This window comes from Rhododendron vialii, chromosome 11a, assembly GCF_030253575.1.
Source record: "Rhododendron vialii isolate Sample 1 chromosome 11a, ASM3025357v1".
Lineage (NCBI taxonomy): Eukaryota > Viridiplantae > Streptophyta > Magnoliopsida > Ericales > Ericaceae > Rhododendron > Rhododendron vialii.
Window position 1 is genome coordinate 4,454,786 of NC_080567.1, and position 71,702 is coordinate 4,526,487.

A 71,702-nucleotide genomic window follows, 5' to 3' on the forward strand; every position below is an offset into this window, starting at 1 on the left:
AAGTTATCGCCAAAAATGGTTCACAAAACCATCACAGTCTAAAAGAGATTGTTACCTTCTATTAGAAGAAGGGGTTTAGGACTTGAAGTATTTACTTTTGGCCTTCCAGAGGAAGAGCCAAAAGAATTAGACTGGCGTACTCCCATCATATCATTCCTAAAGAGGCCTCATTCCAGAGCCTCTAGGAAGGTGAGAAGAAGAGCCATAAACTATGTCCTCATAGGAGATGAACTACACAAGAAAAGCCCTGAAGATTGACTTACTTTTAAGGTGTTTAGGGCACCCTGAGACCATGAAGGTCATGAGTGAGGTCCATGAAGGAGCCTGTGGAGCTCATCAATCAGGGATAAAGATGAGATGGCTAATCAAAAGGTATAGATACTGTTGGCCAACTATCTTAGATGATTGTAGTCATTTTCCCAAAGGATGTCAGCCCTATCAAGCCCATGGCCCAATTCAACTTCCTGCAGCTAATTATCATGCTATGGTCAAACCTTGGCCATTTAGAGGGTGGGCCCTTAACATAATTGGAAAGATTTATCCTCCTTCTTCTGGAAATCATAATTACATCTCGGTAGCCATGGATTACTTTACTAAGTGGGCAGAAGCGGTGCCATTAAAGTCTGTTAATCAACAAGAAGTAATAAAAGTGATCAAAGAAAGAATCATCCATAGGTTTGGACTTCCTAAACACTTGGTGTTAAATAGAGGTACGGTATTCATGGGAGAACAGGTGGTTAATTTTGTTGCAAAGCAAAATATCATAGTTTCTAATTCCACTCCTTATTATACCCAAGGTAATGGCCAGACCGAATCCACTAATAGGACTTTGGTCAATATTATTGATAAAATGGTAGAACATAATCCAAAGGCCTGGCACGAGTTGCTTTCTGAGTTCTTATGGGCCTACAGAACCTCAAAGAAGGAAGCTACAAATATAACTCCCTATATGTTGGTATATAGACATGATCCAATCCTACCAATAGAGGTAGCAGTGAAGTCAGCAAGGATAGCATATCAACATGGCCTCATTCCTGCAGATTATACTCAAGCCATGTTGATAGAACTTGAGGACTTGGAGGAAGTTAGGCTCATAGTCCTTGATCACATGTTGGTTCAGAAAAGAAGAGTTGCTAGAGCTTATGATAGGCATGTAAGAAAGAAAAGCTTCTCTAAAGGTGATTTGGTTTGGAAAGCTATCTTTACTCTAGGAGAAGAATTCGAGATATGGCAAATGGTCTCCAACTTGGGAAGGGCCTTACCAAATTTCTCAAGTCTTTAGAGGTAATGTTTATCTTCTAATGGATCCCAATGGTGGATTATTTAAGCACTTAACGAATAAGAAGTACCTAAAACGTCATTATCCTATAATGTGGGAAATGAGAGATTTTGGGGAAAATCTACCAAGTAAGCCATAGAAGATAATACCAAAAGAGGCCTTATCTGAGGCCACAAGTACCTATCATGCATCAAAACATCCCTAAAGGCCTCAAGTTTAGGCCACAAAACATTATCTAGACCAAATCGTTGCCTTAGGCCAATTAAAGAAAAGTTTTAGGCTAGGCAAGAAGAAAAATTAAAGTTATTGCACACCCAAGTGCAAGAGAAAAAGTTGGTTTTGAGATTCTCCCAAGAGGTCAAGTTGGCAAGCTAGGCGTCAAGGGTTTTTTTCTTCCCATGCAGAGTTGGAAGCTCTTCAATCAAGAGGTTTAACTTCATCTGTTGGCTCTTAGAAACAGATTTCAGCTCTTCATGTTTCTTTGTCAAAGATTTAGCCTCTTCTTTGAGATCAACCGAACGACCTTCAGCTTTTGCCAATTTCATCTTAAGATCTTGAATTTCGTTGGAAACAGCAATTGTGTTCTCTTCATTAGACTTCATAGCTTCCTTCAACTGATTCCACTCATAACTGAACTTGGTGAGCTCTGCATCAACCGTGTGTAGCTCTGCCATCCTTATTCACCTTGGTGAGCTCATGGGTTGAGGAGTCATAGGACTTGACCATGCTAGGAAAATCTTTATGTAAGTACTGGAGGGCAACATCATCTGTTCTTAAGGCCTGAGGCTTCACCAACACATCCATGGCCTTCCTATGGTCTGAGAGTCTGGCAGGATGAATAGCCACTTTGAAGTCTTGAAGAAGAGCTGCCTTGAGTGTTGTTTTTACCTCAGCAATCTCATCGGGCCTGAACTGAGATTGGGAAGAGGAGCCTAGTCCACTTCCTGAGGCACCAGAAGTGGCTGCTTTTATCAGATCATGAACACACTTGAACAGGAGTCCGAGTCCAAGTCCGAGTCCTTTTCATCTGGTACGTCAACAAATTCAACCTCACCAAGTTGAATAACAGTAGGGGTGAGCTTGGTAGTATGAGACATAGCCTTATCTAGAGTTCTAGAAGAGGCTTCATGTTTAGGCTTATACAGTCCTTTGGATTCTTCAACAAAATCATCAACTTCCTGAGGATTGAATAAAAACAAGATAAGTGATGATCAAAAGGCAGAAATGCAAAAGGAACCAAGCTAAAAGCCATTCTTACAATAGGATTGTGCTCTGCGGCAGAAGGGGTGCCTTCAAAGTCAACTGGTGTAGGAGTTTTCTCCCTTCTTCCCTTCTTGGCAGAAGTAGAGTCAGCTTGCCCTTCCATTGCTTTGGAGGTCACCTGAAAGAAGAAAAATTAGTAAAGCACACAACTAGAGATGGGGCAAAACCAAGAAGAGTGCTAACCTTCTTCGAAGGATTAGATTCTGGAGAACTGGTTTTAGCACTGCTCCTTGTCCTACTAGCTATGGTTGTAGTAGGGGCTTGTAGAGAAATTTGAGGCATGAAACTGAAGCCAAGGAAAATAAGAGAGGGCCAAAGGGTTATACCATTGGCATTTGTCACTACAACAAATAGAGGTTTTCATAGCATAATTTAATAGCGTTTTTTATAAATGCTGTTGTAGAGGGACAATAATAGCGTTCTTGCTCTTGAAAGACATGGAGAGAAACCGAAGTGAAACTACAGCATTTCATTAATTATATTATAGCGTTCCACCCAATTTTTTTTTATCCGCTTCCACCCAATTTATCCGACCCACTCCTCTCTCTCCATTCCTCTTCCCCACTTTGCATCTTCTCATTTCAAGATTCACTCTCTCTCTTTCTCTATCTCCGCAATGAAGTTGGAAGACCCCAGCGTAGCCGACCTTGAGGATATATATCAAGCCCCCAAAAAGATCCTCAAGGAAGTGGCCATTATCTCGTCGAAGCTCCTCCGCAACAAGATAGCGGGATTCTCGACCGACCTCATGAAGCACATCCAGAAGGGCCGCCCAATCAGAACTTCATCCTGATTTCGTTCTACGTTGCACTCAAAGGTTTGTTCCTTCTTTATTTTGCAAAAATCTGGTCCAAACAAGTCTCACACCCTGCTGTGCGGTAGGAGTAGATCTACTTTCGAAAACCCTTGTCACGAGCAGATTAGATCTCGAAAAACCTGGTAGGACTATATCTAGGGTTTAAACTATGTGACCCACTTGATTTCGTACTGAAAACAAGAAGATCAGGACGTGAATAGGCTCGAATCAAGTCCAACAGCCTTCAAATCAACTCAATAGGGACCGAGTTTCAGAAGCCAAGCTTCAAAAATAGTGAAACCCTTGATTTCGAAAATAGCTTCAAAAATAGTTTAAGGCAGGTTAGTGGGGTTCGCTTCAATTATTCTTTGTATCTCCCATTTTCTCTGTTTTACTTTTGGGGTTTGAGGGGGGCAGGTTAGGGGGGCTTTGTTTTGGTGTCTGCATCTGCATTTTAATGGTCTATAACATGTGAGTTTACATATGGGCTCACTTGATGTCAATTCTAAGTAGTTTTTTATTTTTCCCTTCTCCATATAGCTCGTCAAAACCCCTGTACCAAATATTGGGATATTCATGGGCAATTCCATGATCTTGCTGAGCTTTTTCGAATTGGAGGGAAGGTATTATTCTTGTACAAGCACTCTGTTGCCATACATGTTTCAACATAGTTACTTTTGATAATGCTTAATCTTTGAGTGGTTTAATTAAGTTTGGAAATTTTGAAAATGGCGCTAATTCCATCTCCATTGTAACTCAAGAGGATGCATGTTAGGCCCAACATTATGAGGATATGAGACAGCCGCATTCTTTGTTCTTGAGGAGAAAATTTGAGAAATGATAAAAAGTACGTGTGGCTATCTCACATCCTCATTTACTTCATTTGCTTTTGATCAAGCTTTTATGAACAAGTTTAGTATAATTGCATAAACACTTGATCAAGCTTTTTCTTTACTCTTATATAGTATGTTTTGAGTAGTAAGGGTCTTAGGTAATGCTTTCTTATTGTCCCTTCATATGGTCGTATCGTGGCTATTATTCAGTTGAAACCGTAACGATAAGTGCATGATTCTTTCTTTTCCTACATATCGTGAGGATAGCAATTGCTATAGGCTTACTGCCCGACCTGGGAAATTAATAGGCTGCATTACAGATAAGAACAAATAATGATCTCTGTGTTTCTGAGTGAGAGTTACTTAGGAAACTTTTTCAATTGAATTCGCATCCTGCTTTTAATGTGGCGTAACTGTTTTGATATTTGATCAGTTCATGTGTTCAGCTTCTAGTGGGCCTGAAAGTGCGCTATCCCCAACGAATTACTATTCTAAGAGGAAATCATGAGAGCCGGCAGGTATACTACGCTGTTGTATCTGTTTATTATGGTTTTCTTTCTTGTTTATATAACCTCGATGTTCCTATGAGTAGAATTAGTGTGAGTGAAAGGAGCTGCTGATAGCTACTATGTCTTGTATCCTTAGGAATGGCGGTGATAATTGGGGCTTTAAGTTTTGGTTTTTGATAAGTAATTGGGGCTTTATCTCATTGGCTCCTTATTTGGTGCTTTTTCTTATTGATTCATATTTCGGGCTATATAATGGATTCTCTCACTCTATAACAAATTAGTAAATTTTCTGAAGAATGACCATCTAGCGACTAACATAGTTAAAAAATTGCTTTGCATTCCCATTTTTTCTTGCCCTATAGGTTGATTATCCTACCTATTGAGCCAAAAAGGTTAAATAGATGTTAGAGAGTCTAATTCTCAGAATATAAACTTTTATCAGCCCTTCTTTTATGCCACTTTGATGTCCAGCAAATAAGAAGTTTACTAGTGAGAGGGGAAATAATCAGCTAGAATTTGTGCACTTGTAAAATCGTAACTTTGTGAACTTTAGATAAATGACACCTAGTAGGTATGCTCAATTGGGAACAAGTACCAAACTTGCCAAAGAGTGTGTTATCTAATATGCTAGTTTTACTTTTTATCAAGTTTTCAGGTAAGTTTGGCTGTATAGATAATAAGCAATAAGTGGATACCACCTTTTTAAATTTAATTTAAACTCTAATTTTTGGAAGTAAAAAGGCGGGCAAAAAAAAAAAGATTAACGCCTTTCGTTAGCTCCATCCGTTATAAATTGACGGAATCTGACGGCGGCACTACAACAAAGATTAACACCATTGTTGAACCAGAGCACTTTATACTATCATCAAAATCCAAAACCAAAATCAGTAGAGATTGTTTTTGCTCACAGTTTGTATCTCTAATAAGATCTAATGAATCCTTTACTAGAGACCCACCAATCAATAATTGCGTAAATAGAAGAAAATGGCTGTCTTTTAGTGGATATAGTCTTGTGGTCTTCCCAAATGTGACATACCTTTGTGCTCTTAATTTTAGTTGTATAATCCAAAAAAGATCGAAGCTTAGTGGGTCAATCAATTAAATGGATTTTGTTCTTGTAGAGAACTCTTTTTCCCCACCTTGCTGAATAACATTGTGACCTCTCCACCATCATGTAAGTTGCCTTTGGTGATGGACCTTAATGTTCCCTTCCTCTTTCCCACCTATGCAAGTCTAGAACAGATCAATTTGGGATATTGGGTTGTAGTGGACATGTGTTGAGAAACGAGCACTTTGAATTTAGTTGTAGGGAGGTTAGTAGCATTATTTAAGATTACATTTGTGAAATAATTTAGCGATGCAAATTGTCATTATGCAAACTTCAAATATTAGCCTATACTAGTTTGGGGTTTGGTTCAGCATCTCCATATGAAGAAAAAGTAGGGCTAACGTGTCCTACCTACTAGGTCTCTCATACCATTACTCTTTATAGGTAGGAGCCTTGTACAGAATTGCATTCTTTATTCTGACATTCATTACTGTAGATTTGCATTCTTTACGCGAAGTTTTTGTTGGCCCGGTCTAACGTTCTTCATGAAAGACTTGAAAATAGTTACAATCGCAAATGTAGTGTCAAGAACGAGGTTCATTGGAGTTTTGTGTTTGCATGGTTATGTTGAAAAATTAGATTTATGCAACTTTGTGGGTGATTGAGGTGTATAGGAAGGATAGACTTCGGGTTTTTTTTTTTTTTTTTCATTTGTTTATGTCAAGGTTGGATACTCTGACCTCAATAGACTAAGTCAAATTTATTCAACTCATATTTGTTGTTGTGGTGTGCTGATACTGCACTCCTGAATTATGAATTACATGTAGCAAGTGAATTTGCTATTGAGTGCTGGAAAATAGTATTTTTGTTAAGATAAAGAGCTGGAATATGATATTTGTTGCTTAATATACCATAGTTGCTGAACTGAAATGAGCTGACTACTAAAATTGTAAAGAGAGCTAGAACCAAAGACTTAAGTCTCGGAGTTTGACGTTAAATGCTGAAAATGGGTTAGTTTGCTTGATATTGAGATGAACTACTGAAATGCAATGTTTTAGAGCATTCAATGTTAGTTACTGGCTACATATTTGTCGAATAATACCATTATCTTAACCATTGTGGTCCATGTTGTCACTAACCAACAAAAACACCCCAAAAGGAAGATGAAATCCCAAAGCCTAACAGTGCAATTGTTTTTTTTTTTTCACTATATACTGTTTTGTTTTCATTGTTAAGATTAGTCTTCTTTGTGGGGCAGTTGGCCTTACCTCTCATCAAGTCAGTCTCTCTCGGCTGATATTAGGGACCAAGAAGATTTTTTGAGCCTCCCACTGAAATTACTCTCAGCCATTTGATGTGCAAACTGTGCTCTTTCCCTCTCTTTCCCCTCTTATGGTGCAAAGGTAGAAAAAACAACCGTTGAGTTGTGTCAGCCAAAGCCGAAAGAGTTCGAGATAGCAATGTTCAATAAGTAGAAACTAGATTAGTTTAAATCCATGTATCTGCCCACAATGGTCCCCCTGGTTGGGGTAACTCACGAATAGTCACACCTCAACCAAGAGTTGTATCCACTTCTTTCGCTGGTAGTATCCACTTCAACACTAGATTCATCAGTGAAATTGGAGATCTTTATAAACAAAATAGGAAGCAAAATTATCTTCTGCTGCATTTCTGGGATTTCCAGCGATAAGCGGCTTGCTATGAGGCAAGGATGCCGATACAAGACAGAAATACGATAGGATACAGATACTGCTATGCAAGAAAATTTTGTCTTTTGTATGTAATGAATGATATTGCTGTGCCCACTAAACTAGTGTTCACTTTGCATTTTAGTTTGAATGGAGAACAATTGAACCACTTCATATCAGGAAGAGAGCATGTTGAACCACTTCAAGAAAGGAGAGACGAGTAGTTCGGAAAATCATTAGAAGATGTAGAAACTCGATTATACTAAGGTTGCCTAAACTACACAAAGTTATCAGCAGTTGTAACTTTGTATAAGCTTAAACATATGTATTGCTACATTTGTTCCCTGCAGATAACTTGGCTGCTTACTTTTGTTTGTACACACATGTTGCTCAAAAGATTGCAAGGCCATGGCTCCTTTTTTTGTTTATGTGTTTTATGCGGACTACTTAGACTAATGTTTTGTTTGTTTGTTTTTAATTTTTTGAACATTTTAGGTTCACAATCTGGCAACAATGAAGAAACACCAGCTACACCCTTTGTTTGTCCCTCCGTAAACAATTATATATTTTAGCATTTGCAATGGAGGGATAATTTAATATTCTTGCATCTAAGTGAATCTTGCTTTTAGGTTTCTAATTGCCGGAATAGAAACTACTTGGTGAATTCTCTACACAAGGAGAAGTTACTGAAATAATGAGGAGGTATATTCTCTGAAGTTGTCGGCTACACCCTAATGTTCCTTTTCTTGTTTTCTTCTCTATTTTCACCTCTTTTTTGTTTCTTTCAATCTCTCTTCAAGTGGACTATATGATAACTGTGATTATACTTTATCACGTTCTCTGTTAAATCATATTTTCCTTTTTGTAATAGGAACCTGATTTGGGCTTTTAGCTAGATCTACATAGGAACCATGCCAAGAATTCTTAATTTGCTAATCAACTAGATTAGGGAGAAAGTAGGAAGAGCAAGCTTGTACAAAGTTGCAACTCCTCACTGTTTGACAATCATAGTCTAACAATGCCAAGTTTGTGTAATTGGTAGGAAGAGCAAGTTTCTTAATTTGCTGACAACCTCAATCCCTCCCCTGTCTCGCTCTTTGTACATATGCTTTAGATTTGTATAATTGGTGTGTGTAACCAAGTCTTAGTACTGTTCTTGATTTCTGCACTCACTTTGATGTCTTTTTGCGTATATAGATGTATAACCAAGTTCCTTCCCTCTTCCCCCCTATCCAAGTCTTGTACTGATCAATTTGGGACATTGGATCATAGAGCATGTGTTGAGAAACAGACACTTAGAATCTAGTTCTAGGGAGATTAATTAACACTCATAAAGGTATATAATTACGTACACAAGTGAAAAAATCCACTAGGCTTTGGGACACAGATAAGACTTAGGAGGGACACTTGCTATTCTATATTTTTTGCTGTTGCAATAACACCAAAAGAAATTGGTGCGAAAACTATACTAGCCATCAATCATGCGTGAGCCAATTTTCTTAGCTCACACAGCCTTAGTTGTTGCTGAAGTGTGCTGAAATTGTAAAGAGACACGGGGATAAGTAGAAGAAAAACTCTTTCTCCCATAGCGTTCAACCAAATTTTGGGCGCCAGTCTCTTTTACCTTTCTTTCCCTTGTTCTTTTAGTGTCTTTCTCTACCATATATTTTGCTGGTTCTTGCTAGTTCATTAAACACTACAACAAAATGAACAAATTATACTTTTGATAGCTTCGAGTTATGAGCGGTTTAGTGGAGATTCCTATGAATGCTCTACTATTATTATACCTAGCTACTATCCCTTTTCTTTGTTTTGTCATAAGTTCATCCACTTTCCATTTTTCTGCTAAACCTTAATTGATAAGAAAATTCCTTGATAAATTGGTAGTTCAAATGCAACTTAGAGGGTACTGGTGTAATGTGGATACATTTATGATAGTGAATGACTATATCCCAATAGGTTAATGTGAACTGCTCTCGCCCACTGTGTGTATGTCGACACTCGCACAAAACTCTAATCCATTTGGTTAATGGGGATGATTAGTGATACCGGTGTCATTTGTCTTTTGCAGGAGCACCATGCTCATTGTTTGCCACCATTGATCAATAATGTATGTGTTTGAATAGCTAAGTGGCTCGGCTGGTAGTTAAATACGTGTGGTTGAAGTTCCAGCTTTTTACATAGTTTTCTCACATGAATAGTTATGTTCCACAATTGCGCATGGATTGGTATATGTCGTTCGCCAATTTGTCATGGTATGGCTGCTTCTGAGATTGTTCTTGGTTCTTGCTGACAATTATCCATCATATTCTTCTTTTTCTAGCTGAGTTGGGAATCGGTGGGCGTAGTCTTGCTCTTATTTAGTAGTATTTATCACACTATCTACATGATGATGATGATGATGATGATATATACACTACTAATACATGCATACTATCGAAATACATGCATTCTGACTTAGCTGTTCATGTAGTCATACTGTAGTATTAATTAGCATGCATGAGCCATGCTTGACTTTGTGATACCCACCACCACCTCTTTTATTAGTCCAAGATAAGAAGCATAGATACGGATACGGGACATGGACATGATATGTACGGAGAGTATCCGAGAGTATCGATATTCGATACGGATACCGATACATGGTACGGAGGCCAAAATAGAGTATCCATGCTTTAGAGGCTGCTTGAGCATTAAATTCACTCATTCGTTATTTGTGTGTTCTACTTGTTATATATGTTCACAGTCTCATTGGTCATTTACGATGATTTTTATTATGCAATTTTTAGGATGATATGGAAAAAATTTAACATGATACACCTAGCTCACCTTGGAATAATCTAAAAGACGATGCTATTTCTAATTGAAATGTTAAGTAGAAATTGTTATGACTCAATCAAATTGAAATGTTTGCTTCTCCCATATGTAGGTTTATGGGTTGATAAAGAAGTGTTGTGACTTTTTGCTGAAGATATAGGTATGATCTTGCTAGTGTGATGGCTGTCATTATCGCTTGGTTGATTGAAGCCTTTTTGTTGATACTTATGGGATGGAGAGATTTTGGAAGGACTGTTTTGGTTGAAGCCTTTTTGTTAATATTTTGGCGTAAGGTTTGAACTCCACTTTTGGAATATATAGATGTTTTGGAAAGTCTTTTTGTTGATATTTAGTGACAAGGCTTGTACTCCACTTTTGGGATACATAGATATTTTGGAAGGCCTTTTTGTTGATATTTGGTAACAAGGCTTGTACTAGATAGAAATGTTGGAAGGACATTTAGTATATTGAATTTCTTTTGTAATGGTAATCGCTTTGATGTTTGGAGACATTTTGTTGGTTTTGTATGGAATATTTTGAAATATATTGCCAAGGATGTCATTGGAGCCGCCATCTTCTTTTTTCTAGCAGGTTGTATAAAGTTATGAAACCTGCTAGAAACCAGTTGGAATTTAAAATGCTGTAAAAAATTAACAATGGACAACGGGGCGAAAATTTATGGTGAATAATAGAAAATCTTGAATTTACAACGTTCCTTGAATGTTGTGGAAACTTTTCAATTTATAGCGTTCCTCAAATGCTGTGGGAAATTTTCAATTTATAGCGTTTTTAAATTGTTATAAAAATTTTACAATCTATAGCGTTTTAAAAATGCTATAGAAATTTTACAATCTATAGCGTTTTTAAAATGTTGTAGAAAGTCTACCATACTATAACGTTTTAAAAATGCTGTAGAAAGTCTGCCATACTATAGCGTTTTAAAAACGCTGTCTAAAGTCTACCATATTATAGTGTTTTAAAAACGCTGTCTAAGGTCCAAGACTTTTAACAACATTGGCTAATACAGCGTTCGCAAAAACGCTATCTATATCATTTAACAGCGTTTTTCAAACGCTATAAAATGTCAATTTTCTTGTAGTGTGTTTGTGTGCAATTGTCTTGATCCTTTTAGGTCTTTGAGGAGCAGTGGCCACTTTTGGAACATCTTATGGACCTGTAAAGAAGGGGAAAGAATTAGTTCAAATTATGGAAGTTTAAAAGGAAAATATGCAAGATAATAGAGGCCTCTGTGTTACCTTTTATCTTAATACTAGAGGACAGGGAAGGACTAATCTGTTGTAAGGGCACTGTGATGCTAGGTTCAGGAACAACCTTTGAAAGCCCCCCCCCCCCCACCAACTATCAAATTTTGCTCCCTTTCAACCCTTTCAACATAGGAGTGAAGGGTAAAATTCTTTCTAAGTTCAGGGAGAACATTTCTAATCCTCTCCAACTCCCTAGGTTGAATCACAAGTCTATCAGTAAAGTCTTCATTCATGGACTGATAAGGGAGTAAAGAAGTGAGCTTGCATAGACCAAACTGCTTGGCAAACTGGGCTGCATTATAATACTCTACTCCACATTTGTAGTTAGTTGGAGTAAAGGCCATCCCATGCATAAGATCCTTGAAGATCAAGAAGCTGGACCAAATATCAAAGTGGTAATCAAAGTCATCTCCCGGGTCTGCAACACCTCTCTTCAACCACGAAGGCATGGTGTCTTTTACAAAAGGTGTCCAATTCTTTCCCATTCCCACAAGATCGTGATAGAAGAACTTAAAGTACACACCAAAGGCATATCTAAGTCCATGGGTATCAACATAGTGAAGCCCATAATAGGTGTGTGTTGGATCCTTTACAATTGTTGGAGCTAATTTAGGGAAATAAGACCACAACCACAGAGTTATGATCCACAAGGGGCTAGGAGCAAAGATGAACTTGTTGCTTATTAGTTCTTTCATACGACGGTAGAGATGAGCTAGGACCAAAGGGCCTAATGCCAGTTTCTGCCATGAAGCTAGGGCATAGGCCAAGTCTATAAAGTCCTTAGTTACCCTATATGCAGACACATAAAAAATAAACTTATTTAGCTAGTAAAGTGTAGACACCCCAATTTGGCCTAACGATTATTTCAAGTCCCACCTTGGGGACCATCCCGATGATGAATGGATACAGTAATTGCTGATTGACTCCTCGTAAACCTAGGGACTTTGGTGAGTACTTTTAGCCACTTAGAGGACCCAATTCAGAGCCAAATAGCCTTTCAGACAGAAATACAGCATCCTAGGAAAATACATCTATCAGCTGCAAGATTGATCTCACGGCCTCTTCTTCATTTCTTCACCCGTGAAACATGGTGTTTGAAAATCTCCCTGAGAGATTGATTCCTCGCCCGCGAGATGTATTCCTCGGTCGCCTAATCGATTGGTCGGTCGCCAGATTGTCTTTTTCCAGAATTCTGGAATGTTCTATCAATCATTTGATCCGATGCTCAAAACCCTAGCAACCATTTTTCGATTCTTTCAGGCTACGTAAAGGGATTACCATGCAGAGTTAGAGTTGCCCTACACTTCCAATTTGAACCATGCATTGTGATTGGTTAAAGTGAGTCACCCCATGCCTATATAAAGGGGCCTTAGAGTTCCGAAACACATATCACAATTCACCCCCTCTAGCCATAATACTCTACAAAAATACTCTCTTACACCTCCTCTGTAACGCCCTGAATTTTGAGAACGTTAAATAAATATTTTTATTGAAAACCTAAATAGAGTCTGACTCGTTATTACAACATAATTCTCACAAGAGTACATTTATGCAACAAAGGGAGGGAAACTAGGGCTCCCATCTACTACTCCACCTGTTCCTCCATCCTAGCTAGCTTCTCGCCTCCGAAAGCGTCTAAAGTGTAGAGCTTACCCTGCTCATCTACAAAGTCTGACACATTATACCAGCGTCGCCCCTAGTATAATATGCCAGTGTTACAATAGTAACACCATGAACTACAAAAGCTCAGAAGAATAATCCCATACCCGCTAACCCATAATCATAAAAAACACGGCATAGAAGTAGCATATTAGCTCATGTAAATTCAGTGATTTCTAAATAGCACATGCATATTCAACAACTTCCAGATAAGTGGTTAACATTAACACACGCACATTCCCTATTCAACTAGCGTCAGTGTCTGTGTAATAAGAGTTTCCCCTATGCAACATTTTCGTAGACCGTGTCATCATTCTCACTTTTTCTTTTTCCAAATCAACATTTTCAAAATTGTTTTTATACACCCAACCTCGGTTCCGCCTTTCCGGGCTCCTGAGCATCCTCACAATGGTTCCGCCGTCCCGGGTTCCCATTGGCACACAATTTTGTGGGCTACCAGCCCGGAAAAATGGTTTTTTTCCATTTGAGAGTCGCCACCCGGGTTTTGAAAAGGATTAACCCTGAGAAACCATTTATTTGAAAAAAAAGGTGACTCTTTTGCCCTTTGAAAAGGTTTTGGTCGAAAAACAGAGAGTTTTGGGTTTGAGAGCCAGGTTACGGGGGGGGGGGGGGGGAAGGTTTTGTTTGGAAAAGCACCCCCATCGCCCGATAAAATCGATCTCTACTAATATTTGTGGGATTTTGAAAAATCATTTTATTGCTTAACTTTTATGTCACATAAATAGTTTATTACACGTAAACAAACAATTGCAGAAGATATAAACATTATTAGGCATGCTTCAATCTAATTGCAGAAAATAACAAACACTAGCATTTTGTCCCACGAGAACAGTACCATACGGTTGAGGATTGTGCCGTACGGCATTGGTCTTCGTGGTTAATTTTGTAAAAAAGACAGTAATGACGTGTAAAAAAGTTTGCATCAACAATAGGTATTTAAGAGCATGCTTCAAAATAAACAACTAAATTCATGGAGCAAATAAAGATGCTATTTCAAAAACTAACACTACTGTACGGCAGAGGGAAGTACCATACAGTATACATACTTTGTAAGCAATAGTTCCAAAACAACCTTAATTAACATCTGACAATATGAAACAAGTATGCATGTTTGTCTATCACATAAATGACTCCTACTTCAAAGAGGTGATGCACGACTGCCATGAACTCGAGAAATTATCTTGACATATACTATTATGGATAGAATATAAGGAGCATGATAATTGACATTGATTTTTTTAAATAAAACAGGACGTGAAAAAAGCTTTTGACAGGATTGTTCCCCTGAAAACACTCCACCGTGCGGTGGTCATGTGTACCACACGGGGGAGATACATGGGATATCGACTTTATTTTTCTTGTAGTGTTTGAACCATTTAGACCCAAGACGTGTATAAGGAACCAGTTCAAACCGTATGGTTCCCCTCAGGACATAAGAACAGAAAGTTATACCTTTTTGGAATGAAAAAACGCTTTCTTTGGAAAGTTGGGAATGGTATAGCGGCCCTTCTTATGGATTTAGCTGAGTGGGTGAGCTCTAGTATGATGTAGTGACGAGGTAAGAGGCTTGGCTTTCGATTTGGTTACTTTTGAAGCGGTTTTTGACTTGGTTTTGAGGTGTTTCGGTGTTTTTAAAGTGAAAAGGAGTGAAAATGGCTTGTTTTTCGAAATGGGAATAGGCAAGGGTATTTATAGAGTGAAAATGGCTTAGGAATCAAGCAAACTTGGTCTACACGCATTTTTAACCGACTTTGTGTCCACTGTACGGCAATAAACTCTACCGTACGGCACTAGGCTTCCACTGTACGGCATATCCCAACCGACTTGAGTTAAGGCGGTTAAAAACTCTACCATATGGTACAAATATATCCACCATACAGCACAGTTGACCACCGTACGACATAGTTGACCGCCATACGGTACAGTTGACTGCTCAACAGACCAAACTACACAAGGCCGCTCCGGACACTCCCGAACTCGATTTTGGGTGTTCTTCGAACCGTTGGAAAGCTCGTTAACTCTACTTTTTAACTCAAGTGGTTTGGATCAAAGAAAATTTCTACATCAAAAGATATAACGATTCTACCCTCAGGTGGTCGAAAAAGAAGTCGTTTAGGCAAAATCCTTGTATCTCCCTCATTTCAAATCGGATTAAGGCTTATTATATATCGATGAAGAGGGTTTTGAATCTACTAAAAGATGGTGGACTCCAAACATAAAAATAAGAAAGTTTTATTTATGAAAAATGGGCTGAAATCAGACCAAATCGAAGACCGTTGATACCACGACGGCCAAAACACGTACTCACTCATTTTTAAGTGTCATTTGGCACTCTCATACCTAGTTCTAAGGTGTTTCCTCACTCCTTTGAGTACAAAGAGCATTATTTGAAGCTTTTCAAGGCACATTTTCATCATTGGGAATCTTATCGGCCACTTGTCTATGGTTTTCGAAAGGTAGCACTCCAAAAGGTTTAGATCAATCCAAAGGTTTAAATCATTCTTTGTTTATCATCATTGGGGACTTAAAAGGTGTCTGGAATTTCCAAATTAGGGTGTCTACAGTTGCCCCTCTTTGACGAGACTTGATTATCACAATATGGTTCAAGTCGCGTTAAAGACATAGACCACCCAATTTGGTTGTCTAGGTACCTTTTAAGTAAAGGCATTAAAAATGCAACATATGGAAAAATGTGGTCACGCCCTTTCGAGCTGCCTACGTACCCATTTGTAGGGATAAGACCTGCGTAGTTCATGGGGGCAAATGCAATGTATGATATGCAAACATGATACGAGAAATGTAACAAATCAATCCTATTGAGGATAACAATGTAGACCTAGCAAGGCTCTCTACACTATTTGAGGGTAATTTTAAAAATGATTGAAGATTGTTGAGGATAAGAACTCAACAAGCTATTTGAAAATCGGGTATTGAGAATATGATCTCAATGAACCATTAGAAATATGGCTATCAAGGGTGAGACCTTAACAAGCCATGATAGAAGATTTTTGAGGTTAAGAACTCATCAAGCTATTGGAAAGGCAGTTATTGAGGGTATGACCTCAATAAACCATTGGAAATATGGCTGTCAAGGGTGAGACCTTAACAAGCCATGATAGAAGATTGTAGAGGATAAGGACCCAACAAGCTATTGGAAATGCGGTTATTGAGGGTACGACCTTAATGAACCATTGGAAATATAGCTGTCAAGGGTGAGACCTTCACAAGTCATGATAGAAGATTGTTGAGGATAAGAACTCAACAAGCTACTGGAAAGGCAATTATTTAGGGTACGACCTTAATCAACAATTGGAAATAAAAGATTGTTGAGGATAAGAACACAACAAGCTATTGGAAAGACGGTTATTGAGGGTACGACCTCAATAAACTATTGAAAATATGGCTGTCAAAGGTGAGACCATAACAAGCCATGATAGAAGATTGTTGAGAATACGAACTCAACAAGCTAATGGAAAGGCGGTTTTTGAGAGTACGACCTCAATAAACCATTGGAAATATGGGTGAGATCTTAACAAGCCATGATAGAAGATTGTTGAGGATAACAACTCAACAAGCTATTGGAATGGCGCTAATTGAGGGTACGACATCAATGAACCATAGGAAATATGGCTGTCAAGGGTGAGACCTTAACAAGCCATGACAGAAGATTGTTGAGGATAAGAACTGAACAAGCTATTTGAAAGGCGGTTATTGAGGGTACGACCTCAATGAACCGTTGGAAATATGGCTGTCAAGGGTGAGACCTTAACAAGCCATGATAGAAGATATTTTTAAAGAGTTGTCGAGGGCGAGGCCTCCACAAGCCTTTTGGAATATGGTTGTTGAGGATAAGATCTCAACAAGTTATTTGAAAGGCAGGTATTTAGGGTACGATCTCAATGAACCATTGGAAATATGGCTATCAAGGGTGAGACCTTAACAAGCCTTGATAGAAGATTGTTGAGGGTAAGAACCCAACAAGCTATTGGAAATGCGGTTATTGAGGGTATGACCTCAATGAACCATTGGAAATATAGCTATCAAGGGTGATACCTTAACAAGTCATGATAGAAGATTGTTGAGGATAAGAACTCAACAAGCTATTGGAAAGGCAATTATTGAGGATACGACCTCAATGAATAATGGAAAATAAAAGATTGTTGAGGATAAGAACTCAACAAGCTATTGGAAAGACGGTTATTGAGGGTACGACCTCGATAAACTATTGGAAATATGGCTGTCAAGGGTGAGACCTTAACAAGCCATGATAGAATATTGTTGAGGATAAGAACTCAACAAGCTATTAGAAAGGCAATTATTGAGGGTACGACCTCAATGAACCATTAGAAATATGACTTTCAAGGGTGAGATCTTAACAAGCCATGATAGAAGGTATTTTAAAAGAATGGCTGTCGAGGGCAAGGCCTCCACAAGCGTTTTGGAATATGGTGGTTGAGGATAAGATCTCAACAAGCCATGATGGCAAACGCTTGGAAAGATAGCAAGGCAACAAATTTTGAGATAAAAATGGTGAACCCCAGGGATTCGAGGCCATGGAAGGCCTAGTTTTAGGACACAAACGATTCCTGAAGGGCAAGAATGTAATTTGGAGACTTAGAACAAAAAGTTGGCTATTGAAATTTGAGGTTTCAATGAACTAAAAAGGGTCAGATTTGTAGATTTAGCCTAGCCTATCTACAAAGCCGAGATCATTTTAAAAACATTTGCTGTGAAATTCCTAGTGTGATGGGGTGTCTGGTCAGCTAGACCGTTGCTTGAAAAGATGTCTCTTAAGAGATTTGATTGAAAAGCCTAGGTTGACTAGATCATTATTTGAAAAGAAGTCCTTCGGGACGGTTGGTTGAAAAACTTAGGTTGGCTAGACCATTATTTGAAAAGATGTCCCTTGGGATAGTTGATTGACTTTTTTACATTATGCAAGACTCGTGTTTCGACACTTGACGACAATATGGACAACATTCCTCTTCTTTTTTTTGAAAAAATGGGCAGCACAACCGAGTGTCCCCTTTTGTTTTACTGTCTTTCTTGTTTGGCCTTCGTGAGGGTTTGGGTGGCTTTGCCTTCATTTGAGCTTAGGCTTCCATGCCCCAGTCTTGGATTTGGGCATGCATTTGCCCTAGTAGATGGCGTAGGGCTGACACACCCCAATCTTGGGTTGTTTTGCCCCTGGTGGATTGTGGATCCTCAATTTTGACTTATTTTCCGTTGCTGTTGATGGTTTTGGGAACCAATTGACTATGTATCCAAGCAACATTACTTTATGCATTGAACTTGCTTCTACGAGATGAGAATTGACATGACCAAGTGACTCGATTGACCTTTTAGGCAGATTTTGACATGACCACGAAGGATAGGAAAAGAACTTTTAATGGACTTTCGTGGTTGCTATTGATCAACCATGTTGACTCGAAGGTGGGAAGGACTGCTTATCGAATGAGTGACTTTCCTAAGAATGCCCCTGACTGGGTAGATTTGAACGACGTTCGAGGGGTGACAACTTGATTTGATGATGCTAACTCGAAGACTGTTTTAAGGGTGGCCCTGACTGGTCAGAGAGTGATCAAACCGTGTTGACCTGAATGACAAGGAAGACCATGTTGACTCAAGATTTTGAAGGAAGGCAAACATGTCATGCAATTGGCCGTTGAAACTATTATGATAAACTTAGGTATTTGATAATTTTCCCTTTAGGATTTTCAAAAATTGTTTAACTTCATCAAATGATGTTTATTTGCAAGAAAATGAACCCGTGTCTTGGATTGCCGATGAAGATTTACTGAATTTCCATTTGAAATGCCTCAGTTTGCTTTTGGATGACATCAGTGTTGGTGGATTGGTGCCAGTACTGCACAATACCTTGACTGTTGACTTTCAAGGGAGATTATACTGTTCTCTTTTGATCTTCCTCTGATCAAGTTGCATTTTTCAATCTGAAAGGACTTTATTTAGGTTATAACGGGGCCAAGCTTAGGTTTAACAAAGAAAGGATAACAGGCTCAAAAAGTTTTATTTGCTTTGGGTGATTAGGGCTAGCAGCTATCTTGAGTTTGAACAATTCTTTGAACTTTTGTGAATTGCGTCGCAGTGACAACTTTGCATTGGGGGAACTGTAGGTGGACAAATTCAAGTAGTGCTCTGAACAGCACTGGAATGCAACGGCTTCACGTGCCTCTTGACCGGAACCCTAGTTTGTCAACGAAACCCTTGTCCTGCAAAATAGACAAGGAGTGAGTGCACCTTTGCCTCTTGTGGCAAAGGCCCTCCGATGCCTTTGTTAGTATTTCGTACTAAAGAAACCCTAATTATTAGTAGGAAAGCAATTAGAAAGCAATGTATTGCGTACCTTTTACCTCTAGGTTTACCTCTTATTTATAGATTTATGGATGCTTGCTGCCCAAGTATCCATATTGCCCTAGGTTTCCTACCTCGTATAGGAAAACTAGGATCTCTTGGATTCTCGTTCCCTTATCAGTTTATTTCCTTAATCCTTGTAGGACTCTTTCCATATCAAGCCGAACATCCCATACTCGTTGGGTATCTTTCTTAGATCCTATATTCTTGGGTTCTCATCCCTTAACGGAATACCAGTGATTCTGGACCCTTCTAGAATGTTCCCTCTAATAGGACTCCTCTCTTTGTTCGGCCATCTCATGGCCGAACAGACGGACTGGACCAGTTACTTCACATGTAACTGGTCCTAGGGAAGCAATTTGGACCATTTCCTTTCTAAGGAGCTCTCCTCCTGTTCAGCTCTCTCTTGCCGAACAAGTTTCTTGAACAGTGGCATCTCATGTCATTTTCCTTGTATTTGGTCCAATAACGTCTCGTGTTATTGCACCGAGAATCGTACAACCTCTCTGGACCATTGACTTCTCATGTCACTGGTCCATAGTGCGTTGACCTTTTCTTGGACCGTGCTCGGGCTCGTTTTGAACCTATTCGGGAATACCTCCCTACAATTGCTCCCTAGCCTTACTCGTTTATATTTTACTCAGATGACGAGTAAAACTCTTTTACCGAGCAAACTCATTTTGTCCCTGCACCCTATTTCATATATTGGTGCAATGTTTCATTATTTTATCAAGGCGAAAACATCTTTTCGTTTGGCCGTCACAGGCCTTTAGCCCTAATCTTTACACGTGTCAATCATTGTATGCTCACATTAAATGCGAACAGACGTGTTTTGGGGAACGGAATACTCCAAACGGCGTCTGGGTGACGTTTCACGTACGCCACCCCACTTTTAGGGTATTTTTGGGTTTTCGTCCCATTTTCAAAACCCCAATCTCTCTCTTAGACTCCCTCTGCAGAAAAAGACAGTTCAAGCTTTTACCCGCCATTGAAGCTCTGTTCCTCATCTCAAGGCCTCCTCCTTTCTGCTCTTTAGGGATTCCATCGACTATTTTCGTAAGTCATCATTCTTCTTCTTACTGCTCCATTTCTCTGGTGGATTGTTTACAATCACTTTTTAGGGTTTCATCGTCCCCTTTTCTTTATACTTCAAAGAACCCCAAAAACCTTTCTGGTAATGGGAAGATTTCGGAGACACTGTAATACTCCTCAAACCATGGCTAGTTTCAGATCTCGATATGGGATTCCTGACAACGTAGCTACTGTTTTGGCTCCTGAGGATGCCATTCGTGAAAGTTTCGATTTCGACACCCTTCACATTCCAGTAGTAGCCGTCGTTGAAGGCGGAGTTAGGTTTCCCTTAGCCCCTCTGCTCTGCCAAGTCTTAGCATATTATAGGCTTTCCCCAATGCAGGTTTCTGCTAATTTCTTTCGAGTAGTTATGGGCATAAATGCCCTAAACCAGATGTTAGGGACTTCTCTAGGTTTATACGACATTCACCATTTATATAGTATCTCCAGAACTGGGGATATGCCCTTACATATTATTTGAAAAGTAGGGATTCTAGAAAGAAGCTAGTCCTTGAACTCCCTGACTCTGCTCGAGGGGATGACGACGACTTTTTGATCGTTTCGGGCAACTTCGAACCCAGAAATGAGGACGGCCAAGTGATTGGTTTCCATGCCCCTCACATATTCGGGAGCCCACGTTAATGCTTTCCCCTTAATTTCATATGTTTTGTCCTTTTTCATAGGAAAAGCTTTTGCGTGCTTCTAATTATTTGTGCTTTGCTATGTTTCAGCATCAAACATTAACCGAGGTTATAATATCATAACCCCTCAAATGCACGTAGCAGATATCAGACGAGCACTTGCTTTCAACGGTGAAGGGACATACCTTGCTGGCCGAGCAAGAGCGGCTTAGGTACTACTCAGCTACAAAGCATCATACGGGGGGTTTATTGATCGGCGTACCCATGCAGCTGACAACCTTGCAGTAGCTGGTCCTTCAAGCCCAGTCCCCGAACAAGAAGAGAGGCGTTCCCGGACTCCTCCAATCTCTGACGAACCAATCCCTCTTGCTGAGGAAGCTTCCAGTTCCACATCCAACTCGTCTTCCAGCGGCCATACCCTCTCACCACTAGAGATGAACCGGCCAATTGACTTAGGCAGCCTCCTCACCATTCCTGGTCGGGGTCGTGGTACTGTTCGGGGCCAAGGTGGTCAAGGTCGTGGCCGTCGTATCCAGACTCAAACTGATGCTCCTCCTGGATTTTCTCTAGAAGAAATTGAAGCCCTCCACAGAGAAAAACGTCAACGGGTGGAAGAATCCCAAGAAAGACCCCCACCATCCTCCTCATCTCCTGCTCCTGCTTGGGCTCCCTCTTTCTCTCATGGGAACCGAGCTATCACTGCTCGGGACACTGTTGAGACTGATGGGACTGCACTTGCATTATCCCAGGCCTTCTTATTACCTGGAGATATGCAGAAAGAAGTTGCAATGTCTCCAGACAATCTCCTGAGCACTTTTATGTCCCATAATGCCAAGGTAAATTATTCCTTTAAAAACCACATCGTACCATATCGTTTGGTATTTATGTTTATCACACCTGTTCTGACCATTCCAGGTGATGCAAAAGATGGTGGCCATGGCTCAAAAGCTCAGCCAGTCCGAGCCCCAACGTGCCAAACTTGTCAGTGAGAACACCAAGCTTCAACGTACCATCATCAGGCTTGAGAAAGAAAGAAACCAGGCTCTGGGGATAGCGGATGATTTAAAGGGACAACTGAAAGGGGCTGAGGACAGTCTGAATCAAACTCTGAAAGAACTTGAGGCAAGCCAAACTGAGGCCAAAGCTGCACTTGAAAAGGGATACAACAAAGGAATCAAAGTAGCTACAAACAGCTACACGAACCAGATGCCTGGGATTCAAGACCAAGTTTGGGTGGCGTCCTGGACAGCTTGCCTCGCAAAAGCTGAGATTCCTGAATCATCTCCCCTTTGGACCAACATTGAACTACCAAGTGCTGTTGCCAATTGTGAGGAAGACATTGCAGAGGAGAGAGATGAAGAGCAGGAGGTACATACGTCTGAGCAACATACGTCTGAGCAACATGTTCCTGATGTTGATCCAGGTGAAGTCATGACCAACCCTGGCCAGAAGGAAGTCAGTGGTGGTCAACTTGGAGATGAAAATACCACAGAAGACGTAATTGCACCAGTAGCTCATGCAACTGTTCAAGATCTCACAGAAGACGAATAAATGCAATCGTCTTTGTATTTGACAATCTGTTTTGCCACCTGTAGGTTTGTGATGTTAAATTTCTGTGTTGAAAACTCTTTTAGTATTTTGTACTTTTCTTTGATTTGTAAGTTTCCCGTACTTTTAATCGTTTGAAGTTTCACGTACTTATGCACATATTCGTATGTTGTGGACAATTTCTGCATATTCTCGTATGCTTTTTGTGCATATTCTCATATGCTCTATGCATGTATTCGTATGCATCTCAAGGGTCTAAGTTTCTCGTACTTGAATGTTTTCATACTCGTATTCGTTTAAGCTTCACGTACTTAGAACAATCCACAAGTATTTCGTACTTGCGTTCTCACAAGTGTTTCGTACTTGCGTTTAAGTTTCACGTACTTAAATGTTTGAAATTTACACAAGTGTTTCGAACTTGTGTTTAAGTGTCACGTACTTAAATGGATATCCTATACCCTGCTCCCCAATACGAATGAGGGAAACTAATCTCGTATTTCGTATTTTAAATACCAAGAAAATAGCAGTTATACTAAAAAAGTAACTTTATTCATAATCTGCAAAACTCAAGAGGGCGTTATTCATACCCCTTGTAGCTAAAATAACAAAACTAGAACACAAGAGAGTTGTATTCGTAACTCTCACACAATCACGATGTGCATAAAGAAAAATTTATTCATATAAAAAACTTTCTCAGATTATGGACATTCCAAGGTCTTGGCACTGGGTTCCCATCCAAGTCTGCCAATCGATAAGCCCCAATGCCCGCGATTTCTGTAACTCGATATGGGCCTTCCAATTTGCCCCTAGCTTTCCCTCATTAGCCACTTTAGTATTGCCGAGCACTTTCCGTAGCACAAGGTCTCCAACACCAAACTCTCGTGGGTGTACATTCTTGTTGTAACTTTTGATGAGCTGCTCTTGGTATGAGGCCAAGTGCACTAGGGCCTGCTCTCGTCGTTCCTCGGCAAGATCTAATTCAATCTCCAAGGCTCTATCATTTCCTCCACTTTCAACCAAAGTGGTCCTGTTGGTCGGCAGACCTATTTCCAATGGAATAACAGCCTCTGTTCCATATGCTAATGAATAGGGGGTCTCTCCCGTAGACCTCCTAGGCGTTGTTCGGTATGCCCAAAGTACCAATGGCAATTCATCAGGCCATTTCCCCTTTGCTTTATCCAACCGCTTCTTAATTCCATCAAGAATTGTTTTGTTAGAAGCTTCTGCCTGTCCATTACTTTGAGGGTAGGCCGGAGTCGAGTAGTAATTTCTTATCACATACTGGGCACAGAAGGTTTTGAACTTCTTCTGAAACTGGGATCCATTGTCTGTAATCAATGAGTATGGGACCCCAAAACGAGTAATGATGCTTTTCCACACGAACCTCTCTATCATAGGTTCGGTGATTTTAGCCAATGGTTCTGCCTCAATCCATTTGGTGAAATAATCCGTTGCAACTAGCAGGAATTTTCGATTCCCAATTGCTTTATGCAATGGACCCACTATGTCCATTCCCCATTGAGCAAACGGCCAGGGACTCGTCAGAGGCACCAGATCCTCAGCTGGTGTTCGAATCATTGGTGAAAACTTCTGACACTTCTCACAAATTTTAACGTACACCTTAGCGTCTTCTTGCATGTACGGCCACCAATATCCTTGGGTGATTGCTCGGTGGGCGATGGACTGGCCCCCTGCATGGCTTCCACAAGTTCCCTCATGAATTTCGTGGAGGAACTTTTGCACCATCTCAGGATGCACACAAAGCAAGTAGGGTCCTGTAAAAGACTTCCTATACAATTTTCCCTCTGGGGATAACCAGAACCGAGCAGATTTGGTCCTTATTTTATGAGCCTCCTTTTTGTCCAAAGGGAGCGTTTCATCTCGTAAAAACTCCCCTATTGGGTCCATCCAACTTGGTCCTTGGTTCACGTCCAAGACCATCTCCACGCTTCTCCCAATGCTCGGCTCAGTCAGATACTCCACGGCTATCTTTCTTTTAAACTCAGATGGTACAGCTGCGGCTAACCATGCCAATGAATCTGCATGAGCATTCTTTCCAGAACTTATCTGATCAATATACACCCTTTCGAAGGTATCGAGCAGGTCTCTGGTCGCTTGTACATAGGCTGCCATCTTCTCGCTCCGAGTTTCATATTGTCCGGACAGTTGATGGACTACGAGTTGTGAATCAGAATACACCCTAACACGTTCAGCTTTTAGGGTCTTTGCACTTCTCAAACCAGCTAAGAGTGCCTCGTACTCTGCCACGTTATTTGATGCATTGAACCCTAGCCGAACAGATAGTTCCAACATTGATCCTTCAGGGGGTAAAAGCATAACCCCGATTCCTGATCCAGTGTTACAGGCTGATCCATCAACGAACAGCTTCCATTCCAGGGGATCTTGTTTGGCTGATTCCTGTTTCTTCGTTACAGGTGTCTTTACTTCACACTTCTTTCTCGTAGGAGGCAAAGGTGCAACTGTGGGTGAGAATTCTGCCACAAAATCAGCCAACACTTGGCCTTTGATTGCTGTGCGCGGCTGATAATCAATGTCGTATTGGCTCAACTCAACGGACCAAGTTGAGATCCTTCCCGAGAAGTCTGCTTTTCGTAGCAGTGATTTTAATGGGAACTCTGTCTAAACCACAACTTTATGGCTCTGGAAATAATGTGGCAATTTTCTGGTTGCTGTCCTTAGGGCTAGGACTAACTTCTCGAGGGGCAGATATCTTGTTTCCGCATCTAACAATGTTTTGCTCACATAATAAACAGGGATTTGCTCGGATCCCTTGTTTCTCAAGAGGACTGCACTCACAACATGCTCAGAAACAGCTAAGTATAAAACTAGGGACTCACCTGGCTCTGGAGTTGAAAGAAGGGGAGGAGAGGACAAATATCCCTTCAGATCCTGGAAGGCCTGTTCACATTCTGCTCCCCATTTGAACCCTTCCCTTTTCTTTAACAACTGAAAGAAAGGTCTGCACTTGTCACTTGACCGGCTAATAAATCGATTAAGAGCTGCTGCCATCCCAGTCAACCGTTGGACTTCTTTCGTTGTCCGAGGACTCTGCAGATTCTGTAAGGCCTTTATTTGGTCGGGATTCGCCTCTATCCCCCTTAGAGTTACAAGATGGCCCAAAAACTTTCCAAAACCGACTCCAAACGCACACTTCGAGGCGTTGAGTTTCAACTTGTATTTCCTCAAAATCTCAAATGCCTCTCTCAAATCTGCAATATGGCCTTGCCCAGCTTTACTTTTCACCACCATGTCATCTATGTAAACCTCCATAGTTTTGCCGAGCAATTTTCTCAACATGATGGTTGCCAATCTCTGATATGTTGCCCCTGCATTCTTCAATCCAAAGGGCATGACATTGTAGCAGTACAACCCTCGTGGTGTAATAAAAGAAGTCTTCTCCTGATCTGGCCCAAACATGGCAATTTGATGATATCCTCGATATGCATCGAGAAAACTCATTCGTTCGTACCCTGCAGTGGCATCAACGAGTTGGTCTATCCTTGGAAGTGGAAAGCTATCCTTTGGGCAGGCTTTGTTTAGGTCTGTGAAGTCTACACAGACTCGCCACTTTCCATTCTTTTTCTTCACTACAACAGTGTTGGATAACCATTCTGGGTAGTAGACTTCACGTATCGCTTTGGCCTCCAACAAACGATCGACTTCCTCGATAACTGCATCCACATGCTGCACGGCTGCCCTCCGTTTTTTCTGAACGATTGGCTTATGCTCAGGATCAACGTTTAAATGGTGGCAAATTACGTCTGCACTTACCCCAGGCATTTCTTCTGGTGTCCAGGCAAACACGTCGACATAAGTTTTTAAGAAACTTTTCAATTCAGTCTCTTCCCCTTCTGGCAGTGATTCCCCAATCAGAAAATACCTATCTGGATCAGTCTCGTTGATCAGTGTTTTCTTCAAATCCTCAACTACCCTCTCGGTTGGGTCTTTTCCAATATCCTCAATGGTCGGCAGATCCGGAATTTCCACAGTATTAACATGGTGGGCATTATGGACTCTCTTTATGATGGATACCAAACATTATTGAGCTATCTTTTGGTTACCTTTGATGTGCTCAATCCCATTAGACCCTGGGAACTTTACCATCTGATGGAAAGTTGAAGAGACTGCCCTCATCTTGTGGAACCATGTTCTTCCTATAATCACGTTATAGGAAGAAGGTACATCCACAACTAGGAAGTCGGTTCGTAGCACCACTGTCCCAGCCCGAACAGGCAGAGTTACCTTGCCTAACGGCCAAACTGCTCCTGCTCCAAATCCGACCAAAGGAGTTACTGATTGTACCAAATCTTCTTGAGTGAGCCCCAGTTTCTTGAATGCATCGTAGTATAGCACTTCGGTGCAACTCCCTGAATCCACCAGGATTCTTTCCATATCATATTCTCCAACTCGTAGGGTTATGACCAAAGCATCATTGTGAGGTACCTGGACCCCTCCCAGATCTTCATCCGTAAAACTATGCCCTTGTTGCCTGCCCCTTCGTTGCGCCCTCTTTTCCTCCCCAACTGCATCACATGTTGGTCATGTTTCACTTGTCTCTGAAGCAATCTCACCTCATTTCTCGTATAAGGTTCGGCTAATCCATGTATCATATGGATTACCCCTTTTGGATTTTGTTCGTAATCCAACTCCATTGCTTTGTCTTTATCCTTGGGATCTTCTTGGATAAATTCTTTGAGATAACCTCGCGAGACCAAATCATCAAGATGCCGTTTAAACATCTCACAATCCTCAGTCATATGGCCCCAATCCTTATGGTAACTGCAGTGCTGATTCGTAGCACGTTTTGCATCTTTATTCCCACCAAGAGTTGGGGGCCATTTGAAATAAGGTTGATTCTTTATTCAATAAAGAATCCTGTAAATGGGCTCTTTCCAAACCGTGTTTATTGAAAAGAATGACTTGGGATCCGGGGCTTGTTTATCCTTGTACTGCTCTTTCTTCGCCTGCCCATAATCTTTTCTTTCACGATAAGTTTTGGGCTCTGGCTTGTCTGCTTTCTTTATAGGCCCTTTTACTTGCTCGGCGGCCAGCTTACCATCCTCCCGTAGAATGTCATCCTCGTTCCTGGCGTGCTGCTCAATTCGCTCCATCAGTTTTGCCAATGTCTGCACGGGACTCATGTTTAGGGATTTACGCAGTTCCCCCCGAACAGGTAAGCCTGTCTTGAACGTGGCTATTGCGTATTCTTCGCTACAACCTTCAATCTCGTTGAAGGTTTCCCAGTACTTCTTTGCATATGTCCTGATCGGCTCGTCCTCGCCTTGCTTCATAAAGGAAAGGCTCTCAAAAGTTTTCGGAGCTTTCCTGCTCATCAAAAACTGTGCAGTGAATTCCTCGGCCAACTGCACCCATGTCGGATGGAGCGTGAGCTCAATCTGTGAAACCAAGACAAAGCAACCTTCCCTAAACTCGACGGGAACATCTTGCACATGATTGCATCATCTCCTTCATGCATAAACATTGCATGCTGGTAATGCTGTATATGTGCCACGGCATCAGCATCTGTCTCGTAGAGGATAAACATTCCGTGTTTTACTTTGGTCGGCAACCTCGCCTCCTGTAACTTTTTTGTAAAAGGGGAGGATGCTATATTCTGAAGTGCTTCCCGTGCAGTCATGGTTTCATCCTCTGGTCCTTTCTTGGATCTAGTTCTTTCCCAGTCGAAATCAGGTCTCTCGTACCTGTCCCTATGATGTTTCCTACTCCCTTCCTCCTCAGGGGTAGAGCTTCGACCTCTGCTTCTCCTCTTCTTCGGAGAAACCCTCATTCGCTCGGGTGTTCGGGTCTTGCTCCTTCCTTTTCGTGGGGAAGCTTTATGTCGCCTTGGGGTCGGACTTCTGCTTCTGCTCCTTCTTCCTCGTGAAGGAGCCTTTTTGTATTGTACCAAAGCATATTCACTGCCTCTAGAATTTCTTCGAGATAGTCCGGAATCCTCCGGATGTTCCCTGATCCTCTCTAGTTCTCTGATCTCATATTCTCATTTTTTGATCAAACGAGCATACTCCTCGATCTCTTGTCTCTTCTTATCAAGAACGTCTTCGCTACGGTATACACTCCTGGAGTGTGCAATCGATTCATCCCCTGGATGGGATTTAGCCCTTCTCGTGGACTTCGATGCCGTCTCTCCATCTCTATTTTTGGAGTTGCTGTGGATGGTAAGAGGGTGGCCCTTACTCGTGGTCCTCTTGTGTCCTCCTTCGGGCTTTCTCGGAGCCCCGGGTGGAGATTTATCCCCTCCTCCAATTAACACGTCCTTTGGATCGTGTCGTGTTGCTGGATCTACTTCCACCATGGTCATATTTCAAAGGGAACTCTTTCGTTTCCCACAGACGGCGCCAATTATAGGTGGACAAACTCAAGTAGTGCTCTGAACAGCACTGGAATGCAACGGCTTCACGTGCCTCTTGACCGGAACCCCAGTTTGTCAACGAAACCCTTGTCCTGCAAAATAGACAATGAGTGAGTGCACCTTTGCCTCTCGTGGCAAAGGCCCTCCGATGCCTTTGTTAGTATTTCATACTAAAGAAACCTTAATTATTAGTAGGAAAGCAATTAGAAAGCAATGCATTGCGTACCTTTTACCTCTAGGTTTACCTCTTATTTATAGATTTATGGATGCTTGCTGCCCAAGTATCCATATTGCCCTAGGTTTCCTACCTCGTATAGGAAAACTAGGATCTCTTGGATTCTCGTTCCCTTATTAGTTTATTTCCTTAATCCTTGTAGGACTCTTTCCATATCAAGCCGAACATCCCATACTCGTTGGGTATCTTTCTTAGATCCTATATTCTTGGGTTCTCATCCCTTAACGGAATACCAATGATTCTGGACCCTTCTAGAATGTTCCCTCTAATAGGACTCCTCTCTTTGTTCGGCCATCTCATGGCCGAACAGACGGCCTGGACCAGTTACTTCACATGTAACTGGTCCTAGGGAAGCAATTTGGACCATTTCCTTTCTAAGGAGCTCTCCTCCTGTTCGGCTCTCTCTTGCCGAACAAGTTTCTTGAACAGTGGCATCTCATGTCATTTTCCTTGTATTTGGTCCAATAACGTCTCGTGTTATTGCACCGAGAATCGTACAACCTCTCTGGACCATTGACTTCTCATGTCACTGGTCCAAAGTGCGTTGACCTTTTCTTTGATCGTGCTCAGGCTCGTTTTGAACCTGTTCGGGAATACCTCCCTACAGGAACGACTCTTTCTTCTTCTTTTTTCGAATGCCGCCTTTTCTTTTATTCCCTTTTTTTTTTCTCATGTGGTCGTGCAATGCCTGGATCTCTCGGGCTTTCTGGTTGACCCTTTAGCGAGCTTTGGGTCGGTTATCCCCAAGCCAGATGGCTTTAGAGCACCAGGTTTTAAGAGACCCCTACAGACTTAATTGCTCAAGTCAAAAACGCTTTATGTTGAGATCCAAGCTAACCACATTCAATACGCCTTCACAAGTTCTATCCATCTTTTGACTCAAACAATACGGTGGGAGCATACCCCGATTGCCCGGTTACTACTCAATGGACGCCCGGATAAGCATTAACAATATAGCATGCAATTCCTTTTTATCGAGGAAGGAGTTCCAAATACAAATGTACTTTCATTTTTTGATGTGCCAATGGTAACCATGTGTTTGGGCACTTTTATATCTCTTATTTCACCCCAGTGTGGGGAATAGCTGCCTAGCTGGTTTTTTTTTTTTTTGAATTGATTTAGGCTCCAAGGGATATATTTATGTGTTGGATAAAAGCAAAGAATGCCTTTCTTCATTTTGAATTGCGCAACTTGATAAACGGAACTCGTGAATGCTCTAACTTTTGCCTAGATCGTATTTGGGAGTTTTGATCTAGCGAGCTTTTGATTACTTGCCTTAACTTTTGCCTAGATCGCCCTTGCGGGTTTTCGACCTAGCAGGCACTTCTTCTTTTTTTTGTGTCAAAGTATTGCTCATCAGTGGCATCGCTAGTATGTATGTATACCTAGAAAAATCAAGGAAAGTTATTCTTGAAGAGTAATTAGGTTCAAGTCTAGTATTTTTAGGCTTGCACGCATGAAAAGTCTAGGAATACTACTTATGGAAGCAAAATGATTATTTCCTTAAGTTGAAAAGTTTCAACTAGGGTTTGGAAGAAATATCTCCTTGAAAGTGACCTTTCAATGGAGAGAAAGAACAATGCACTTTCTAGGAAAGTGGTTTGTTTGATTAAGAAAGCATAATGATGGGTTTGATTGTCATGAGTGGGAAAAATGACAAGTCAATGGAAGGTGAAATGATTAAAGGGTTGGCTTTGGCTTTTGAAAATGACTTGTCAATGCAAAAAGAATGAATAAGGTTTCAAAGTAGCCTTTCTAGGAAATTTTAGGATGATATCTATATTATAAAACAGGACGGTTTTCTATTTAAATGTCTATTCATACAAACAGAGCACCCTTTACAACCGTTCGATCTTACTTCCCATCAACTTTGCAGCCGTCGAATCGAATGAATATTTCCTAATGTATAAATCTACAGTGTTTATTCATACAAACAGAGCACCCTTTACAACCGTTCGATCATACTTCCTATTAACTTTGTAGCCGTCGATTCATTTCCTATTGTATAAATCTACAATAATGTAAATGTTTTCCAAACTTCCAAATTATGTACACTGCTATAATTCGCCAAAATTGTATATTCCGGAAAGGCATGATTGCATAATCCTAATGCTAATTGTATAGTCAACCAATTTTCAGGAAAGGCATGATTGTTTAATCAGCCAATATTGTATAATCCTAATCCTAATCCTAATGCTATATTCCGGAAATTAATTCAATCATGCCTTTCTTTTATTGACTAATCCTAATCCTAATCTCAACTCTCTTTTTTATTGACTAATAATATTCCGAAAATTAGTGACTAAGCCTAATGCTATAATCAGCCAAAATTTGAAATAAAAATAATGAAATCTATATAATATGACAAGAAAGTTTTCTACCAAATCCTGATATCCTGATTTGTTGCGAGGGTAAAAAAAAAAAAACTTAATATATCCCTCGGTTAAATTAAAACTTGCTGTTGATTGACTTAAAGATCTGATTGGCTTTGATTGACTTAAAGATCCGATTGCCTATTGTAATGATTTTCGATTGTAATGACTTACTTTTTTTCTATCCAATTTACCTATTGCCGATTGTAATGATTTCCGAAATTGCCGATTGTAGTTGATTTGGGTGTAATTAAAGACTTAATTGTAAAGACTTGCCGTTGATTGGGTGAGTATTTCCGAAATACAAATGGGTGATTTATGAATTTGTCGTTGATTGGGTGAGTGCTATAATGGAAATACAAATCGGGTAAGGCAAATTTGCCGTTGATTGAACAATACAAATTGGGTGAAACAAATTTATCTCCCTCTCTCTCCCTAATCGTTTCTCTTTCTCTCTCTCCTTAAACGTTTCTCCCTGACTCTCACCCTCTCTCCAATTCTCTCATCACAGGTATGGCTTTTTACTTCATTTTTTTCCAGTTCTTCATATTTTTTTTTATCTCCCTCTCTCTCCCTAATTGTTTCTCTCTCTCTCTCTCTCTCCCTAAACATTTTCTTTCCAATTCTCTTTTCCATCTCCCTGACTATCGCCCTCTCTTCGATTATCTCACCACAGTTATGGCTCTTTACTTCATTTTTTTCCAGTTCTTCATTATTTTTTTTCCCAGTTCAATTTGTTAAGTTCAACTCTAAAAAATTCGATTACGCTCAGTTCAAATTGGAGTGACGGCTGTACTGAGTATAATGTTTGAATCTTTTTTTTTTTTTAGAACATACAAGGAGGGAGAGGATTTCAATTCGAGCAATCCAAAAGTGCATTGGTAATGAAGAAGTTCATTCTATAGGATTGAATGAAGAAGTTTTTTTTTTTACCTTCATAATAAATCAGGATTTGGTAAAAGTTTAATCATGATTGCCCTCACATAATGATTTTACTTTTTTTCTATCCATTTGGTTATGAAATTCTACGACTTTCAAGTTATTTGCCGTCATCAAAATCGTGCATAGCACGGGTCTTATGAGTGTGTTCGAGTTTGTTCTATGCGTCTTAGTTGGTCTCTTTCAAGCAAGGTAATTTTGTGATTGATCTCATAATCTCCATATATATATATATATATATATATATAGGTATCCACTGATCAAAAAATTGTTAAACGGATAGGCTCACTTATAAGAAACTTTTAAAAAAAGAAGATTTACAGCTAATCATTTCATTCTTAATTTATGGAATTTCTAATAGAGAGATGGTTAGTTTGTTCTAAGAGGCATTCAATGGAGAGATCATGTGCAACCAAATTGAGTGTGATTTACATAACTTTTCTATGATTTTACTTTCTTATGTATCCAAAAAAATTTCATGGATTTATGTGGTTTTAGACGTCGTTTACAGATTTGCTAAGGTTCTTCTGGGCGCACCAAACATCAACCAAGGTAATGGCATGAATTTAATCTATTGTAATGTTTGCTCACGCGATGTGTGATTTTTCCCTAATCTTAATTTGATTTTTGCCGAATCTTAATTTGGTACAAGCTTTTGTTAACTGGGAACGGGTTTTCTCTATTATCTATTGACATATATCAATGTTTGGATTGCCCTAACCATAATCGCTTTCTGGGGACACATCGTAGGCAAGAAAAATGGTATACAACCATATATTTTTGTCATTTTATTATTATTGATTTTTTTACCTTTCCAAAATCAATATAGATTTTTTTGTTTGCATTGATGTTTGGATGGTGTTTTTTATTTTGTCAAAGTTGTATGCATTTGAGTTTGTGCATAAAGAAGTTAGAAATTGAAAAATTATTTGCTCTTCACTTGCTGATTCAAGTTAAACAGGTCAATAAATTTGTTTGGGTTATTATTTTCCGCAAAGTTGAATTCATTGGGTAAGGGTTGATATATTTGGTTGAATGTCCAGTATTTGTTTGAATTGTTCAAGCCGTGTCTTCAGACACGAGCATCCACTAGTATATATATATGGGAGGGTGGTTTACATTTTGGACCGTTGGATGGTACATATTTTCCACCGTTGGATTGGTAATGATGATTTTACATTCCACATTTTAATCCCCATGACTTGCAAGATTTCCAAATTGAAAAGGAAAGCATTCCGTGAATTTTGGTGATAACGATTCCGTGATTTCCCTCAACATGGCAACCTGAAAACTTGAAAAGGAACCCTTTGTTTTTGTGATTTTTGGTAAACGATTTTTTGGTAATTAGGAAGAGCTTGTTACTGTGATTACCTTATTACTGAAAAAAATCCTTTATTTCCGTGATTACCTTATTACCTTAAAAAAATTGGAAGAACTTATGAAGAAAACTCTTTACTAACAAATCTCCAAAAATCAAAAGATCACTTTAATGCATTAAGTTGTTTACACTTTCTATGGTTTTTCCTTTGTTCATAGAGTTACTAATAATTTTATTTTTATTTTCTGTTTGCATATTCATAGGAGTGACGTCGGCTGAGATTACAGTGTAGAAACCCGAGTGATAAATTTGGAAAAAAAAAATACTACTAAATGGCAACAATTGCGATTGAGATTGCTTCCCTGTGATTTTGGGAATTATTGTTGCCACATTTACCAAATAGTCCAAGGCGGAAGGATGATTGAAATTTTGAATTTGGAAACCCGAAATCAGCTATTGAAATTTACAAGAGGATTGTCATTATCACATAAGATTTCAATTTTATAAGATTTTTGAATAAGTATATCATTTAAACCCTTCAAATCAAACTGGTAAATCAAAAATTTTAATTTCAAACTAATTTTGTTTCCTTATTTCCCTAATCTTATAGGACTTTATTTTGAAACCCCACCAGATCCCAAATCTAATCAGTTTAATTCCCTAATCATAATAGGACTCTTAATCTAAATCCCATGATTTCCAAACTTATAGCATGATTACGTTTCCAATAAATATCTTCCCAAATATACGAGTTCCTTCTTCTCTTCCTCCTCTCCAGCTCACACAGATTAACCACAAACTCAAGCAAAGGTATTCACGTCATTGAATAGCAGTTTAGTTGTGAAAATTACCAGGTTTCGTTTTCTCTGTCTCCTTCTCTCTCACTCTCCCTCTTACAATTTGCGCGTTCGAGCCGTACCTTCAAGTATGGGCATGTACTAGACACACTCACTCCCTCTCCAAGATGCTTTCCCTCCTTTTTGGTTGTAGTTTTTCCCTGTATGTTGTTTAACTTGACTGAATTTTGATTCTCAGTATTAATGGCAAAAACCCAACTCATAATAGTCTTGATTCCCACTTTAATCAGCTTTACACATGAAACTTTGTTTTTTTTTAATTAACATTGTCTTTATGATTGTGGGTAGCTTTCACTAGCCATGAATACAGCCCCCAAAATCATTGCAACCCTTGCAGAAATCCAGCGATCTCACATATGCAAGATTACTACCAATTTAGCGAAAAAGCCCACTACCCCTACCTTTCACCGAAAAGTGCAGCAAAGGCAAATATTTTTTAATAGGGAAATGATTCATGATAATTCTGAATTTTATGAAGTTTTATGTGCGTTTATTTTTTGCATGCGGAAGTTATGGATTAATAAATGTTATTTTCACTTTTTAAATGTTAGGGATTTTTCACTTTTTAAGTTTCTGAAAGAAGTAGAGGATCTGTGACAAAAATTAAAAGGTCTTTCTATTAGGAGTGCCAAAGGCACACGGTTATTGAGTCTGTCATGATTTCTTTATGTTTTTTTGTTATTCTTACATGTCTTAGTTGAGTTATTTGAATTTTCTTTTCGTGTAAGTATCTCCTTCTTTGATGTGTCCAGAGTTGCAAGATGAGCATTGAGAATGAAATTAATATGCTTCCAGTGATTAATTGTGTTGAGACGCATGCGGATAATTAGGCAACAATTGTGGAGCAGAATATGAAAATTGACCAACTAATTGGTAAGCACTCTTTCCACAAGCATTCTTTCCACGACAAGAATATCTATGTATACCATAAAAACTGTGATTTTAATGCTGTTGATGTGAGAATATTTTCAGATGAAGATTTAAATGTGTGCCCCACATCTGAAAGAGTTAGCTTGCATGAGAATGTAGTAGAAGCAAGCGAAGACCAACATATTGAAATTGACCCTATAAATGGTATGTATTTATAGAATCCAATACCAAAAAAAAATATTTGAAAAAATATTCATTTTAACTTGAATTTTAAAAGATATATATATTTCAAGACAATAAAATTAATCAAATCCAAATTGTTTTGCACATAGGTGTGGAAAATAATCTGCAACTGCCACCCAAAATAGTTCAGTCGCTTGGGGATGCTCAAAGATTAAGTGGAGTGTCAAATTTAAACGGTAGCTCATCAAATGGTAAGCACAGTATATTTTGTTTTTAGCAGTTTTGTTCTTTCATGTTTTGCAAATGTCGCTTTGTTCATCTCTATATTTTGTTAAATGTTGATGGTGTGTAGGTGATATAATTGTCCCTTATCCCCATTTTGTTGACTTCCATCCAAATGGGATTACATGGGTAGTCAAAGCTCGATTGGTCAGAATGGTAGAAGTGTTTAATCAGCTTTTACCTCATACAACGCTGATATTGGTTTTACTTGATGACCAGGTAATATAACATACTATTAAAGGCGATTAATGAATAGTGATATATTAATATGTTTAAATTTATATTATAAAGTGCGTAATTTTTTTTTTTTAAAAATGATTGCTATAGGGTGATGCTATGGAGGCAAGTGTAGGGCCTGAAGAAGTGTTCTATTTCAGGGAGCATCTTTTCGAGGGTAGGGTCTACCTTTTTAAAGGAGTCAGTATTGTACCAGCTGATGAGAAGTACAATCTAGTACCGTACCACTACAAAATGTGTTTTACTGATGATACAAGAGTAGAACATGTATATATCACATGTGATAGGACACCCCTTCATTGGACTTACCGTGTAAGATTACAAGATATCCATCATTTTGCCAAGAACTATGTACAATTGATAGGTACGTTGTTCTGTGGCTATATTATTTACATAGTACACTTAGAATACGGTGCAAATAAAAGGTGTCATGCCCTCAATTTTCAGCATGAATAATAATAACTTTTAAATATTTAAAATCCTCGCAATAATAGAAATAATACCCCAAAAGATATTCAACTCCCAAATTTAGATAAACCTGCTTAACAGTTACAACATTCAAAAAATAAACGATAAAGTGCAATACGGTTTCTTTTACAATGATGTTAGAACAACTCTTGAAAACAGCTTTTGACCACGATGTCCGCATGCACTCCAAACATTCCATGCCTGCCCTTGTGTTGTACCTGAAATGATAATAGGTTTGAGCAAACACGCGCCCAGTAGAGATCTCTATGCTCAAACTATATGGAAATGTGATGAATCATGCACCATGAATGAGTGAGTATAGACAGACACGCCCAAAGCATGAACGATTACCAACGAGCTGCATGCTTTGATAAAAGGATTCTAAGCTTCACCGGAACATCACTAACCGTTTACTCCTAAGACTAGATACATCAATGAATCCACGCCAACCCACCTTAGTCTACAACCAATTTTAAATCATTTTATTACTCTTCGTATGATACTACAATCTTCCTCGTGTCTACAGTCATCATTGTCAAATCCCTTCATTACAAAGGTATCGATACCGAAGCAAATGGTATCGATAACAAACCAATTCGAGCAGATTTTCTGCAGATTTTTGAAACTATTCCCAACAATCAAACCAACAATTTCAAGCACGATCAAAGCACACATTCAACTCATAGGCATATAGGAAGAGCTAGAAATTCCTACCTCGAAGTTGGAGAGCAAACACGCAAAGAGATCGGGCCACGCGAACCCTTGAACTCAAACTTTAAAATACGCCCACAATACTCCTCTCCGAGCCAACCAGACAAGCTACAAGCTCAATAGCGTGTGAGTAATGTGGAATGGAGGTTGGTTTGAGTGGGTTTTGGTTTGGAGCAAGAGAGACAGAGAGAGAGGAGAAGCCGAGAGGGAGAAGGAGGCGGACAAGAGGAAGAGAGAAAGGGGATGATTTCTATCCTCTACACACACACTCCATATACATACTAACATATACACTAATCACACTTGCACTCCTTCAATTTCCAATTCCTTCATTCAAACCCCAAATCATATAAACACATATTTCACAGTTTCCTCGTTTACGATATCGAATATACCTTTTAATAATTTCCGAAAATTATGGGTCTCTACAAAAGGCCACCAATATTTAATTCCAATAAGTTAATTGTTTTTCCCTTGGCTATATGTGTTATTCTTCAGATGTGGTTGGGTTGGTTGTCATTGTCACTAAACATCAAAGTACTAGAAATGAAGATTTGATGATGAGAGATGTGGTTTTGCTTGATAAAAGGTACTATAAATCATTTGTGTGCGTAAAATCTATTACAACAATTTGAATTTAATCTCTATTCTGTATTGACAAATTGATAACAGTATGACGTTTGTTCGTCTTACTTTGTGGAATGAATTTGCAATGAGAGATGGGATGCGTCTCCTTGAAACTCTGCACCAAAATAATATTTTGTTTGCTACAGGGTTAAAGGTCGATGATTTTCATGGTAATACTTCTCTAAACCTGTGTGAATTTTTTTAATAATAATTTAAAAAACTGATTAATAATTTTAAAATTTTAACTTCTAGGTCCGTACCTTAGCACTTGCAAGAAGAGCAAATTATACGTTAACCAGTCAATTCGGACAAACGGGATTCCTGAATGGTAAGTTGGATATTGAGCGAATCAATTTGTATGTTTTTTAGTCTTTTTTTGAACACTATGTTTTTTAGTCTTTAAGTATATGGAGATTAGTATTTTTTGTTCAATTAATTGTTCTAAAACAATTGTGCTTATCTAGGTTTGCAAAAGACGAAATTGCACAAAAGTCGGTAGCATGGAATCGCACACATGGCTTTTCGCTCCCACAGGCATTAATAATTTCAAATGTCAGGAGAATTCTAATAAACCAATTTGCGTTTTGGGCCAATGTAAGATTTTCCCCTACATGATTTCATGGTTAATATTTTGGCATGCATCGTTATATAACTACACTTGAAATTTTATCGTAGGTAAACTATTATCGCGTAATTGGCCGCATTGAAAAAATATATGTTGAACATCTATGGATTGATTTATGCAATACATGCTATAACCAAGTTGACAATCAATACGGTTGGTTTATGTGTAAACATTGCGGCTAAGAACATGTGCAGACTGTAACCAGGTAATCAATCCACACATCTATAATGAGTAATACAACTTATATGTAACATATATAAAACGGTTGAAATTTGCATTTATTGTAGGTATAATGCAAAGATGGTCGTGAGAGACTCCACTGGCTCAATGGAACTCTTGGTAAAGGACATGAAGGCAGAATTCATCTTACAATGTGTCCCTTCATATCTGAAGAAATTAATGTTAAAGGTAAATACTAAAAAACTATATATATAAATTACAGTGTATATAGAATTAAAATAATATATTAATACCTTTATCTGTGATGTTCTGCCAGGATAATGGGGCGCAAATGCTCAAAGATTATATTTCTCAGTTTTATGAATGTCCATACGTGTTTATTATTCCTGCTCCAAAATTTGGATGCGTTGACCATTGTGCTCCTTTGGTGACTTTTGTGTTAAAAGTTGATTGGTCAGAAGAGTGTTGGCACATTTTCAAAGGTAATAAAATGATTTAAATTATTGTAGGGGTGATAAGTTGTCATTTTGATTTAATTGCCAGTTCATATTTATTTGCGATGAATTTAAAAATTCTTAATCTTATTTATGTAGGAAAATCGAGAACTGGCAAAGAGACATTGAATTCGTCATGATAAGAAATTTGTTAATACATTGAAAATTACATAATGACATTTTATTTGTTAGGTTAAGTTTTACAAGAATATATTTGGTTTGACATAGTTAATTTTTATTACGTATGTTCGTTGATTTATAGATTTTGAAAATTTGTGTACAACTTGAATATTATTTGCAACTCGAATTGTCCTACACATATACCAAAGTTTAATTTGTTCCTACCCATTTTTTTAACATGTCCTCCTTTTGCTCATTGTTCGACAAGTATCTTTAGTTTTATTCAAAATATGTTGCGCCGTGCCTTCAGGCACAGGCATTCGCTAGTATATATATATATATATATATATATATATATATATATATATATATATATATGTGCATGCCAAGGTTACTTGTAGAAAGGAGAAAGGAAGTGATGATGGCTTACATTGAAGAGACCATTCAATGAAAAATAAATATGATTAAAGGTTTCCAAAATGTGTGAAATAGCCTTTTAATGAGTAAGGTAGACTTTCTAGGAAAAACTGGAGTTTTTAAATAAAAAAAATTTGGAAGGTTTCATGTGGTTCAGAATGGTTGAAAAGGTTCATCTAGGAGGATATAACTAGGTTGAAATGGTAATTAGGTTTCTCCAACTAATTGGTTCTAAACTAACTTATACTTGTCAAGTAGGATTTCTAGCTAAGAAATAAAATTTATGAATTAATTCTAGACACAAATAAATATGTAAGGGTATAAATAAGTCTCTTTCTCCTTAGGAAATGACTAGTTAATTTTATATGAAGAAAACTTAATTTATAAGTCTACAATTTAATGATGACGAATTATTAGAAATTAAAAAGGAATTTTAAAAGCATTCTAAGTAATTAAAAGGGATTTTTCAATAATTAACGAAATTTTTATTTACCAAAAATTAGAGTTATTATAATGATGAATTAAATAAAGACAGATGGAAAGAAAAGAAATTTATCAAGTAAAACCAAGAGTTAACTAGAAGAATTTATCAATTTTTAATTTTCTTGTAAAAAATAAAGTAAAACTTTCCCCCCGAAATTAGGGATGTTACATCCTCTCCAAAAGCCCTAAAATCCCGAAGGCAGCCGCACTCCGAGCAATCAAACCTTAACCCTAGGGTTTTCCAGAAGGAAATCAGTCAATCACTGTCAATCCGAAGCAATCAAGCAATTGAGGGATCAAGGTGGTGAGGCCTAGGGGCCTATGGTTTGACTCGTTTTGTGATTTTTGTACTATAATTATAGCATTCTGATTTTCTGTTAATTATTTATTCTGGTGTGAGGAAGAACACCGGTTGGGACATCGTTCCCACGGCCGGTACATCAATCTAGTAGGATTCCACGGCCGTGACATCCATTCACCGGGCGTGGGATCCATTTGCTGGGATAGTCAGTCTTTCCAGCTTATTTTTTATGCATGCTTTAATTATTGTCTTGGCTCACCATTAACTGTTAAAGGCTAAAAACATATTTCGTATTTAAAATTAAATAAAGCAAGCACTAATCTTATATTGAATGATTATGGGCCGGTCTCACGACTGGTCAAAGAGGAGTGCCTAACACCTTCCTTATTGTACTTTTGGCTCCCATACGAGGAATCTCTATCTGTTTTTCCTAGTTTTTATTGACTAGGTGGCGACTCTATTTTGATGATGACCGCTATCGTGTGGAGATGTTCCTAGCCATGAGAATGTCCACGATCTTAGTCTATGTAGTGGAATCCAATTAAAGAGCATGACTGTATGGCGATGCCCTGTTTGGGAGGCGTCTATAGTTTTTTGGCAACTCTGCTAGGGAATTAAGAGCCATAACTAGAAAGTTCGACATAGGATTAATACTTGCTTTATTTAATTCTTGTATTATATGCATCGAGCGGGCAACCTCATTGAGTTCACCTAATATCCCGGCATGTCACGGGCTATGTTAGGGGTTCCAGCAAACTCCACAGTCACTTGTACCTAGACAAAAAGGGGATCACCTGATTACTGCCTATGATGGGCTGGTAAGAGGACTGGTGCCCTTTGACAACGGAGCACCGTTGAGACTACCCAAGCCATACATGAGTTAGAAAGCCATAGACCCTATCAAAATAAGACAGGAACCACACAGGTTAAGGAATCTACTTGCATTTGCTTGTAAAATTATTCCTCACACCAATTGAATATGTATGTTGTAAAATTCTTTTTTGCAGGAATAGCTTGAAGGGCTTTTGAAATCAAGGAAAAGGGGGTAAGCTAACCAATCTAACTAAAGAAAAAAATTTCAGGTAAAAATGGCTGCGTCACTGTTCATGTTCAATTCGCACTTTTAAATTGTCACCAAGCTGTCTGGCCCGCTCAATCTATCTGTCGAGATTTTTGAACCTTCCAAGTACATTACCCCGACGGATCAACCAAAGCCTGAGGTGGTTATCTTTAAAGATAATCGCATTATGTTCACAAGAATGGTCAACGATGAAGAAGTGAAAGAAATAATTGAAGAAGAAGAACTTCGCAGGGTCCCAATCTACTTTTATGACCCTTTTGCACCTACCGATGACTACTGGCCAATAGACTAAGTGGATAACCTCGAAGTGGAAGAAGAAAGGGCGAAGCAAAAAGAATCCGCTGACAATGATCCACTAGACAAAGTATCACTAAACCTACTCTTTCACGAGGGGGTCACCAACGATGAAATAAGGGTGATCCACCCCATCACGGATAGGTTTGGCAATTGGTGGGGATTAGTTGGCACACGGAAAGTTGACAATAGTGATGAAGCAGAGATTGAAGCTCAACTCGAAGAGGCAACGACGATGGCAAACCAAATGGCCCTTCAAGATTTGCATGGTGACAATGATGAAAGTGCGAATCAAGATGACAATGTAGTGCTGATGATCAACCTTAGTGAGGAAAAAGATTGCTCTGGGTTGATTGTGGATGCTGCAATAGGGGTTTACCCAAACTGGACCGTGGAATACACTCTAAAATACAAAATAAAAAAAGCTGACTCCGATCTTAGTTCCAATTTTGAGTCAACTCAGTCTGAGTCTAGTTTTTCGTCCTTTCAAACTACTGAGTCTAGAGTAAGATTTGGTCAAAGCACCAATGCATAATATTTATTTTGAATTTGACTCTGAAATGTCTTTTGACAACTTTAGCAATAAGAAGGAGGATTTAGAGTATTTCACTTTGCCTATGATTAATTGCGTGGATTCTGAGTATCCAGTTTTTGAGGAAGAAATTTCAAAAGAAATTCTAGAGTTTATCGAGAGAGAAGAAGAGTGGCACGCCAAACCTTTTTCTAAAGAAATAATCATAGCAAACATAGGCTCTGAAAATGTGCCCAAAATGGTTAAAATTGGTGCGACGCTATCTTCTCAAGAAAGTGAAAAACTATTCCATTTGCTAAAAGAATACAAAGATGTTTTTGCCTGGTCTTACGAGGACATGTCTGGAATAGAACCCGAAATTGTTCAACATAAAATTCCTTTTATCCTGATGCAAAGCCTGTTAAACAAAAGCTAAGACATATGCGCCCTGATTGGGTCTTAAAGATAAAAGAAGAGGTCACTAAACAAGTCAATGCCGGCTTTCTTATAGTCACTGAATATGCACAATAGGTAGCCAATATCGTCCCGGTACCAAAGAAGACTGGGGGAATCGGGGTCTGCATAGATTTCCGGGATCTCAACAAGGCCAGTCCGAAGGATGACTTTCTGTTGCCACATGTAGATGAACTAGTGGACAATACCGCAGGACATGCATTGCTATCCTTCATGGATGGATTTTATGGGTATAATCAAATTTTGATGTCCCCTGAGGATAGGGAGAAGACCACCTTCACCACACCGTGGGGAACCTACTGCTATCGAGTGATGTTGTTTGGGTTGAAGAATGTTGGAGCTACTTACCAAAGGATGGCTACAACACTGATGCACGACATGATGCACAAAGAAGTAGAGGTGTACGTCGATGATATGATAGTTAAATCGAGGGAAAGAGAAGGACATTATGAAGCACTCCGAAAGTTCTTTGAGAGGATTAGACAATTTAAGTTACGTCTTAATCCTTAAAAATGCACTTTTGGAGTAACTGCTGGAAAAATGCTGGGATTCCTTATCACTCAGAAAGGAATCGAAGTAGACCCTCCTAAGATACAAGCTATCATGGAGATACCACCGCCAAAGACAAAAAAGGAGGTGAGAAGCTTTTTGGGAAAAGTACAATTCATCAACAGATTCATTTCCAGACTCACAGCCACTTGCGAACCTCTTTATAAGCTTTTGAAGAAAGACATAGATGTTGAGTGGAATCAAGACTATCAACGAGCGTTCGAGGCAGTCAAGGAGTATCTTCAGAACCCGCCTGTATTGTCACCACCCATCTCTGGAAAACCATTAATTTTGTACCTTTCAGTAACAGAAACGTCCATGGGATGTATGCTGGCACAAGAAAATGATGCTAAAGTAGAGTGCGCCATATACTACCTCATCAAAAAGATGATGGATTATGAGACAAGGTATACTCCTTTGGAGAAGACCTGTTGGGGGCTAGTATGGGCCACAAAGAAACTATGACATTACCTATTAGCACATCTGGTAGTTCTAGTTTCTCGATTAGACCCAATCAAATATCTTTTTGAGAAGCCAGCACTTATTGGAAAACTGGCTAGACGGTTATTGCTGTTAGCAAAGTTTGACCTCAAGTACATGACAAGGAAATCAGTAAAAGGAAGGGTTGTGGCAGAATTCTTGGCAGATCATCCCATAACAGAGGCTAAGGTAGAAGATTTCAAGTTCACTCACGAAGACATCTTATTTCTCCTAGACGACACTTGGCAGCTTTACTTTGATGGAGCGTCAAACCAATTTGGGTATGGCATAGGGGTATTACTAGTTTCCCCCAATGACTCTCACATCTCTCTATCATACAAATTAAGGTTTGAGGTCACCAACAACCAAGCTGAATACGAAGCCTGCATTGCTGGAATGGAAGTGGCACTAGAACTAGGGGCAAGAAGGATAGAAGTCATTAGAGATTCAAACTTAGTGGTGTCCCAAGCAAGGGGAGATTGGAAGGTTAAAGCGGATACATTAAAGTTGTACCACTCCGTGCTGGAAACTTTAATTCCACAATTTGACTCCATTATCTTCACGCACACTCCACGAGTGAGTAATAGGTTCGCAAATGCACTGGCAACACTGGCCTCTATGGTCGAAATACCCCTGGGATTTGCAATGTGGCCGCTAATGATCGAGCAAAAGGTCAAACTGGCATGTGAATGTACTTTCATTGAGGAAGGTGAGGATGATGGGAAGCCATCACTACAAGAAAAATTGCATTTTACAGTGTTTGGAAAATGCTATTAAATGATATATACATCGTTTCTCCAAATGTTGTATTAGCCGATGTTGTTAAAAGTCTTAGACTTAAGACAACGTTTTTTAAACGCTATAGAATGTTGACTTTAGACAGTGTTTTATAACCATTATAGAATGTGAAGTTTCTATAGTGTTTTAAGAACGCTATAGAATGTAAAGTTTCTACAACGTTTTAAAAACGCTATAAAATGTAAAATTTCTACAGTATTTTAAGAATGCTATATTAGCCAATTTTATTTTATTTTTTGCATTTTTTTAAAAATTCTATAAATACCAATATATTAGCATTTTCAAATAAGACCATGGTAATTTCATTTAAGAAACAAAAATGATTTATTCCATTCAACACTAACTATATCCAAATGTCAATATACAATAAAGATTCATTACATTAGCTTGGGAAACAATTTCCCAACAACAACCACATAAAAGCGCCCGACTAATTGGACTCATTGAAAAATAACTAATGTAATTCTGCTTTCCTGAAAATGTAATCATACACCAGGCCAACCATCTCATTCCGCAGATTTTCTTTACTTGAAGCATACTTCTTTGCCGAGCTTATACCCTTTCTGCTCCAAAAGCCAACCACATAAATGGGCTACTTGAAACCCTCCAAAATATAAGAAACATGCCCGTAGGTTGAAGTTGAAGCAGCAAAAATCATCCCCGAAAAGATGCAGCACATAGTAGAAGTCCAAAGAAAAATAATTGCAACAAGACCAATAATAGACATCCACACCAAGCAAACAAAAGCAAACTATAGACACCCCAATCTGATTTCCTGATCGTTTTACTTCATTTTTCGGTTGCTTGTTTCCCCGATGATGATTCAGGTCGAAAACAGTTTTGAGAGAATGAAATGGCTTGAGCTTGGTGTGTGTGGAACCCATCTTTAACCCTAAAGACCCTTAACCCTGACCTCAGTTTTGACAATCGCGCGACCCACTGGATCCCTCGCGCGAAGATTTACTTGCCAGGTGGTGGTCAAAGTCAAAGTTTTGACTGTTGACCTTCGCGGGGCTAGTTGAACACTCGCGCGATGGTACCCGTCCCTCGCGCGATGGTCAACACCTATCATTTTCACCTTTTTCCAGCTGGATTGCGTGATGATCAGGGGTCTATGGGCCTGTGTAACCCCGTTTCGTCGACTGAACAGCGTTCTGCAGGGTTGCCCTTGCACCACCTCTCCCCCACTCTCCCATCACCTTTGGCACCCCATTTCTCCACCATGTAATTGCAACCAGCCTTGTTGGCTAGTTGCATTGCCTTGCTTAGCCACCAACCAACACTTCTTTCTATAAGTACCCCCCATGATCCATTTTTCAAAGGGTTACCAAAAATTTTCAAAGAAAAAGAAGGAAATACAAGCCCAAGCACTTCATACTTCACCCATTCCCACACAATCACTGTCCAAGCCACACCACCTCATTCAAGCCATTTTCAGGACACTCAAGCAAAGGTATAATACCTTTTTGTTTACTGTTTGGACCCCTGAGGGGGGTTGGCAGGGCCAAGGCTGGTAATCAATACCAGTTCTGGTGCTAAAGCTAGCAAAGTTACAAGTTACCGTGGACAAGCACTCCCACACGTGAGGTACCCACTACATCGCGCGACTGTTCTGGTCAGCACAATATGGTTCTCGTGGGGATGGGATCCTTGTCCTTGTTCATTTACAATTTTATGCTTTCCTATGAAGAATATTTAGGATGTTTCACCGTTATGCATGTTAAAATCTGTAGGTTAGCTTATTTTTTTATTCCTTTACTTGCTTTGGAATGCCCCTGGGTTTCTTTTGAATATGTTTCAGAGCCCAGGCATGCAAAGCAATTCCTGGGAGTCCAGTCAGGAAACTCGCGCGATGAACTGACTCCATCGCGCGATGGTCATCCTGTTTCCAGTGGTTGCCCTTGCATCAACAGTTAAGATCCAGGCCTTCGCTTTAACATCCCCACTGTTTAGGGATTGCATCTTATTTCTATTAAGTCTCGTTTGTAATAATCATCTACTTTCAGCACATATAAACTGCTTGGTTTGTCCTGGGTGTGCACTGGTCCATTCCAAAGCCCAGAAGGAGATAAAATCTAACTTGTTGGTAGGATGGCAATACTCGCATATTGGATTGGGAGTGTCGCGCGACGGTCAGACTTGCATGTGCGAACCTCCATGCATGCAAGCTGGCCGTTGTTCGTGATAAACTCAAGCCAAGGCACTGTTTGGGGCATCCGATATCAGTATTAGGTTTTATCTCATTTATTTCTTGTCATTTCATCCATCCATGCTATTATCTATCACGTTCTGCAAAATGTTATAGTTTTAATCCCCGATTAACTATTCCCCCGACCTAATTGGCTAAAAATTGATTAATAAAACAGAATCGCAAACAAACATCTTTCGCAAATGCCTTAGTAGAGACCGATCTCCAGATTGGGCAAGAGGGGTGCCATAAAATCCTTCCCCTCTCGTAACCTTGCTCCCGAACCCATATATGGTTATGACGGACTGGTTCCTTAACTTTTTCAAATCAAACAGCGCGGCAAGTGCTTCGAAATACGGTTCCTTGGGTGTCGGACCTTCAAAACCCGAGTGGCGACTCTGTATTTTCGCGAGCGCTTGTCGTCCAGCTTTAAAGCGCTCCCGCGAAGCGGCACTTTTTTCTTTTAGGAGGGGAACGGAACCCCTTCCTAGGAAAGAAGAAAAAGGGGCACGCATGCCCACAGTGGCGACTCCGCTGGGGATCGAATCAATATTGGTCTATACTTACATTTTAATATGCATAAGAACAATCCCACAAAAGTCTGTCAAAACGGTGAGTTTCGCGCTGCCGAAGGTTGGAATGGTGATTTAACAAGACCTTGTGTCTGGCCAATCCGATTTGGGGCTTTCCCGATTGTTCTCTCGTGTAGTTTCTTCTAAGTATTGACTAAATAAAGTGAGCCAAATTTGAAAAGGCATTTGCAAATTTGCGATTCTGTTTCATTAATCAACTTTTTAGCATTCTCATTTGCATCGATGTGGGATAAGCCTTGTTGGATCGTTTTGGCAATCCGGCACGGTTTACCGGAGCCCGGGGACCCTGAATGACCAACAACCTTCTACGATGATAAGTCATTCTACCGTTTGACTGTTGCTCTGCGATTATGCGGGCAACGAGAGGTATATCTTGGCTTTAGTCCGAGGAACCCGTTACAAGCCAAAACCAGCCTTTGCATATACAAAGCATTAGAACTCTTCAAACTAAGACAAGTACCTGCAAGGTAAGATTTACTTGCATCTATACTGTCTATGTGTTACCATTTTTCCTATCGCATGCACTGTACATACATACCGTTTCGCGTAGGAATATGTTTAGGGCGGCTTCTAGGTTGTCTCTCTTTCGAGTCTGTCTTATGTTTATTTGGACGTTGCCGTAGCCCGATGAAGAGTCATGCATCTTGATGGTGCATGTTATCAATTTTCAAAGTCCTTAGATCAACAAGACTTTGGGAAATCAAGATCTTCTAAGTCCTAGTCTACATACCCAATCAAGGTTTCAAATAGAAAACGAGGAACAACGGAGAGGATGCTGTGATGCTTATACCACCCTGGTTATCGTGCGCAGCACGTACACCGCTCAGGCTATAGTGCTGTGTCGCCTACGCCACCCCGGTTAAGGTATCGCGTCATCTACGTTGAGTTGTTCCAAGTTCAAAGTTGAAACTTCGAGAACGGAATAGGCAAAGCCTTAGACTATTTTGACGTCTCTTAATGTTAGTCGATTCAAGCAAGGATACACTCTCGAAAAGAAATCCAAGGATTTTGGCAGCGTCCGAACATCATGAGACAGACTCGTCTGTAGTCTTAGAGTCTAGGGCGACACTGACGACGATGGTTGTGTTATCGCTTTAGTCTTTTATTTAGAGTAAAATTGCTGCAGGGCCCTTATTGAACCTTTTCTTAAAGCAAAGCAAAGCAAAGCAAAATTCTGAACCATTGCGCCGCCAAGGAAAGTATCGAGACAGAAAGCCATACCCACTTGGGAACGTCTGCATTGGAATCCGGTTGAAAGGCTAGTCAGGTTGCAAGCCCAGTCAGTCACAACGGAAGACTCTCCGTGTTCCCTGTTGGCCGCTTTACAGTCAAAATCACCGTCGGTTATCCAGGAAATCGAATCTCCGGCGTCACCTACCTCTTCTTCCTCGTCAAGTTCATATGGGACCTCCGTTATTGCAGATCATCCGCAACCACTAAGTCTCGAAACCATGCTCATGAACATTCAGAACAGCATCGCCACCATGCAACAAAGGGCTGCTCAGACCGATGCAAATCTCACTAGGCTCAATGACCTTATCAACACTCGTCTTCTGCCAGCTACAGAAGCGGAGGGCGAGGTCGATGAGGATGACCATGCGGAGCCGATCTTTGTTGAAGGCCCCAACCATGCAGGGCGGATTATAATTCAGCCCAACCCGAGAGAAGCTCGCCCAGAAGCAGCAAACCTGAACCTTGCTGTTGCGAGACCCTTTCCAGACCCTAACATGACTGCTCTCATGGCAAAAATCGTCAAACTGGAGGAATCTGTTTCCAAGTCCGAGAAGATCAGTGCCGGGGGGATTGACCTAGATCGGCTCTGTTTGTATCCCAATGCCAAGCTCCCCGACAAGTTCAAGATGCCTGATCTCGCCAAGTTTGATGGAAGCTGCGACCCAAAGACTCATCTTTATGGCTATCATGCTGCCATGAAATTCTTGGCTATTGAACCTGAGGCCATGTCCCAGCTATTCCCTCAGATTCTCTCTGGACCTGCTTTTCACTGGTTTTTGTCCTTCGACATCGCCAAAAGGAGGACTTGGGAAAACATCGGTGCTGCGTTTATTTCGCAGTATAGTTACAACTCCCAACTCAGAATGACAACCCGGGAGCTTGAGTCCACCAAAATGGAAGCTAAGGAATCCTTCGCGGATTTTGTCAAAAGATGGAGGACGAAGGCCGCTCAGATGACCGATCGCCCGAGCGAGAGAGATCAGCTCCGAATCATCTCCCGCAATCTCCAGCCAGATTATGCTAGGCATTTGGTCCTTGTCCAAGCTTCTTCGAACTTTGACACCTTCTTCGAGTCTGGGTTGGCTATCGAGGATGTGCTACAAAGTGGGATTCTATGAAGAGGGGAGTCTTCTAACCCTCCGAAATCAAAGCCTCGGGTCTATTCAGGAAACACCAATGCGTTGTTTGGAAGTGGGACATTCTCCAACACAGCAACCAGCGGCACTAACGCCTATTCTTCCAATGCAACCAATCATATTGCTGAGGTTAATCAAGTGCAAACCCCTCAAAATAACCGGCCCCGCAATCGGCCCCGCAGCTTCTTCGCGTTTGAAGCTCCGTTGTCATCCGTTATGGAGAAATTGATCCAGTCAGGGCATTTGAAACCCCTCGACCCGACTCCTCTGCCTAAAAACCTTTCACCCAACTTCAAGGCCAATCTTTATTGTGCCTACCACCAAGGGGCTGGTCATCTTACGGACTCCTGCTTCCATCTCCGACATGAGATTCAGGATCTCATAGATGAAGGGACTCTCCACGCTCCACCTCCACCAACCCAAAAGCCAAACATCCTTTCCAACTCAATGCCAAAGCACAATGCTGCTCCCCACATTAACCAAATATCCCTCAGCTCCACTAATATCGACCCTAACTCCACTATATTCAACCCTACCGGCCATATAGCTTCAACAGACCAACCCAGGCCAGTTGTGCCCATACCTTCTCAAACCGAAGCCAAGATCTTCTATATTCATCTTGAAGAAGGACAGTCGTCCAATTCCAATGTGCCCTTCGCACGCCTGCAGAATGGAACGTTTGTGTTCAACGCTTCTATCAGCGACCTGTTCCACCAGTCCATCCCTTTCGTGCAGCTCAACTTTGCCTCTTCCTTGGACAGCCCGTATTTCGATGTGACGGATCCAAACCCCTCTCCAAGTTTGATGAGCCATTTTAGGTCCGCTGTCCCTCCTCTACCGGAACAGCAGATTGATATGCAAGCAGTGGGATGGGCCATAGCTGATAATGATGACTATGCAACCCCCATAATCAATGAATGGACAGAGCTAGAATTGGACGGTTTCCCCTAGAACCCTGAGTATGTCCCTTTTAACCATGCTTGGTATGACGCCTGGATGGCTAATTATGAGGCAGACATGCTTGATCCTTTGGATGGGTTCTCTTTGAACATGCTATTTCAACAGCCTGAGCCTGTTCTGCCTGAGGAGGAGTACTATTGGGATCCCGAGCCCGCGTGGCAGTTTTTGTTGGAGTTCGACCCTAATCCTCTCCAAGGATATGCTCTGCCCAATCATGAGATTCAGTTTATAGAAGATGGTCTCATTCAGGAAGAAACTCGTGTCTTGGGGGAATGCTTTCTCCCTTCTACTCTCAACAGGCTGGTCGACTCGGTAACTAACGTCGAGTATGACCCTACATTTTACATCGTCAACGAGGAACTCTCGTGCCCCACACCGCCTTATCTAACCAAGGAGGATTGCAGCATTATGGTTACAGACCTTGTTCCGCCAGCTGACCTCTGGGACGTTGATGATGTAGTCAATATCCAAGTTGGATCCGAGGTTTGGACTGTCAACCGCACTTTTGCCGAAGGGGGACTTTGGGACGTCCCGTTTGTTGCTAATACGAAACCTATTGGAGAGGCTGTAGCTGTTAAGGATCCGGACTTCTGGGAGTCGCTGTTGTTGAAGGATTTGGCTGAAGACTTAGGCTTGGGCATGGAAGTGCCTATAGCCCCACCGCCCTCCGACAAAGGGAAGCGCAAATTAGGGGAGGTCCTTGCCGACCTTTGGGATGATAGTCAAGACCTTCAGGTGGTGCCCTCTCTAGAGAATGTTCTCAACGTTACGAGGAGTGGACGAGTTTTTCAGCCTACTAGTCTGCAAGCTGGGAGCTTGTCCAATTCTTCTAATCAAAGGAACGAATCTTCTGCTTGCTCAAGGTCTGCACCATTTGAGGTACCTCCTAGCTCCCCGAATGATGACATGATTCAAAGGCAGCTGGAGCGGATTCCTGCTGCTATATCACTCTGGGGACTAATCTGTTCCTCCCGTGAACATCGTCGGACGTTCTGCCACACTCTCTCTCGTCTTGAGATTCAACCGGATGTCACACCTGAAGCAATGATATCTATTATCCTCCCGCCTACTTCTAAGCACATCGTGATTTTCACTGACAAGGATCTATCGATCGAAGGGGTTGAGCACAATCGCCCCTTACACATCACCGTTAAGTGTCAAGGACTTTGGATTCCAACTGTTCTTATCGACAATGGATCGGCGATCAATGTTTGCCCGTTGAGAGTGGCTTACCGCTTGGGGTTAACCAAGAAGGACTTTGCACCTTCCAATCTGGCTGTTAAGGCATACGACAGCACTCGTCGCATGGTCGAGGGCACACTCGTGCTCAAGCTTGATGCTGAGGGTTTTGAAATGAATGTCGAGTTCCACGTGGCTGACATCCCTGCCATCTTTAATCTTCTGCTAGGAAGGCCATGGCTTCACAGGTCTGACATCATGGCTGTACCGTCTACTCTTCATCAGAAGGTTATGTTGGGGCTCCCTACCGGCACTTTGACTATCTGCGGGGACTCGGGCATTCGCCCGCTTAAGGAAGATGGCACACCTGTTTTGGGGATTGCGCACGGTGACGAAGATGTTGATCTCGGGGGTTTCTCTTTTGACACTTCTGGTTTAGTTTTGGCCATCAACGTAGATGGGGACTTCATCATAAGCTCTGTTGCTTTAGACATTATGAGGAGGATGTCCTATCTACCTGGTCTTGGTTTGGGGATTCACCAACAAGGGATCCCGGAGTTCCCTGCCTTTCCTTCCTGCGAGGGCCGCTTTGGTCTGGGGTACTTCTCCTCTACCAAGGATGCCAAAAGAAGGAAATGCATGGGAAAACCTCGATCTCTCTGTGGTGAGCCCGACAGCTATTTTGTGCGCGAGGTGGGGAATGATATCTACACCGGGCAGGCTAAGCCTTTCGTCGATTCAGTCACTGGGGAGCTGCTACCCGGATTTAAGATCTTCGCTGATGACACCTGGTTCTCTAGTGATGAAGAACCAGCAAGGGCAGGATTCAAGAGGAAGCTTAGCCAGCCCAAGCTGAAGACTGATTGGCTGAGGTCTTTTGATCAGGGAAGCTTGGAGCAGCTGTTCTATGAGTTCTCCCAAGTGGGTTTGGCCAAGGAAGCTGAAGAAGCTGAGGTGTTCATGCTCGGGTCCGATGATCTCAAGGATCCTATCTCTCTCATCACAGAAGCCAAGGGTAGCCTCAAAAATTGCATTTTCAAACCGCGCCTTACTTGCATTGATGATGTATCAGAGTCTGACACTGAGTCTGTTGAGTCGTCTGAGTCTAAGTCTAGCTCTGAGTCGGAGTTTGTGCCTCTCGGCCCTCCACATCATAGCTTTTACTTTGAGTTCGATTCCCTTGTACTTTGCGACCCTGCAGGGTCTTATGAAATGAAGGAATCCTCTTCTGACTACTTGAATGATCTTTACATAAACTGTGTCGACCCCGACGATGAAGGGATAGATTTCGATGGGGACATTCCCAAGGAAATCCATGCCCTCATCGAAAGGGAAGATGAAAGGCATGCTCAGCCGTTAAAAGAAGAAATAGTCTTAATAAACTTGAGAGATGAGAATGATCCCCGAATGGTTCAAGTGGACTCCACTTTATCTCCAGAGGAACATCATGATTTCAAAAAACTGCTCTCAGAGTTCAGTGACATTTTTGCATGGTCCCATCAAGACATGCCTGGCATTGACCCAGAAATAGTGGAGCATCGAATCCCCTTGCTGCCAAATGCCAAACCCGTAAAGCAGAAATTAAGGCGAATAAGGCCAGATTGGGTACAGAAGATCAAGGAAGATGTCACTAAGCAGATCGACGCCGGTTTCCTTATGGTTTCTCAATACCCCACTTGGGTTGCCAACATTGTCTCGGTTCCTAAAAAGAATGGACAAATTCGAGTGTGTGTTGATTTCAGAGATTTGAACAAGGCAAGCCCCAAAGACGATTTTCCCCTGCCACATGTCGATGTACTGGTTGACAATACGGCGGGCCATGCCATGCTCTCGTTTATGGATGGATTCTCCGGATATAACCAGATTCTCATGGCGCCGGAAGACCGTGAGAAGACGACATTCATCACTAAATGGGGGACTTATTGTTATTTGGTCATGCTGTTTGGTTTGAAGAATGCCGGTCCTACCTACCAGAGAGCCGCTACGACCATTTTGCACGACATGATGCACAAAGAGGTTGAGGTCTACGTGGACGACATGATTGCTAAATCGAAAATGTGGGAGGGGCATGTTCCCGTATTGAGGAAGTTTTTCGAAAGGCTCCGTAAGTTCCGCATGCGTCTTAATCCACAGAAATGCACTTTTGGGGTCACAGCAGGCAAGATGCTCGGTTTCATGATCACTTCGCGTGGGATTGAAGTCGATCCATCAAAGATCAAAGCGGTGCTTGAAATGAAGCCGCCAGAGACTGAAAAGGGAGTGCGGAGCTTTTTGGGGAAAGTTCAGTTCATCAGCAGATTCATCGCCAAGTTGACTTTAACTTGTGAGCCGATGTTTCGTCTACTCAAGAAGGATACCCCGTTCGTATGGTCAGACAGATGCCAAGCGGCCTTCATGTCAATTCGAAACTATCTACAGAATCCGCCTGTTTTGATGCCACCAGTGCCTTGGAAGCCCTTGATTCTATACTTGTCTGTGAACCCTACATCCATGGGATGCTTGCTAGCTCAAGAGGGGGACCAGGGAGTCGAGAAGGTCGTTTATTACTTGAGTAAGAAGATGGTTGGATCTAAAGAACGCTACACCGCCTTGGAAAAAACGTGATAGGCCTTGGTTTGGGCATCTAAGAAGTTGAGACACTACATGATGGCTTACCGAGTAAAGTTGATTTCTCAAATGGATCCTCTCAAGCATCTGTTTGAGAAACCAGCACTCACTAGTAAGTTAGCATGTTGGTTGCTCCTCTTGGCAGAATTCGATCTCGAATACGTCACGAGAAAGTCGGTGAAAGGGCGAGCCATTGCTGAATTTTTGGCTGATCGCCCTATGGATGGATCGGAGGATGCAGATTTCGTGTTCCCGGATGAGGAAGTGCTAACAGTTGTCGAAGACATTTGGACTCTTTACTTTGATGGGGCAGCCAATCAGAAAGGATTTGGGATCGGGATCTTGCTAGTCGCCCTTGACGGTCCTCATATTCCGCTTGCATTCAAACTTAACTTCGATGTTACAAACAACCAAGCTGAATATGAGGCCTATATCGTGGGTATGGAGGCTGCACTCACACTCGGTGTTGAAAGGCTCGAAGTCATCAGGGACTCTAATCTCGTTGTATCTCAAGCCAATGGGGACTGGAAGGTGCGTGAAGAAGGGTTGAAGCCTTACCATCAGGATTTGGAAGGACTAGTTCCTCGCTTCGACAAAGTGACTTTCACCCATATCCCCCGTTTGAAGAATCGATTTGCCGATGCACTTGCGACTTTGGCTTCCATGGTTGAGTTACCTTTGGGAGTCAAACTTCGTCCAGTCTTAATCGAACAGCGGGACTGCCCTGCTTATCAATATATCAACGCCATCGATGATGTTGATGATGGCCTACCCTGGTACCATGACATATGGAACTTCGTCGAGAGTGGCTTGTATCCGGCCGAGGCCTTTAAAAAGGATCAGACTGCGTTGCGGAGGATAGCTGCCCAGTACATCATTTGTGGGGGAAAGTTATATAGGAGATCTCATTGCGGAATGGACAAGCTCTACGTCAACGGTACCGAGGCTGTCAGAATCATGGAGGAAATCCATGAGGGGGTCTGTGGCCCTCATATGAGCGGCATCATGCTCGCTAGGAAGATCTTGCGCCAAGGCTATTTCTGGTCTACTATGGAATCTCAGTGTGTGGATTACGTGCGGCGATGTCACAAATGCCAAATCCATGCTAATCTAATGCATGTTCCACCCTCTAACCTATTTGGCATGGCTTCGCCTTGGCCTTTCTCTGTATGGGGTATCGACGTCATCAGCATGGTTAGACCGTCTGCTTCAAATGGTCATAGGTTTATCCTCGTGGAGATAGATTATTTTACCAAATTGGTGGAGGCCGAATCTTATAAAACCTTGACCGCGGTTCAAGTTGCTCATTTCATCAGGAAAAACATCATCTACCGGTATGGGGTTCCGTAAGCATTCGTATCAGACAATGGGAATCATTTCAAAGGCAGGGTCCTGGAGCTCTTCGAAGAATTCAAGATCCAAATCCATCATTCGACGGTCTATCGCCCTCAAACGAATGGAGCAATTGAAGCAGCCAACAAGAATGTCGAGACAATCATCAAAAAGTCCGTGGAGTCCGCCAGGGATTGGCATGAGCAACTGCCTCTGGCTCTTTGGGGTTATCGAACGTTGATCCGAACATCAACGGGGGCAACACCCTATTCCTTGGTCTACGGGATGGAAGCAGTTCTCCCTATAGAGCTCGAAGTGCCATCTTTGGGGATCATGGTAGAATCAGAACTCTCGGAATCTGAATGGCTCAGTGGAAGATTTGTTGAACTCATGCTTTTTGACGAGAGGAGGCTCCGGGCTTTGTATCATGTTCAGGGGTATCAACGGAGAATCGCCCGGGCATTCAACAAAAGAGTGAAGTCTAGAGACTTGGTCGAAGGGGACATGGTCACAAAGGAGATTCGGGCGCCAGTTTTCGACCCCCACGGCAAATTTCGACCTAATTGTTCTGGACCTTACATCATCAAGACCATCCTTTCTGGGGGAGCGGCTCAGCTCATTGATCTCGACGGCAACGAATTCAACACTTTGGTTAACCTGGATTAACTCAAACGATACTATCCCTGAGAGAAGCTCGTTGGGCCGGAAACCACAAGGGTGGGCGGTTCCAAGCAAAAATTAGAGCAAGCCTGCTAGACCGAAAACCTGAGAAGGCAGTTTAGGCAAAAATAAATAGGCATCGATCAAAGCTCGCTAGGCTGAAAACCCGAAGTGGCGGCACTAGGCAAAATTTAGAGCGTAAAAGGAGAGCTAAAATACTCGAGTGAACCTTAGCCTGAACTACGTGCTGACCTGATTCCCTGAAAAAGGATACGTAGGCAATCTCTTTGTGAGATTCGGTCACAATCAATCAACTTGATCCACGATTTCCCATTACCATCGGTCAACTCAACGTTCGAGATGGCGCGGCATTCAACACTTGAATCAAAGGAGAGAACTCTTGAACTCTCATTTTTATTTGAACTATAACTTTTATTACACGGGCTGAGCAGTCTTAAAAAGAGTTAAACATAAAATAAAAAATAAAAAATAAAAAAAGAAGAAGAATAAAGTGCTTGAGGCCTTAATAGGCTCACGGTTTATTCTAGATCATCAGGGTCCGTCAGAAGTCAGTCGTTGTTTTGCCTGCTTGCAATTTCCCTTCTTAGCCATACTTGATATCAGTGCATAAGTTCTGTGCTGAAATCTGGGTCAGCTCCTCCGAGTTGCCTCAGACCCCAATTGTGCTCATATCCTCTCAAATTCCAGGCAAGGAAAGCAGGGATTTGGAAGTCTTCAATCCCAGCTCGGTGGAGCCCTTGGCTCATTCCTAACTGACGAAGGATGCGTCCGGGGATATAGAATGTGAAAGCGGTCAGTCCAGCTATCACTACTCTCTCGAAACCTGCAGAACTCAGGGCCATGTCTGGAATGTTTAGGGCTTCGTGCCGCCATATGATTTCGTTCGGCAACGTTTCTCTCATGAATGTGTACCATTGATGCACAGACATTTCCGGGTAGATCATGCCCCGCTGATGCATTCGACCGGGCAGGTGAGGCCAGTTTGCTTCCGGTGCTGTGAGCAATCCCAATTTGTCAGACAGCCAGAGCTGCATGAGTGGAAAAACAAGTGAGAAGTCATATAAAACTTGAGAGGAAAGATAGGTGAGAAGCTTCGATATAACCTTAGCCGAGAGATGAGGTAAAAACGGAAGGTGAGAAAACCAGAAAAAGGTGAGCTGAGTGAGAGTTAACCTGCAGTAGGAGCGGACTACCACCGAATATGTTCGTTTGGCCGGTAGAAACCAAATCCAAACCCATTAGTGTCTCTGCCAGAACCAATGGCACCACGTTTCTTCGGGCGCCCATTTGAGTTGCAACGCTCACCAGCATGGGGTTGACCTGCCCATTCGGAGATACTAGTAAATAAGCGGCCAGCACGCTGATTGCCAGAGCAAATCGACGCCGAGCTTTCACGGCTGTGTCCCCTACGTTCCCCTCTGGCCCATACCACTCCATTAGGCGCATGATGTTGATCTGCACTCCGGTTAGCAAACTTTCGGCCGCTCCCCTGGTAATGTCAAGACTTGACTGTAGGAGCTTTGGTATATTTTTCCTATAAGGCGGCACGACGATCACGCTCGAGGCAACTCCCTGGAGGTATGCTTGGAGTTCCTCCACGGTTGGGCACAGCTCATTGACCCCAAACCTGAACACGTGAACCTCTGGGTCCCAGAATTGTAGGGCTGCCCTCAGAAATTTAGGACGAACCCTCACATTGCGGAGAAAAAGGAATGCGGCCAGCCCGTGAAACTGGAATGACAGCCAATCTCCAGCAACAAAGGCCGTGAGCCACGGGCTAATCAAGACCGGAAGGTTATTTGCCATTTTGCTTCTCGTGGGACTCTCAAACTGTGGGAGGAATGCTTTTCATTAGCGGAGCATTGGGCTCTTTATAGACAGAATACATGAAATGTTCTCCTTTCCCAGGGCAAATATCCATACAACGTGGCATCCTCTTCTCCAAAGTGAAGGCATCTCTGCACTGCCCCTGAAGTACTCTGAGCAGTTAAAGGGTGATGACAAGGCTTGGTCGTCCTAAAAATCTGAAATGGTCAAATAAAGGTGGCCTGGCACGGTCCAACCATCGCGCGAGTGAGAAGTATTCACTCCATCGCGCGATAGACTCACTTCCTCGCGCGATGGTTCAGCCTGCAAATTGACAGATTACACCAGCTACTGTCCAATTTTGGTCACTTCCTGGTCCACGGGTTCTTTTGCAACTTTTATGGTTCCAGCAAGTCACTATGAGCATATGCAACCGTATCCAAGCATCAGATTCAAGATATCGCGTTTAACGAAGTTTTTGAACCCTCGGCGGCTCGTTTCAAGTCCAAATAACCATTTCTGGGGTTCGAAACTCAGTTCAAAGGTTCATGCTCTTTTCTCTTAGGCCGTACAGGTCATGGTGACCTAATATGACTGTACGGAGGTGTCGGTTTCAGTCCGGGACATAATAGAGTCATGTTTTTCCATCTCGTGTCCGTTTTGTGTCCTTCGTAACGTTTTCGGTCAAGTTTACGTTTTGGGATGCGTTTCTCGATCCCGTCAGCCCTCGTAGGTCATTTTGCATATACATGACCTTACAGAAGCATCATTTTCATCCAAGATAGAGTATTTTGAGTTTTGACTTGTGAATGTCCAATATTTCATTCCCTTGTATCCTCGTGTCCTGGCCGTATCCTAAGATACATTCTTGTTTTCCTCCTGAGCTAGTTCTGTCTGTACATATACATGTATTTGTGAGCAGTCTCAGTACGTTATCAATGCAAGCATGGTATTAGTGACAAACGCTTATTTACTCTAATTCATTACAAGAGTAAAATAAACCGAAAAAGCAAATTTTATAGCTAAGCCATAATCCATCTATGTCAAAGTAAAGAAGACTACTGTGCGTGCGGCACTTCGGCCACCCAAAAGTCATCATGTCAACCCGGGCACACTCGCCCATCAAGTCAAAAGTGCACGCAGGCCTCAAAAACGTCTATCAAAGTATCAGCTGAGGTACTCTGGCCTTCTATCTATCTACGCGTACGCGGGCACGCAGGCCCAAAAACAAAAATCAAAAGTGCAGAAAGTGAAATGAGGCTTCTTAGCAGCCCTCAGTCTTCTCCGAACCAATCGCCATCTCCATCGTCATCGTCATCGTCCCTCTCTCTGGGATCCTGTCTAAAACCAGGATCGTCCGCTGAGTCGTCAGAACCGCTGCTGTCAGACGCCTCCTCGTCTTCTTCTCCCTCTTCTTCTTCCTCTTCCTCTTCATCCTCTTCCCCTTCCTCCTAGGAGTCCTTGGGCAGGATCAGCCGCTTCTTGCTGACCGGCTCATCTTGCGAGGGCCTTTGGCGCATTTTCAATTGATACCTCTCCTCAGCGCACGCCACGGCCTCCCTGGCTGCCTCCTCACTCGCGGCAGGTGGCTGTACGCCTCGCATTTGCAGTCTAGTAGTGGGTGGAGGAGCAGGAGTCCTAGTTGCTTGCTTCTTTTGTAGAGGTTCTCTGGCGCTTTTCCTCCTAGGAGCCGCCCGTCCCTGTGCCTGCATTGTAAATTTTTGCACATTTAGTATACATTCTATATATTATATGTTTGCGAGCAGGTAAGATCAATTTCAAAGTCAACGGCAATTAAAGTATACTATGTATCAAGCAAAGCATGCACATGTCAAGTATCGAATGCAGGAATGTATCATTTTTCTGAAGGATATACCTGAGGTCTCTGAGCCGCCGGTGTTGGGTAGCGCAAGTCCAAAGGCAAGCCACTTGCTGCTCGCCTTATCACATTCTCCAGTGCAAGCATACGCCGGACAGCCTCGTTCACCCACTCATTGGGCACCTGCAAGAATAATTTGAACATAAGCAATTGGGCAATGTTCCAAAATTTGATGGAAGTACAGTAATAAAGGCTACAATGTCTTACCGGCACAGTAACGGGCGTTGGCTCAACTCTGGTAGGGGCTAGGTGTAGCTCGGCTGGATTGCCCTGAGAGTCTACCACTGCTATCTGCCACGTCAACTCTGGTGGCCCACCTCTCACTGGTCCACTCGGACCCCGTCTCACACGACTCTCACCACTACTCTGCCTCACAGTAATGGCTCTCCTCTCCTCAGCAGCTCCACGAGCCTGACTCCGGACCTCCCTGAACTCTCGCACTCTCAGCGGCCCTGCCAAGCGCTCTCTCTGGTAAACCGCATAGTCCATGCCAAGACGCAGGTAGCATGTCAAGTCAGTGTCGGGCCGTGTAAAGATCTCTAACTCGGCCAACGTGTATTCCCCTGTGTGTGAGGCCTGTGGTGGAAGCGGTCCGGGCACCTAGAACCCTGCATAGCCAAGTGATTGGCGTGTCACTCGGTCACCCAAGTACCACTGCCAACCGAAGGCCGACTCCAGCAGCACCCTGCTCGCTATCACAACCCTGCTCCTGGCCAGGTATTCAGGCTCTGGCTCTGCCATCCTCCAAGGATCCCACTCTACCTGCACAAGCAAGCAATGCAAGTATCGGTCAGCGACAGCATTAAAGCAATAAAAAGGGATGCATATTTTCGTTTGATAAAGTCATGTCATACCTGTGAGGGTCGGAGCTCGTCTAGGTATATCCTGAAGCCATTTAGGTCACCTCTCCCTCTCTTCTCTCCCATGTTCTTCTTGCTCCAGATATGCACACGGGGGAGGATCCCCAAATCTAGGCTCTTCGTCACTGGACGACACATGTTCAAAACCTCATAGGCCCAAAGCTGCACAGTTATCAAGAGATCAAATCGTCAGTACAACGCATAAATATTATTGAGCAGGTTATGTACTCAAGTGGATAAGTGTACATTTGAAATGTGCTTTACTCTATTATAATCATACCTTCCAAATCCGCCAGTACCCTATAGTGCTCATCTCTATCCTCGACGAGTCCCCCATAAAGCTATAAGCTGCGCCAAGTGCAGCTCCTCCCCAGTCAAAGCGTGAGGCTGTCCTCAGATCTCTCAGTGCAGGTAAGTACGGTAGGTAGACCGTGCTACGCCTATTCGGGTACAGGGTAGCCCCAAAAAGGTACAACAGGTATGCCCGAGCCATCTGCTCCACCTCCCGCTCAGTCGTCACCTCCTTTCAAAGTATTTGGTAAACTGTCCATATCTCGCCATCCCCTCCTCGACCTTGGGCACCTCTCCCAAGAACCATTCCAAGGCTGCCTCGTCCTCCTGAATGCCCGAGTCAAACGGGATAGGATCACCCCCAACCCTCAAGTCGGTGATCGTCGCAAAGTCAGTAGGCGTCACCGTCATCTCCCCGAATGGTAGGTGAAAGGTGTTGGTGGTATCCCTCCACCTCTCTGCAAGTGCAACCAGGACAGCATGGTCATTTCTGACTGGAGTAAGGGTTTGTATGAACTCCCCGAAGCCTGCCTCATCCACCAACTGCCTCACCCTCTCAGGAAAACTTTGGTACAACACCAGAGAGCTACACGCACCCCCGAAGCCTCGAATATCTCTCTGCCTCGCTCTCTCCTGCATCAAACATTGGAACAAGCAATAGGAAACAAATCAACATACAAAGCTTTCGTTTTCAAGTTCTAGGTAATCAATGCAACCCGACAACAGATGGTTGGTTCAAGTTATCATGTTTCATGCGTGACATTCAATATGAAGCTATGGTTTTGCAATTCGAGTCTACTTCAAGGATTATCTTACATCTTTCGATATTCGAATACAGACATTGTATTTTAAATCACGATTGCAAGAGGAAAAGGGGGATTTTTCGGAAATTTACCTCTGACCAGTTGCTCGAAATATGGGTCTCAGGGTCTCTCAGGACGAGCTCAGAGTCGTACTCCGCCTGCCGTGACCTGTATACTGCAAGACCTGATGGTACAAACAAGTGTGGAACAGGTGGTCTGTACCCCTCCACTGAAAACGGAACGCGAGCCAAACCCTCTGCCTCAGACACCGCTATCACCCTAGGCCCGTGTACCCTGGCTCCAATCCTCTCCTCGGTCTCTGCATCCCCCAGAGCCTCCTCCTCAGCGGCCCTCACCCTCTCGGCCCTCTCCTGCGACCTCTGAAGCAGCTATCTCCCGCTCTCGCTCCTCCCGAGCCTCTAACACGGCAGCCCCGATCATGGGATTCTCCTCGAGGAGCCGGGCTAATCTCTCGTCGCTCAAAAACTCCGCAAGGTCCTGTCTTGTGATCGGTCTATGGCCCGCCGATGTCGCTGCTGGTCGGAATAGCACCTCCTCCTCAGGAACCTCTGTGGTACCCTCCTCCTCAGTTGCTATACCCTTGCCTCTCGCCGGATCCCTTGGCGGAGTCTCGCTCGGCCTGGCACCACCACCCTCGGCACCTCTACTGCCCGTGCCCTTGGAACTACCACCAACCACCACTGAACCGCTCATGGCCACGCTCGGGTCCAATGGTTTGACTCCAGAGCTCGCGGCCCCGGCTTCCTCCGTCACGCGACAATCTGGCTCTGTCGCGCGATGCTCGACGCCACGACTAACCTCCTGCATATGGCCCTAGACGCCATCGCCGCCGCCTACTCTCACTGCACCTGTACCTTCGTCAACCCCCACTGGCTGCTGATCGTCTATTTTGATCTCCATTGGCCCTCCTCGGTCCGCCGGAGTATCAACCACCTCGCCTCCGCTGCCGCCATCGCCGTGCTCCGCCATGAATGTCGGTATGCGTGTGGATTTCTTGGTTTTGGAATGAAATCAAGGTTTTGGGAAGATGAGTTTGAGAGAGAATAGAGTTAGGGGGAGTTTGAAACTGCTGTGAGCGGTTTTAGAACGTTCCCGTCGATTAAATGGAAGAAGACAGCCGTGGGCCGCGTTTGGGCTCTTTCCAAAATCCAAGCCCTAACGTAGCTCCCTCGCGCGACGAAGTGACACCGTCACGCGATGATCCAATTGGGCCTTGGGCCCAATCCAGTCTCTGGACGAGCTGAGTCATGTCTCGGAGGCCTGGGATTCATCTTTATGACACCACAACAGTTTTCAATGGCTTTCATAGCCGGGCAGCCCCTTTATCCCCAAGAAACAATCAACGATGATCCATCCGTCCAAATTCAAACCAGCGACGATCCATTCGTCCAATCCGTCAAATTTCAAATCAGCGACGATCCATCCGTCCGAAAGCAAATCAGCGACGATCCATCCGTCCAATTTCAAATCAGCGACGATCCATTCGTCCAATTTTAAACCAGCGACGATCCATCCGTCAAATTTCAAATCAGCGACGATCCATCCGTCCAATTTCAAACCAGCGACGATCCATCCATCTAATTTTATATCAGCGACGATCCATCTGTCCAATTTCAAATCAGCGACGATCCATCCATCCGAATTCAAATCAGTGACGATCCATCCATCCAATTTTAAATCAGTAATGATCCATCCGTCCGAATTCAAAACAGCGATCGATCTGCTCTCCGATCCCTTGGGGCACGGTATTTGTATATACTTGCGTGCACTTTTCGTTTAATCGGCTTTTGGGTAAATTGGATGGGTGTCTAGAAATCTTTAACGTTACCCGTACCAGCCAATGGTGCTCCGCGTGCCGTCAAAGAGGGACTACTGTAGACACCCCAATCTGATTTCCTGATCGTTTTACTTCGTTTTTCGGTTGCTTGTTTCCCCGATGATGATTCAGGTCGAAAACAGTTTTGAGATAATGAAATGGCTTGAGCTTGGTGTGTGTGGAACCCATCTTTAACCCTAAAGACCCTTAACCCTGACCTCAGTTTTGACAATCCCGCGACCCACTGGATCCCTTGCGCGATGATTTACTTGCTAGGTGGAGGTCAAAGTCAAAGTTTTGACTGTTGACCTTCGCGGGGCTAGCTGAACACTCGCGCGATGGTACCCGTCCCTCGCGCGATGGTCAACACCTATCATTTTCACCTTTTTCCAGCTGGATTACGTGATGATCAGGGGTCTATGGGCCTGTGTAACCCCGTTTCGTCGACGAAACAGCGTTCTGCAGGGTTGCCCTTGCAGCACCTCTCCCCCACTCTCCCATCACCTTTGGCACCCCACTTCTCCACCAAGTAATTGCAACCAGCCTTGTTGGCTAGTTGCATTGCCTTGCTTAGCCACCAACCAACACTTCTTTCTATAAGTACCCCCCATGATCCATTTTTCAAAGGGTTACCAAAAATTTTCAAAGAAGAAGAAGGAAATACAAGCCAAAGCACTTCATACTTCACCCCTTCCCACACAATCACTGTCCAAGAACACCACCTCATTCAAGCCATTTTCAGGACACTCAAGCAAAGGTATAATACCTTTCTGTTTACTGTTTGGACCCCTGAGGGGGGTTGGCAGGGCCAAGGCTGGTAATCAATACCAGTTCTGGTCCTAAAGCCAGCAAAGTTACAAGTTACCGTGGACAAGCATTCCCACGCGCGAGGTACCCACTACATCGCGCGACTGTTCTGGTCAGCACGATATGGTTCTCATGGGGATGGGATCCTTGTCCTTGTTCATTTACAATTTATTGCTTTCCTATGAAGAATATTTAGGATGTTTCACCGTTATGCATGTTAAAATCTGTAGGTTAGCTTATTTTTTTATTCCTTTACTTGCTTTGGAATGCCCCTGGGTTGCTTCTGAATATGTTTCAGAGCCCAGGCATGCAAAGCAATTCCTGGGAGTCCAGTCAGGAAACTCGCACGATGAACTGACTCCATCGTGCGATGGTCATCCTGTTTCCAGTGGTTGCCCTTGCATCAATAGTTAAGATCCAGGCCTTCGCTTTAACATCCCCACTGTTTAGGGATTGCATCTTATTTCTGTTAAGTCTCGTTTGTAATAATCATCTACTTTCAGCACATATAAACTGCTTGGTTTGTCCTGGGTGTGCACTGGTCCATTCCAGAGTCTAGAAGGAGATAAAATCTAACCTGTTGGTAGGGTGGCAATACTCGCACGTTGGATTGGGAGTGTCGCGCGACGGTCAGACTTGCATGTGCAAACCTCCATGCATGCAAGCTGGCCATTGTTCGTGATAAACTCAAGCCAAGGCACTGTTTTGGGCATCCGATATCAATATTAGGTTTTATCTCATTTATTTCTTGTCATTTCATCCATCCATGCTATTATCTTTCACGTTCTACAAAATGATACAGTTTTAATCCCCGATTAACTATTCGCCTGCCCTAATTGGCTAAAAATTGATTAATAAAATAGGATCGCAAACAAACATCTTTCGCAAATGCCTTAGTAGAGACCGATCTCCAGATTGGGCAAGAGGGGTGCCATAAAACCCTTCCCCTCTCGTAACCTGGCTCCCGAACCTAGATATGGTTATGACGGACTGGTTCCTTAACTTTTTCAAATCAAACAGCGCGGCAAGTGCTTCGAAATACGATTCCTTGGGTGTCGGACCTTCAAAACCCGAGTGGCGATTCTGTATTTTCGCGAGCACTTGTCGTCCAGCTTAAAAGCGCTCCCGCGAAGCGGCACTTTTCTCTTTTAGGAGGGGAACGGAACCCCTTCCTAGGAAAGAAAAAAAAGGGGCACGCATTGTGGAGACCTGTAAATTATTATAATTTCAAAAATCGTTTAATGCGTGAAAGAATTGTATTATTAATAAAGTTGTATGTTTATTTGTGGGGGTGTATGGGTATACGTCTACCGTTGGGTATCGGACATTTGGAGAATAGTTGGATTTTGAGTTTCGGTGTTGAAATGATGTGTGGAAGTGTTGGTAGCAATCGGGGTTTGATTTGATGAACGTTGGCGAAAAAATTTCGAATCTGTCTTTGATGTACAGGTACAGCTTTTTCCAGTACAGGTACATTGCGACTAGAAACTGTGAAATGCTGAAATTTCTGGGTACCTGTACCGGTATCGTCATTCCACGATACCGGTACATCGGGCAAAATTTCTGATTTTTCAGCACGCATGACAGCTCACTATAAATACCCCCTTTTACCATTGTTCACACCCAAAACCCTTGAACCAGACCTGGAAACACCCCCTCTCACCTACCCAACTCCAATCTCACCCAAAACTTTTGATTTCAACATTAAATCTTCAAGATCCAAGGGTTTTCTTCCTCAAAATCACAAGATTCTTGCATTTGGTGAACCAAGGGTGAGTTTTGTGTTCTTGTTCTCACTTCTTGAAGCTCTACCACGTTTTTCTCTCTCTCCTCTCGATTATTTGTTGATCTTTGCTTGTTATTCATATTTTTGGGCTTTATTTGTTCTAGATTTTGTATTCAAGCTTGGGTGAAGCTTGTCTTTGAAGGATTCAAGCTTATCGCTCTTGGTAGACCTAGGGTTTTGCTTAAAACCCATCTAGGTAGGGATTTCTCTCTTCCTCTACATGTTTTGCGGTGACTATGTGTGATTTAGGTGTTTATTTGCTATATATAGTCAAATAGAATGTTTTATGGCTTGAGGATTGCATTTTCTTTGATAATGGTATTGTGGTAACGAGTGTCATGGTCCATGAGCTATATGTGTCGTCTTAGATAATGTCGATGTGTGTGGAATGAGTTTATGGCATTGGTATCAATTGTGACGATAGTATGGTTGTTGTTGTTGTTGTGAAGTGAATGGGGGATTTAGTGTGACGCAAGGGGTGGAAACACACGGTTCGCAAGGGGTGGAAACACAATCTCGCAAGGGGTGGAATTTGGTTGGAAGGAGTGTGTGCGTGTGTGTGTACGTATGGGTTTGTGATTGGGAATCGTTATGACATTTGTAAAAAGGGTGTTGATGTGCATTATTTGGATTTGTCGTTTAATTTGATTCGTTCATGCTTATCATCTCATTGCATGTAGATTTTGTAGAGAATTTCCTACTGGGCTAGTGTAGCTCAGCAAAATCCTTCTTTTCAGGTTCGAACGCAGGGCAATAGGTTGCATGGCATGGTGTATTTGGAAACGAAGACTTTTGGAAGCTAACATGACTTAGTTACTCATCCATCTTTGTATTAGTCTACTTTTGGATAGAGATGGTATTGTAACTAATTTACTTGGTTTGATCTTTTGACGTAAGATTGTAATATTCTAAATATTTGGCACATGTATTTAACTTAATTTGGGCCACGGTGCCAAGGATGTATTTTTTTAAAACTTGGGGACTTCTTTTGTAATTAAACAGGTGGTAAACCATTTTGGGTATTATTTGTCCTATGCGAGGATCTTTTATCGAAATGATTTATCTATTTAAGTTAAACAAATCGAGGGCATGACAAATTGGTATCAGAGCGTCTAGGTTTGAATACTTTGAGACCGTGGGGAGGCTTCTAGTCTCATGGGTTCAAAATGTCACGCCTCTTTCCATACCATATGTGTGCTTGTGTGCATTGACATTACATGGATTATGTGGCATTGCATTTCAATATAGTAGAGTGCGTAGAGTTGCTTTGATCCGTGTTGGGATAGTCGGGGGTTTAGACCTCATTAAATGATGTTGTTATTGATAAACCTTTTTTTTATAACTTGTAGTAAGATGCCACCGAGAACGCGTGCTAGAGCAGGTGAGGGCGAAAGTCGGGGTGGTCGTGGTCGTGGCCGCGGCCCCGGCCGTGGACGTGGCCGAGAGGCGCCAGTGGAGGATGAGGTTAGCCAATTAGGGGAAAATCCGAATGGGAATTTGGGGGAAGGGGCCGGACATGGTCGAGGAGAGGAAGTTTCGATCGTTCAAAATCCCTTTGCTAGGGACTTCGTTGCGGCTCTTGCGGCCGCGAATCTTTTAAACCCAGCTCTTAGGGAAGGTGCAGACAGTCGCGCCTTGTCGGCAATGAGGGAATTCAATCGTAGGAATCCACCAACGTTCGATGGGTTGAGCAGTGACCCTCTTGTGGCTGACCATTGGCTGGCCCAAATCCAAAAACTTTTTAGGGCTCTTGGGATCACAGAGGATGACTTGCGAGTCAATATTGTGGCTGTTCAACTTACCGGGGAAGCGAATGAATGGTGGGAGTCGGTTTTAGAATTGAGGAAGGACGCGAGGAGAGCGGCAAGGACTGCAGCTCAAGCGAATGAGCCGGATGTGGAAAACTTAACTTGGGCCGAGTTCGAAGTGCTATTCGAGGAGCAATATTTTCCCGAAACTAGTCGAGATCAATTGAGGGATGAATTCGAAAAGTTAGAACAAGGAAATATGACCGTGTCAGAATACGCTTTAAAATTCCAATCTTTGTCCCGTTTCGCACCGGAGTTGGTGGCTACCGAGGAAAGGAAGTGTAGGCGGTTTGAGAGAGGGTTACATGAAACCGTGAAGAAGTTTGCTGTGGCACAACGCAAAGGGAAGTTTTCCGAGGTTGTAGAGTGTGCGAGGAGCATCGAGACCCCTAAGGAGGCACCACAAAATCCTAAGGCTTGGGAACCGAGGCAACCGGTAGGGGGTATGAGCTCTTCTTCGGGGAGTTTTAATAGTCAAGGGAGAAAGAGACAGCGAGATCAATTTTCGGCTTCGCAGGGTCCGTCAAACTTTAGGCCTCCATCATTCTCTTCTTTTGGGACTCGGGCAAATCCAAATAGGCCTTCGATTGTGTGTCACGAGTGTGGTCAAGCAAGGCACATTCGTGCCCAATGTCCGCGACTTTTGGGTACGTGTTTTACTTGTGGGAAAGCCGGTCATTTTGCAAGAAATTGTCCACTTGGGGAAGGGACACGAAGCGAGTCTGGTTCGGTGCAGCAGCCGAGGGGTGGTCAAAGTTCTGGTCGCCAATCATTTCGGGGTATTCAGAGGCAGCAACAGCCTCACTTTCGTCAGACCATGTCAGCTCAGGGATCTCAGGTTGAGAGAGGAGCGAGTTCTTCGACACCTACTCAGGGTTCCGGACAACGGGGTGGGCATGTTCGGAGTCAAATGTCTCAGGGAAGGGCGTTTGCTATCACTTCTGCAATTCCACCTCCACCACCTCCTGTCACTTCTCAAGCCCCAGAAACTTCGGTTGTGAGGGGTACATTTCTTCTATTTAACTCCTTTGCTAGAGTATTATTTGATTCTGGAGCATCGCATTCATTCATTGCTGCATCATTTGCTTGTGCTTTGGAACTAGAAATTGAGAATATTAGTCCTCCGTTGTTCGTTGAGACACCTATAGGAGGTAGATCGCCATTGGATCGTATTTGTCGAGATTGTGAGCTCATTATTCGAGATCGTCGTTTCACTTTTGATTTCATTGTGTTGAATATGTTGGGGTTCGACCTTATTTTGGGCATGGATTGGCTATCTACATTTTACGCTACCATAGATTGCTTCAAGCGTCGGGTCCGTATTTGTCCGCCCGGGGGTTCTTGTTTTGAGTTCTTTGGGGAGCGTCGGGAACCATTAGAGCCATATTCGTGTGGGTCTCGAGAACAAGAGTCAATGTATGCGTTATTAGCGAGTTTGGCCTTAGATGAGGACGTATCCGCGCGTGGGGAGTTACCCCTTGTTGTTTGTGATTTTTCGGACGTGTTTCCGAAGGAGTTACCTGGTTTGCCACCCAAGAGGGAGATTGAGTTCACCATTGACCTACTTCCTGGTACCGCTCCCATTTCCGTACCTCTTTATCGTTTCGTGCCTGCTGAGTTAAGGGAACTGAAGACTCAATTGCAAGAATTGGAGAGTTTGGGCTTTATCCGTCCGAGTACGTTGCCGTGGGGAGCACCGGCTTTGTTTGCTCAAAAGAAAGATATGTAACAACTCCGATTTTTCGTTCAATAAAAATCTCGTTGTTATTTGAAATTTCTTAATTTCTCTTAATTGCTCGATGATTTTCTATTTGATTCCTTGTGGTTTGTATTTAAGCAATCGATCGCCTTATCATCGTATTTCTCGACTAGAAACCCTAATCGCACTTTGGACCCTCAAGGATCGTTTCTTGACTTTTAAACCCTACTTAGCAAGCCTAGTTAACTTCTAACCGGCTTGATGAAGTAACCAAACTAGGAAGTCACCCAATTACTTTTCCCTAACCGTAGATGGACCGTTTTGCCCATCTTGAACCTTTTGAACCTTTTCAACCCTAGACTAGAAATTGTTTAATTGTTTTCTTTTATTGTTTTAACTTTATTCTTTATCCTTTGGACAATAAATGTTAGGGGAACTATTATCCATTGGATAATAGAAACCCATTTCTTTATATTAAAAGGATTTTTGAAAGATTTGAACAAGTACTTTGATCTTTTAAAGAAATGACATTTATAATTATTTGAAAAGTACTTTTGATTATTTTTTATAATAAAAGTACCCAAGTAACTATGGACCTTTGGACAATAACCATTAGGGTAATCTTTACCCATTGGACAAAAGCCTTTTCTTTATTTTATTTGGTAAGTACATATATATATAAACACATGTGTAATAAAAAGGACATGTAGTCATTTTCAAAAAAAAAACTTAGTTTAGTATTTAAAGTACTCGTACCTTATTATCCTTTGGATAATAACCGTTAGGAGTTTTATTATCCATTGGGTAATAGGTTCATCTTCCAACTAAGTACTTATCCCATTAAAATAATATTTTGTTAAGATTCCCGGGAGTACAAAAGTACATTATTATATTAATTAAGTACTCGTACCTTTATATTAGTTTAAAGGGGAAATCTTGACCTTAAATCCTTTTAGATTTAAAAGTACTAAAGTACCCTTTTATTTATTTGTGTTCTTACATGTTAGTACATACATATATATACATATATAGCTAGTACAAGAGAGAGGAGAGAGGAGAGAGAGAGAGCCGTGAGGGAGAGAGAGGAGAGAGGCCGAGAGAGAGAGAGAA

At 41.9% G+C, this 71,702-nt stretch overlaps 4 protein-coding genes and 1 long non-coding RNA gene across 7 annotated transcripts in view; all 5 read left to right on the forward strand.

The window, feature by feature from the left end:
- The first annotated feature begins 2,984 nt into the window (after window positions 1-2,984).
- LOC131308169 (uncharacterized) lies at window positions 2,985-10,740 on the forward strand. 3 transcript variants are annotated; one of them, XR_009194355.1, is made up of 4 exons: window positions 2,985-3,359; window positions 3,879-3,961; window positions 4,605-4,689; window positions 10,346-10,740. It is a non-coding gene; the product is annotated as an uncharacterized LOC131308169 (long non-coding RNA). The 3 variants fall into 3 exon arrangements; XR_009194356.1 differs by lacking the exon at window positions 3,879-3,961 and having other exon boundaries at window positions 3,134-3,359; XR_009194354.1 differs by lacking the exons at window positions 2,985-3,359; window positions 3,879-3,961 and having other exon boundaries at window positions 3,970-4,689.
- Window positions 10,741-17,411: 6,671 nt separating this feature from the next.
- Window positions 17,412-39,807, forward strand: LOC131306786 (uncharacterized). Its single transcript, XM_058333215.1, has 17 exons — window positions 17,412-17,502; window positions 18,938-19,041; window positions 22,012-22,082; window positions 22,282-22,489; window positions 22,595-22,685; window positions 35,211-35,347; window positions 35,753-35,996; window positions 36,125-36,211; window positions 36,328-36,476; window positions 36,585-36,858; window positions 38,172-38,262; window positions 38,346-38,470; window positions 38,553-38,628; window positions 38,765-38,894; window positions 38,976-39,333; window positions 39,422-39,587; window positions 39,699-39,807. Exons 1-15 carry the CDS (start codon window positions 17,412-17,414, stop codon window positions 39,105-39,107), a joined length of 2,010 nt encoding a protein of 669 aa, XP_058189198.1. The 3' UTR covers window positions 39,108-39,333; window positions 39,422-39,587; window positions 39,699-39,807.
- On the forward strand, window positions 39,112-43,790 carry LOC131306787 (uncharacterized). The gene is made up of 5 exons (XM_058333216.1): window positions 39,112-39,122; window positions 39,213-39,333; window positions 39,422-39,587; window positions 42,310-42,800; window positions 43,338-43,790. Exons 1-5 carry the CDS (start codon window positions 39,112-39,114, stop codon window positions 43,788-43,790), a joined length of 1,242 nt encoding a protein of 413 aa, XP_058189199.1.
- A 30-nt stretch (window positions 43,791-43,820) lies between these two features.
- LOC131306789 (uncharacterized) lies at window positions 43,821-45,086 on the forward strand. Its single transcript, XM_058333217.1, has 2 exons — window positions 43,821-44,259; window positions 44,320-45,086. Exons 1-2 carry the CDS (start codon window positions 43,821-43,823, stop codon window positions 45,084-45,086), a joined length of 1,206 nt encoding a protein of 401 aa, XP_058189200.1.
- A 23,352-nt stretch (window positions 45,087-68,438) lies between these two features.
- Window positions 68,439-71,702, forward strand: part of LOC131306790 (uncharacterized) — a 5,776-nt gene continuing 2,512 nt past the window's right edge. The window contains exons 1-2 of the mRNA XM_058333218.1: window positions 68,439-69,897; window positions 69,997-70,597. Of these exons, the coding sequence (XP_058189201.1) occupies window positions 68,439-69,897; window positions 69,997-70,597 (2,060 nt within the window). The remainder of the gene's footprint in view (window positions 69,898-69,996; window positions 70,598-71,702) is intronic.

Coding starts and splice junctions, on each gene's coding strand:
- LOC131306789 (XM_058333217.1), top strand. CDS start 43,821: ATGCTGGGATTCCTTATCACTCAGAAAGGAATCGAAGTAGACCCTCCT. Junction 44,260..44,319: donor TACTCCTTTGGAGAAGACCT/GTTGGGGGCTAG, acceptor CACATCTGGTAG/TTCTAGTTTCTCGATTAGAC.
- LOC131306787 (XM_058333216.1), top strand. Junction 39,334..39,421: donor TGAAGAAATTAATGTTAAAG/GTAAATACTAAA, acceptor ATGTTCTGCCAG/GATAATGGGGCGCAAATGCT. Junction 42,801..43,337: donor TTCAAACTACTGAGTCTAGA/GTAAGATTTGGT, acceptor TATGCACAATAG/GTAGCCAATATCGTCCCGGT.
- LOC131306786 (XM_058333215.1), top strand. CDS start 17,412: ATGGCTGTCAAGGGTGAGACCTTAACAAGCCATGATAGAATATTGTTG. Junction 22,083..22,281: donor AATCTCCTGAGCACTTTTAT/GTCCCATAATGC, acceptor TACCATCATCAG/GCTTGAGAAAGAAAGAAACC. Junction 22,490..22,594: donor TGCCTGGGATTCAAGACCAA/GTTTGGGTGGCG, acceptor GCCAATTGTGAG/GAAGACATTGCAGAGGAGAG.